This window comes from Diospyros lotus, chromosome 11 (assembly GCF_014633365.1).
Source record: "Diospyros lotus cultivar Yz01 chromosome 11, ASM1463336v1, whole genome shotgun sequence".
In the NCBI taxonomy this organism is placed as follows: Eukaryota; Viridiplantae; Streptophyta; class Magnoliopsida; order Ericales; family Ebenaceae; genus Diospyros; species Diospyros lotus.
Window position 1 is genome coordinate 14,923,611 of NC_068348.1, and position 72,089 is coordinate 14,995,699.

The 72,089-nt window shown below is 37.6% G+C and overlaps 1 protein-coding gene across 1 annotated transcript; it reads right to left on the reverse strand.

Annotated features, from left to right (window-relative positions):
• Window positions 1-29,392: 29,392 nt before the first annotated feature.
• LOC127812743 (uncharacterized) lies at window positions 29,393-59,099 on the reverse strand. The gene is given in 9 exon segments (XM_052353264.1): window positions 29,393-29,586; window positions 29,706-29,799; window positions 52,363-52,592; window positions 52,728-52,863; window positions 53,745-54,274; window positions 54,779-56,366; window positions 57,261-57,381; window positions 57,634-58,099; window positions 58,142-59,099. Coding segments are annotated over 9 exon segments (4,317 nt in total).
• Window positions 59,100-72,089: the final 12,990 nt, after the last annotated feature.

Sequence of the window (72,089 nt, forward strand, 5' to 3'; positions counted from 1 at the left end):
GAGTGCCTGACCACATTTTTTCCTTATCTTTTAGTGAGAATGGGAAAAGTTTTAACCTTACAACATCCTCATTTACTGTATGATCCATGCAAGTGCTACACACTTCCTCGAATTCCTTCATATGAGTGTATGGATTTTCAGAATCCATACCATGAAATGTAGGCAACAATTGGATTGTGCCAGGTTTAAAATTGAACCTATGGTGATTTATGGGAAGGATGATACACGAGGGTGTTGTCTGCCTTGGAGGGTGAAGGTACTCTCTAAGAGGTCTAATCAATTCCTGATCAACAGGATCAGGATCGCCATGGTCACTCCCATGTTCGGACATGTTGTTTGGTTGAGCCATAAATGAGTGTGGCAATGAGAACTCAAAATCAGATGGAGTACTTTCTGAATGTAACACTTGTTCAACCACTCTACCGGATCTAAGTCTCATACACCAGACCAAACAGACAGAGAAGAGAAATTAAAGAACAGAAGTAAAAAGAAAAAGGACTAGGGATGATTATTTGGCTTACCTTAATCTCCCCGGCAACGGCGCCAAAATTTGCTGCATCACTCACCCTGCATTTGTCTCTTTTTGTATTTTTCTTTCACTAATTCAGCTGATTTAGCAACTAATTATGTTCACAGATAGGATGAGGCGTTTAGACTCGCCAGTGCACGAGTGTGATTGTAGCAGAAAATTTATATGTAATTTTTTCGGGCAAGACCGGGTCGACTCACAGGGAGATTACTCATGAAAGGAGATAACCACACCAGTTCTTTTGATTAACGGAATAATAAAATGAGATCAAACTAAATGTGATATAACTGTAATCTGGAAATGGAGAGATCTTGGGTCAAGACAAATCTGGTGCCAAACCCAACTGATTCACCATATAGCTTTCTGTGATGTAACTAGCAGCTCAAATAGCTTGGGTTTTCAACCATTAAATGTACTACTGAGATGATGATAACTCTTTGTTCAAGCAACCTCCATACATGACATGGAGACTCTATGGTAAGAAGCTATCATAAATCAGTGTATAAATAATGTTTTGACAAAATAATTGCTCGGGGCTTGGGTATGAGAACGTTTCCAGGTCAAGCAGCCTCCATACATGGCATGGAGACTCTAAGTTAGGCGTACGAACCAATCCAAGCCTGAGGTTTTCGTTAATAATATTTCCCAAACTGCTTTTGCTTTTGTTACTTTGACATATGGAGTTCTGTTATATTGATTAATCAGTGGCTTTGGGCACCATCTCTGCCTTAACCCAAGAATCGAATTAGCCACACATCTTCATAGGAAGTGAACGACTAAAACTAATCTCTACAGATGAATACACGATTCGTAAAGGAAATAACTGAGACAACAGATAAGAACTTGGTAAACTACTGCTGTATTGATTGCTGAAACGAACTACCACATGAAGCAGAAATTAAAATGAACTTGTAATACAGAACTCAGAATTAGCGAGAACAACTAGTGTAACTGAAGTGCTATTCGCAAAGAAAGAGATACAGACAAGAACAAAAAAATAGGAGAAACAGACAAAAGGAAAGGAAAATAAATCTCTGCTTCCAAAATGATCTTTTTCTTTCTTGTATTGTTTTTCTTAGTATCTTCTGTACTCGCCAACCTCTGATTCCAAAGAATGTTGGTCCCTTTTTAAGCTTATGGCGCATGGAAGTGGGGACCATTTGTTGAAAAGTTGTTCAAAAAGTTGGTTGAATTTACCTTAGAGCCACCGCGTGTATTTGTGCATGTTAGAATTTTTGTTCGGCTGTTCATTCGAATGACTAGCAGAGACATTCGAATACTTGCTGAGTTTCTTTTGGCTGATCGGCTCATTCGAATGAATTTTAGTCCCATTCGAATGAATTTCATGCTTTACTGTTCCTTACACGGCGATTTTCTCGGTCATTCGAATGCAACAGTACTTTCATTCGAATGAATTTCTAATTTTTCTCTTGACTTCTTCATTGCATTCGGATGAACTGGAGAGCATTCGAATATGACGTTCCTTGGGTTGCTTCTCATTCGAATTACTCAGCCTTCATTCGAATAGATTTCCTTTCTTCTTCAACTTCATTCGAATGACTTGGATTTCATTCGAATATGTCTTCACTGCTTCCAATCGATGTGCTCATCCGAATTTCTTCTTATGCTCAGCTCATTCGAATGACTTGGATTTCATTCGAATATGTCTTCACTGCTTCCAAACGATATGCTCATCCGAATTTCTTCTTATGCTCGGCTCATTCGAATGACTTGGATTTCATTCGAATATGCACAATCTGGAGATCTTGATTTTTGTTACTTCTTATTCGAATTAGGCCAAGCTCATCTGAATACATACCCGATATCTTGCATATTCGAATGTCTGAATGATTTTATTCGAATGTTTGAGCAGCTCTCTTCTGTTTTGCTCCATATTTGAATACCTTTGAAGACTTATTCGAATGGCTTTGGCTTTCATTAGGACACTTTTATTTCTTGACTTTTTATTCCTCTTTCAATCATGCTTTTAGAGAGTATGAGTCATTCTTTCATCTCTTTTCATTCTTTTGGGCTGCAACAAGCAATTCTGGAGATTTTAAGTCGATCAAATGGGTTAGGAGGTAATAAAAACATAACAAATATTGCATTTTTTTTTATCAATCAACAGGTGTGTGGTAAGTGAACCCTAGCGGGTGTTTGTATGAGATGGAAGTCCCAAGAGAGTCGAGCTGGAATCCAGGGGAATCCAGATTGGGGATTAAAGATTGGTCATGTGTTGATATGCGTGTGAGAGCTATTGGGTTAGAAGTCTTAGTTGTGAAGGGCCAAAAGACCGTTCATGTGATTGATGGATGAGGGGCTAATCAAAACTCTTATTATGACGCTTGGGGTCTGGTGGGACGCCTAAAGTCGAGAGATGAGAAGTGAATAGACCCTCATTGTGATGCCTGAGGTCGAGATGTCGCCTAAGGTAACGAGACCCTTGATGGGAGACGCGAAGGTCACCCAATGAAGGGTATGAGCGGTGTGTGGTCCGAGGGCGATGAGTTTATGGCAACAGGACATCCATGGGCTACGGGAGCGCAAGAAATGCCAACTTTGGATGCCAAGTGGGCAGGGGCATGACGAGTAATGTGGAGGCCCTGAATTTTAAATTCCAAGTTATGGAAGCCCGTGCGAGGCGTGCTAGAAGGCCAGGTCGGGCGTAGTGACTGAATGCACTGTGGGTGTGCAAGGAAAGACGGGAGGTCTCGATTTACCTAGAGGGTAATGGTAGGTGCTCTATGGTTATGGGTGCTGGAGCTTAAGGTAGGCTCAACAGGTCGGTTGTGGATTGAGAGATCATTAATAGTCAAGCTCTGGGATGAGTATAGTGGTAAAGTGAATCATGAGGGATTTGAATCCATTGTTATGGAAAGTTGGAGCTTTCAAATGTTGAGTGAGAGTCGTGAGGTATGATCTTGTGGGGTAAGATCATGAGACCTCAAGAGGTGAAGTGGTTTGAAAGTCTCTTAAGCGGTAAGAGATGTAGAGTCTTGAGAAGCGAGGCTCATGGCATGAGCTTGAGGTTATCAAGGCAAGGGTAACCAAGTAAGATGGTTTTGGTTGACGGTGGTGGAACCATCGTAGTTGCAGAGGTTTTATAGTAGCACAATGCTACGGGTGCAAGGCTCGCAGTGACGGATCTGATGCTATGGACTGTGTGGCAGAGGACTAATGAGTTGGCTCCCGTTGAGGGCAAGTGGCCCATGGGCCTGAGCAATTAGTGAATTGTAGGTGACGATCAGATGCCGAAAATCTAGAGCAGCACCTTAAGAGAGTTAGTCATGTGAAATCGATAGTCTCCTGTAAGGGATAGGACATTTAGAGTAGTCCTAAAGGAAGAATCGCGGAACGCGGTAATGATCTGATAAATTAGTAGCCGAGTAAGAAGCTTGGTAAGGATAATGGCTGCGAGTGTGGTGTGGTAGTCATGCCGGGTTCGATATCAGATGTTGGACTGGAAGGCAGAAAGTCACACTAAGGGGTGTGAGGTGGATCAGAGTAGGACCTGAGCTATGCTGTTGGAAACTGTTGTTGGGCCAGTGTAAGGGAGCAATACGGTAATAATGATGGGTGTTGACTCTCTGAAGCACAAGGCAACACGATGGGGAACCAGTGTTGGGCCAGTGTATGGGAGTGACACGGTAATGATGACTAGGTGTTGGCTCGCCTAAAGCACAGGGCAACACAGTGATAGTAGCTAGTTTAAATTTGGAATTACATCAAATGGATGTAAAAACAACATTTCTAGATGGCAAATTAGAAGAGAAAATTTATATGGAACAATCTTTCAGACAGTGGTACTTAAGGTTTCATTAATCGATTATCTCATGTGATTTTCAAAAGATTGACGAGGATCATTGTGTGGATGTCAAAAGATCTAACAATAAGTTCATAATCTTATCTCTTTATGTTAGTGACATACTTTTGGCTGGGAATGATAAGGAGTATCTTTTGAGTATCAAAGAATGGTTGTCCTCCAATTTTCAAATGAAGGACTTAGGCGAATGAGCATATATTTTTGGTGTTAAGATCAAGAGAGATCATTCAAAGAAATTGTTAGCTCTTTCTCAAGAGCCATATATTTGAAAGATTCTTGAATGATTTCATAGGCAAGCCTATAGATACTCCAATTGCTAAAGGTGAAGGCTTAACTAGAAAGATGTGTCCTAAAACTCCACAAGAAAAGGAACAGATGGCTAGAGTTCCTTATTTTAATATCATGAGTAGTCTTATGTATACTATGATGTGCACAAAATCAGATATTTGCTATGCAGTTGATATGGTGAGTAGATATCAGTCAAAACCAGGCCAACCCCCATTAGAAAGCCGTAAATAGGATAATTAGGTACTTGAATGGTACAGTGGATTATTTCTTCTGTCATCAAGGAAAAGATCTGCACCTTGAGGGATATATTGATGTTGATTGGGGAGGAGATTTAGATGAAAGGAAATCTACCTCTGGATATGCTTTTCTACTTGGCAATGGAGCTATCTCTTAGAGTAGCAAGAAACAAACTTATGTAGCTTTGTCTACCATGGAAGCTAAGTTTGTAGCATTATCAGTTGCAATATAATAAGCTATTTGGTTGAAGAGGTTTCTGAACCACTTGGGAGTTGTGAATGATTTGTCGAATTTTATTATTGTGAATTGCGATAGTCAAGCTGCAATAACATTCACTAGGGATCCCAAATATTATTCAAAGACCAAACATATTGACATAAGATATAATTTTCTGAGAGATATTATTGCACAGAAAGAGGTGCGCTTGGAGTATATCTCCACACACAAAATGATAGTTGATTCGTTCACAAAACCCATTCCAAGAGATTTATTCCAAAGTGATGTTAAATCCTTGGGAATGCGTAGATGTTAAATGTATTTTTTTTTTGTGAACATTGATATATAATATTATTATTTCCCCAATTTATGTCAATAAATGATTCATCTTATTTTTTTTAATGCCAATTGTGTTTAATACACAAAATTTATAATGCCTACACATATATACAATGCTAAGTACAATACTTTGTGCATATTGCTAAGTGTAATAATTAAAGATATGTCGGATAGATAGTTGGATTTCTCACACAAGCAACCACATCTATGACTAAGTGGTGCATAGATGAAAGATAAGTTTCAAGCATATCACAAAGGCAAGCTAATGAGAGCTCAAGCTTAAAACTAAATCAGCTTGATGAGTTATCAAGATAAGACTATAAAGGGTAGCTAAAAGATGAAGATACGCTTCTCACCTTACCTGTCTAAGAATGCCAGGTGGGAATCCTACTTAACAAATGTGTGAAAAGTAGAACTCAAGTTTGATACTGAGTGTATCTGAACTATCACCTGTACAGTATTTATATAAAATGAGACATATGAGTTAGAGTTATGCCCCACAAGCCAATTATGTTTTTATGTAATTGATCATACTTTACATTGGGATTCTTTATCTTCAATCAATTATAATTGCAAGGCATTATGTTTTTTATTTGTCATTGATGGTTGTTGTCATTATTTTTTGCAATCCATACTTGACAAAGTCCATAGATCAAATAGGTTCATGGAATATGGTCGTGCATAGAGATGACGATCATGAAACATACTCCTTATAAGTCTTCATCTTAAATGTTTCTACTCATAGGGTTATTAGGATTGGACACTAATAACTCGGATAGATTAGCACATATGACGCATGCTCAATCAGGAGAATGTCTTGTTTCATGGACATTAGTGTGAGGACACTAGTGCATATATATGGGTGTTTATTATAAGAATAAGTACACTGAACTGACCCGCTACAGAATTTCTAATGGTTATTATTTAATGTCGAATTGAAATTCTTGTGTTGCAGTAGTGCAGATTAATCCTTTGACTTGAGATATCATGGTAGTCTTATATTTGACTGGTTAAGCTTTGGTGCTTTTTTGGATTCTAATGGAGTCATTGACAAACTATCACTGGGCGTGGCCTTGTCACATATGAAGGCTTATGAATGTCAAAATAGGATTCATCACTTATCGTTAAGATGAGAGGATGCCCTATGTATTCTGATGATTTCATGACTGAGGAAATCCTTGGCCAAGGTGAGGTGGAAATCAAAAAGTTGTTTTGATTTCGCCTATTAAGTCATAAATATGGAATGGATAGATAGTTATTGAATGATTAGGGTTTCGTCATAAAACCATACCCTAAATTCAATCGAGACATAGATCGATGAAAGGATATTACTACACGATAATTGCAATTGAAAAGGTCTGCATTTTTTCATCATTGGCTCGATATTCATGGCATGTTGCTAGACGTTAACCATGATATGTAGGGTTTTAGAATTAATTTGATTAATTCTAAAACTATTAATTAAAGAGTTTAATTAAGAAACCCATGAGATGTGTTAAGTAAGAAGCCTATGAGTTTAATTAATCTAATAAGTTGGGCCTTGATATAACCCAATAGAATTAGCCTTACATCTAGTCTAATGGTGGACCTAAGAGGTCACACACTTAGATCGAGCCCATTCCACAATTAAAAAAGAGAGAGTCGACCTAATGTGATTAAGGGTTGGGCCTAAAATGTTTAGGGTTTTTCCAAGGCACGATTAGGGTTCTTAAACTCTATTTATATGCCACTTAAGAAGCTGAAAAAAAAAATTCATTTTTCTCTCTAAAGGCGTTTAGGGTTGCTAGCATAACCAAGGCGTCCGTGGAAGAATTGATCTTGTGGACCGACTTGGAGGAGATCGCACTTGGGTCTCTGCGGATTGAAATTGGGTAGAATCGAACCTTGCACAGTCGTGGGTTCCTAACAATACGCTCAATGGGGAAATGAGAATAATACCGTAGCACGTGTTTTATACCATGTGTGTAAAGTTCGATGAAAACAGGGTAACAAAAGATATGGATCTCTTCTTTTAGTTGTGTGAGACCCTTGAGATCACAAGGATCTCGTAAAATACCCATTAACCTTTAACTGTTTCTTAAAGTTATGATTCAATGCAACTATCTTGGAATGCTACCAAAGACTATGTATGATCCGGACAGATGGAGCACATATGGAAAATCAATTGAATTATGATGGAAAGATTTTATAAGGAAGGAAAGATTTATTTGAATGTCACATTTGGATGTATTCACTGTAATACTCGAGATTTTTAGATTCAGATGCTTGAGGAAACAGGACATTTCAAGGGATTGTGGAAGCCTTGAGACAAAAGTTCATTTTCTAAGCTAGAGGTAAAATTGTAATTATTAAAGGTCAGGTAAAAGTGTAATTTACCTGAAAACTTGGAGTATTAGTGTAATTAACCCTTTCCCCAGGGGCATAAGGGAAATTTTAGGACAATCGAGGACCAAGTGGTAAGGGGTTTAAGTGAAATTACCCAAAAAGTTTGAGTCAAGATGTAATTCTTGAAACCCCAAAACTAGACCATTAAAGTAACGAACTAAATGAAATGGCAGTTAGATAGAGATAAGGCCCACAAACCAAGGCATGAGGTGGTAGGGACAAGTGTCGGTGTAACGATTATGGCGCTAGGTGGTAGGACAAGTGGCGTGACGAGATTGGCCAAAAAATCTATAAATAGGGCCTTGGGGGTGAGGAACAAAGCATTTGGGTTGGAATTTTGGCCAAAACTAGGACAAGTTGAGAGGCTTTGAGGAGAGGAATCTATTATTGAGAAAGAGGGGGAAATTCTATAAAAAGAAGGAGCGGAATCGGTGGAGAAACGAGCCTCATCGGAGTGTTCAAAGCTTCACTAGAATCTGGGCCCAAGTTGTCTAGAAATAGGGAGGTAAGTTCTGTTTAAGTTTGTATTCCTATAGAGGGGAAATAGAGAGAGCCATAGGTTTAAACGAGGGTCGAATCAAAGCTAAAACAAGAGAGATATGGCTGAAAAACTGAGTTGCAGTCTGTCATCGCTAGAGAAGATGATCTGTATGTGGGTTCATTTTTCGAAGCGCGTGAGGGTGCGTGGAAGCTTGGTTTTTCCTAAAAATTTCCAGAAGCACTACTTATTTAATGTGCTACAACCTTATTTAAAAATATTTGATATTTGGTTCACCGAAACTCGTGTTTTCTACAGAAAACCTAGACTGACAAGTGTGAACAGTATACTCTTAAGGTAAACAGTCAAGGTGAGTGGTTCTTGCATGCTTTCCCTTCATCCTGATCATTTTGGTTTCATTTGGAAGTGGATGTTAACTTTCATATCATGCTTTTGTGGCTTGCATATCATATTTCCCTTGGTTTATGCATATTCCTTTTGCTTTGTCATACATCATGTCGTTTTGGTGACTGTGGCTAGTTGTTGGGACATCATGGGTGATCTTGTGCTCTTGCGGTGAGACAATGTGTTACCATGATGACTGCGGGGGTGATTGCAACACCTTGACATTGCTACCACAGGGGGAGGTTTCATACTACATATTGCATTTACACACATATATTCTTTTTTCATGAACCGTTTCACTTAGATGTTATTATATAACTTGGGTGTTTCATACTTTTGGGATATTCAACATCCCAAGTAAGTCCGACATGCTAGGTACCCCGAGCTCGAGTTTAAGAAGAAATAAAGAGGTGGTAGAGCTTAGACCTTATACTTTTTGAGATTGTTGTAAGAGTTGAAATTTGAAGGTCGTATTGTAAATAGTAGCTAAGTTACTGAAACTAAAATATGTACAAGGTTTATGTATATTGTAGTTGTGTTATAAGCTACATGTAAATGCTACTCTTAAAAATACGATGGAAATGTTTGGTAAATGTTAGGAAACGTGTCCAGATATGTGACTTGTATTAGACTCGTGTATCCGTGAGGCTGCTATGCTTTCTAATATGTTGGTGTGTGATAGATTTTTATTAAACTTATGGAAATCCTAGCTATTTAGCATACTCAGGTTCGATCCTCGCTTCCATTGATAAAGGATTTTCAATAACACTCGTGTGGTGTAAATAGGATGAATAGCTTGTATTTAACATCATTATATATTCGAAAAGTGGATTCACAAGTTGACCAATTATAATCATTTGTTGAATTATAATTGTGAATACAGATTTTATTGAAAAAGTGATAAATCAAATTGAGATCTAAATATGAATAAACGCGACTTGATAGTTTTGGGGTATATCATACAGACTCTACTTGAATAATGGAGCTATTATATATACCTAACAGTTGTATAGCAACGAGCTCTAGAGAAAAGAGTATGTTGGTCGCACGACCTATTAGTTTGTATGGAACACAGAGAAATAAGAGTATATGGGTATGTGAACCCATTATATGCGAGTGGGAGATGAAGTAAATCTGGGTTGTGTACCCTAGTAAATCTGCCCATAATGGGTTTTGAATTCGGATCCAGATCCAAACCCGAATCTGGATTTACAACTACTGTATGCGGTTGCAGAAGAAATTGCCAATGGCAGTTAAACCCTTTTCCTCTATTTATGGAGGAAGTGGGCAGATGGGCTGCTTGTGTATCTATTTTTGAAACGGAAGATAGGAAAAGAAAATGAAGTTTGAAAAAAACTCTCTAAAAACAAGTCTCTCAAGCATTTTTTTTTCTTTGTGCATGTGACTCTTAGGTTGTGGATACAAACAAGATCCACTGTGATTTGTTTACACCAGTAACTCAACTGTTTGATCCTATCTCCACTATGAAACCAGGTAAGTCTGGTTTGATTTAATGATTCATTTTGTTTCATTTTTCCAACAAATACATAATAAAACAAAACTCATACATGCACATTTCTGGGATGATCTAATTAAGGAAGCTTTCCAAGAGACATTCAACCATTGAATTTACTACTGCTAATAAATGAAGTTGGCTTGCTTTCTCGAGCCACCAACCCTTGATGGTCTCGGTATCTCCATCAACATCTTGATAAAGAAAAATTTTACAATACAAATGATTCTAAAAATTAAAGTACATGGAGACTTATATCTCTTTACAACCCGAATGAATAAATAATATTACATCATTGGTGACCGAATACCTGTAATCATTCATTTACATACATTCAATCCCATTAAATTGGCCCATGATCACCCTATTCAATCTAATTGAACCAGTTGGCATAAACATTGAAATCCAATTTCAAATATTTTTGTATTTGTGTGATGTGTGCTACCAATTACATCTAGGAAAATATTCAAGAAATTTGGACAACCGGCAATCCAAAAGCATGAAAACAATCCACCATAGTTCTGTTGTGGTCCCAGATTGGTTGACTATCTGCAAGACAGTCAATAGATCCTCCCACTAGAATAATTGGTGAGCTAAATTTCATAACAAACGTTTGTTTCAAGTTAGTTTACATGTTCAGTCGATTGGCTCCAAATTGGGTCAATCGAAGATCTGGGTTTCCGAGTTCAGTTCATTGAATTGAAGGTTCAGTTGTTTGAAGACTTTTTGAACCGAAGGTTCAAAGTTTAGTCAATTGGCCTGATGTATTCAATCAATTGAAACTCCCCAAAATTGATTGAAAAATTCAAATGAAAGTGACGCACAATGAAAATCAACCCCAAAAAAAGAGATAAATATGTCCGAAATAAACACACAATGCATTAAACACTTGTATAGGATGAAAATATAAAGCCGAGTCTTTGATACCACTGAAAGGAAATGAGGACCTGACACCAAAAACCAACTATGTGTGGATTAATGCAAGGATTAATGGTTTTAAAACATTTTCAAAACCAATATGTATACATCAAAGCGAAAGCAAAAACAATCCTTGCAAGACTCAATATTCTTCATCCATATGCATTAAAATAAAACCATGCCATAAGGGGTTTTATTGATATACCACTTCGTAAACTACCAGTGACGATTGTCTGTTGAGACGCTCCTCCTCGTTGCCATCCAAATGAACTCCCAAAAGCAAGCTACTACATTGGGTGACCACCCCACCTCCTCAAATGTGGAAGACCTAGTCGATCCACCCCTGAGATGCTCATGGAACCCTTCAATGGAACCGTGTTAGGACCCTCTCGATGGAGGTGAACCAAAGTTGTCCCAAGGTTCCCCTTTGGTTGCTCTTTGGCTATCCAATTACCGGATCTAAAGGGAGAATAAAAGAGGGAGAAGATGTAATAAGCTTGGAGCAAGAACAAGCAAGTTGCAGTAATGAAGGAAGAAGAAGCAGAAAGTAGCAACGAGAGAGAGAGAGAGAGCCAAGAGATTGAGTGAGGAGTGGCTTGCCTTAACTTTCTTAAAACCCACTCAAATCAAATACCAACCCTCTGCAACAGTGCAAGCCTCCTCCTTGTCCATACCTCTTTCCATCATACAATTCGTTAAAGCATTAAATGCTTTGACGAGAGAAAGCGACGGAAGTTCGGTCAGTTGAACTGTGAGGTTAGGTTGACTGAAGTGGCTCAAAAGCTCACAAATGAAGTCCGATCAACCGAACTATGAAGTTTGATAGACTTAAGTTCGATTGACCAACCCAAAGGGTTCGGTCCACTGAAGCTGCCCGTTTCATCAACTTCAATTATCTTGCACTTCGACCCCGTTATTATCCAATAATAGCCTTTACACTATTTGATAATGCAACCATTGTAACACCCCGCTTTTCCCGAGCGTGTCACTATGCTGGGGCCCATCATATAAATACACATTCTCTTTCCAAACTAGATGTCTTAAACCTCAAATACAACATTTCAAAGAGAAACCCCCAGCATATCATTACAAATGCGGAAACAATCATTGAAACCTGATATGGTACATAATCAATTCACAGCAATTATAAAATAAGAATCCGTACCATAGTTTAACATCATATCTTCAACAACCTTAATACATGGAGACTTGTTTCCCGAGGTAACAACTAAATACCTCAAGTACAATCAAATGATACCTCAATATACATTGCCATCTCTCAACTTGATCAAAACATATCCGGATCTTCTTAAACAAATAAAATACCAGAATAACCTGAATCCATCGGACACGTCACCCTACGCCATCTCATCTCATCCCTTTCCTTGCCTAAGCTGCAAGTCTCAATTGGAACGTTTGAATGTTCAAGGGGCATAACCCATTTAGAAGATGAAACTTCTAGTGAGGGTCTAAAAACAGATACATGAATGCATGATACAATAACATGAACAATCACTTGCTCTAGTGTAACCTCCCTGGCCCACAAGCCCAGCACGGAACCCTAGGCAAAATCCCGACCCTTTTGCAGGATAATCCTAACGTTGTTCTATCAATTTCCCTTTGGGAATTATGACTACACTATCAGGGAGACATCCCAATCCCATGTACAAGTATCAATATGGCAATAATATCGTGCCATGCAAATATCACGACTTTCCATGCAATGACAAAATGATCATAATAGGATGCGTAATATTAGCAATCATATCATATATAGGTTCTTGAGACAAAACCATGTTTAGGATAGAACTACTCACTTTTAAGACGAAGTTCGAAATACCTCGAAAAATGTGCATCGCCTCAATTTGCTTGCCCGACCTTGATTTTCGTGCCAAACCTCAAAAATTGCACAAATCACTTAATCCTCGAGTACAACAATCATATAAATCATATTTGATCACAAAATGCATTAATACCTCATTTTCTTTATTTTTTCTCCATTTTTCTCCCATTTTCCCTTCTAAAATTCCAAATAAATACCTCTTTCACTATTTTCTCCAATCTTTTTCAACAACAATTCATCATATTCTAAGATCTTCAAAGGAAAATTATAGAACTTACCTTCAAGCTTCCTTTGCATGCAAAAATGAGGCTAGTCGTTGAGAAAATCGAGAAACTGAGAAGGCCAAATCCAAAAAATTTTACACAGACCTCTAGAGATCGATTTTAGAGGAATTTAGCAATTTTTTTTCCATAAGTTTTGGAGCCCAGACGCGCCCACAAGTGCCCTAGAAGTTTGCTCATGCGCCCTCACTCGGCGGGGCCCAGCTGGCACGTGTGTTACACATGCCGATCATCTTTAACCTCCAGCACGCCAGCAACTCGCGTTCGATCTGTTTTTTTGGCCATATCTCCCTCATCTAAGCTTTGTTTTGCCTCCCGTTTGAACCTATGCCTTCCTCCATTCATTTTTTATAGGATTATAGCTTCAAATCGATCGATTGGTGCCATTTTTTGACTGCCCAACCCAATTTTTTGGTGAAGCTGTAACGACCCGTTAGAGGGCCTAGTATTTATTTAGAATTAGTTAATTAATTATTGAAGTAATTAATTAAGAGGATTTGCCATTTAATTATTTAATATGGCAGTTTAGAGATTTTAATTGAGAAAATAGCTTTTAAATAGCATTTAATTATTTATTTATTTGTGAAGATTAAATGCAAGGACATATTGGTCATTTAAGGATTTGATATTAGCATTTAATTATTAAATTAAGTTATTTCGTTTAAGGGATTAATTAACCCAGCCGTGAGGAGGATTCGGATTGAAAGACTCCTAGTTATAATAGGAGAATGAGTTATGGCGTTAGGGCTTCTTAGATCAATGTATATATAGTTTCATAAGCCATAGGTTCTTCACGCCGCAAGAACAGAGAGCCAAGAAGCGAGCAGTGAGTTCAAGTCTTGCATAGGAGGCTCTCGTGAGATCATTAAGTCGATCAAGAAGATCATAAGGCAAGTATCCTTCCCCTGTAATCCTTTCTTACAGGTCTTGATTGAGTTGGATATCAGATTTCCATAATTGAATCAGTTCCAGTGCATGTATATTCATATATGTGCGTTACAGTGAGTTATTTCAGTTCAGTGCATGTTTATATATGTATTTACATGCGTACAGTGAGTACCAGCCAGTTCATGTATATATTCCTTGCAATGTTTACATTAGTTATGATCAGTAAATCATCCCTCAAGTTGTTTATATATCAATTGGGATTGTTCTCCCAAGATTTCTTTTGGAATGGTGTAGTGAAGCTAAGTTTTGATTCAAGTTTTGATCTCTGTTATCGTAAGCTGTATATCTGATAAGAATCCAGTCATTCGAATAAGCCTTGAGTCATTCGAATGAGTTTCAAAGCATCCGAATAAGTTTCAGTGTTATCGTAGGCTTTTCCCCTATAATATTCCAGTCATTCGAATGAGTTTTTGGGTCATTCGAATGAGTCATGTGATTATCATATCATTCGTATGTATTTTTGAGGTTTTTGATTGTCATTCGAATGAGCCTTGTTGTCATTCGAATGAGCCCTTGAAGATGTGAGTAAGTTGTTGCTTTGTATAGCTTAGCATTCGAATGAGCCTTCTTGTCATTCGAATGACCTTCAAATTGATTCGAATAAGGTTACTGTTGCATTCGAATGAGTCGAGTTTTGCCAGTTCAAAAGTTGAAAATTTTCAAAATTCATTCGAATGAATTTGAGAGTCATTCGAATGAGTCCCAGATCAGATCCGAATAGCCTTGAAATATCACCAGTCATTCGAATGAGCCTTCTGTCATTCGAATGAGTCTCTGTCATTCGAATGAGTTTTCTGCCATTCGAATGAGCTTGCTGAAATCCATTTTTTTTCATTCGAATGAGCTGTTTTTCATTCAAATTTCCTCCTTAGACTTTCTCAATCATCCAAATAGTTTCAAATGGCATCCAAATAGCTTCCAATAAATTCTTGATTCAAGTCTTAAATTTAAAATAAATATTCAATTATTCAAATATTGAATTTTTATGCCAAGATAAGACTAAATCCAATATGCCATGCCTATACTTAGAAATTTCAGAATATTTGAATCTCAATATTTCTAGTAAAAATCATATACCATGTTTAGCAGTTCATTATGACATGGTCAACATTATTTTGTGAGATTATGTGCATACACATTGTATGAGCATTGAGCATGACTTATGTGGAGCACTACATATCGTGTGCTAGCATTTATATGAGCATTGCATTATGCGCGCCAGGCGGCTTGTCCGCGGGGATCCCACTAGTATCAGTACAATTATATCTCAGTTATGAGTTGCTCGCCTGATGTCGACCAGGGAGGTAGGGGCATATTGCCCAAAGTATGTGCTTACAGTTTTTATGTTTGCAGGACTCAGATCAGTCAGGTATGTGTTACAGTTATGTGGGCCTATAGGCCAAAGTTGCATACCTGCATTTAGTTTACAGCTTATGTGCATTACATCTTATAAATGCCATTCAGTGATTACTATATCTCTCAGTTCAAGTTCAGTAAGTATTTTAACAGTATCGATATTCTTCGATTCAGCTTCAGTTATTCTTTCCAGTTTATTACTTGCTGAGCTTTGTAGCTCACCTTGTACTCTTCACCATTCCAGGTCCTAGTGGGGGAGTACCAGATGTGGGGCCTAGCAGTAGTGTCCAGTAGTGTGTGTACGTGGAGCCGCTCAAGACCAAAGATGTCTGGGAGTTATTAGTTATTAGTTGTTAGTTAGTGCTTGATCAGTTTAGATTCATTTTAATTTCCAGTTTAGGGAATTTCCCTTAGATGCAATTATGATTTCAGTTTTTGTTGACTCAGAGTCTTATTATAGTTAATTGATATATATAGTATTGGTATCAGAATTCAGTTATCAGTCAGTTTATTTTATTATCCCCAGTAACACCTCTTCTCGGGCAGTTCTAGGAGAGGGGGTGTTACAGAAGCTCATTTTTCCATCGAAGCTTTATATCTCTTTCATCTCTCAACGAAAATTGCTCAAATTTCATAGGAATGATCCTTTGGACTTGGGGAACAAGAGCCTTTTATCTATTGCCCTTAATTTATTCTTGAACTCTCGAATCTGAGAGTTTAAATTTCTTCTTCATTTCAGCATCTCCAAATACCTCTATTTATAGGCGATTTCGGGTCTCTAAAGCTCATGGCCGACCAACCCAAAGCCCTTAGAGCTTCTACCTGCCTCAGATCGACCAAAAAATTCCATCATCCGACCATAAAATTTCCCCAACATTCGTACTATAATGGCCGGGGTCCACATAGCAACGTATTATCCGGTTCAGGTCGCAACCAATCCCTGGTTTTATCACTCTGGGATTTAATCCCAAAATGCGCGTCACTATGTAGAACACCCTCCTCACTTATATGCCCAGTTCCCCTGTAATACCGCAGAATTTAATGTAAAGTTTGAATGTTGCAATAAAGTGTTTCAAATGGAAGTTTAGAATTAAAGTGTAAACATGAATGGTTTTAGGACATTAAATTGAACCTGAGTGCAAATATCACAACTTATAAAAGGGATAGCTTATTTCTAGCAAAAGGAATGAATGCAATAATTAATCCCTATCCTAGAAGCCATGTGTTGTAAAGATAGGATTGGTTTGAGAATTTTCCCTAAAGTCTTAAAGTGTTATGATTGTAATGATTGATTTTTATCCTAAAAGTCTAAACTTGGAAGATTAGGATTGGCTAGGATTTGATTGCAAGGGAAGAAGATGATAAAGCTTATCTTGAAGGTGCATTTGGAGGCCTAGGATTGGAAAGCATAGAGGCTTGCATTGGAAGATTGTATCAAAGGAAGAAAATTTCAAAGTTGTAATAATTGCTAGGGTAGAAAAAAGGGGTTAACTTGGAGGCTAAGAGAAATATTAAAGATTTGGGAATTGAAAGGCTATATAAAGGGAAGGAAGAGAGGCCACATGAAGCTAAGAAGAAAGAAAGCAAGTAAGTGCAAGAAAAATCAAAGAAAAAGCAAAGAAGAAAGGATAAGGAGACCTAGTTGGAAAACTGAGAAAACAGAAAGGAAATCGAAAAGGTAAACCAATTTTCTTTCTGTAGGGTCATAGAGAACTGAAAGGGGAGTCCATAGGTTCAAATGGAAGGCGAATTGGGGTTAAAATGAAAGAGATATAGCCGTTTTAATTTCTAGTGCAGAATTCATAAGAAGTGAAGAGATGGCGCGTGCATCACACGCGCCAGCCGTAGCTGCGCGTAGCCACGCGTGGCCACCCTTCTAGTGGCACGTGAGGGCGCGTGGTAGGGGCTCTTGCTCTGTAATTTTGTTTTTTTGCTTCTTACATCAATTCCTATCATTATATGTAAAAATATCTTGATTTGGTTACCCAAACTGTATGAAACTAGAGCTAAACTGGGCTAAACTTTGTATAAACGGTGAACTATCAAGACCTATAGTAAGTGTGAGTGGTTTCTTACATTATTTGTACTTCATATTGATCATTTCTTGAATCATATGTGTTGAATGTGGACCTACTCACTTGCTCTCTTTGTTTAGCATGTTACTTTACTTGTTTCATCACTTCATGGCATGTGGTTGTTTGTGGCAAGCTAGTAGCCACCATGAGTGGCTCTTGGAGTCACATATGCGTGTTTGAGGTGAACATGGCGTGCGCGGGGGTGATTACAACACCCTGGCATGGCTTCCACAAAGGGGGTTCTATTTTGCATACTTGCATTTCATACATGATCTATTTCTTTCTTGAAACCATCTCACTTAGATTCATGTAATCTAACTTGGGTTGATGCCCCTGGAACGTTCTGCGTTCCAGGTATGTTTGGTATATCCGGAGCTAAGGAGGCGAGCGAGGCAAACGAGAAATAAACTATGGACATTTAATACTTTTATGCTGTTTTATGTAATTCTATTCAAAAGTGTTGTAATTATTTAGAGATTATACTTCTTTTTCTTATGTTAGACTTGAACTCTATCGTGATAAAAGGCTTGTACTTGTTATGTTTGTATGGGAAACCCTTTCCAACTTTCTAGCAGGTTCGATTCATGTTTTTCGCTACTTAGGGTTTCCTAACACATCTTGGGTGATTAGGTGTATACCTACCTGTGATACTTGAATCGAGGAGGTGTTACATCCCCCTCTTTGCATGGCCGATGTGGGATTCACCTAAGGTGCCTACACGTACCCCCCTAGGGACTCAGCGTCCTCGCTGAGGTTTGCCCCACCACCGCACTCAGAGGCTCAGGAGTTGGCTCTGATACCATTACTGTAACGGTCGGGGCCCACATAGCAACGTATTTTTTGGTTTAGGTCGCAACCAATCCCCGATTTTATTGCTCTAGAATTTAATTTCAAAACGTGTGTCACTATGTAGAACACTCTCCGCACTTATATGCCCAATTCTCCCCTTTTTCATGGCCAATGTGTAAGCACCTTAGGCGAATCCCACATCGGCCATGCAAAGGGGGAGAACTGGGCATATAAGTGCGGAGGGTGTTCTATATAGTGACACGCATTTTGAGATTAAATCTCAAAGCGATAAAATCGGGGATTGGTTGCAACCTAAACCGGACAATACGTTACTATGTGGATCCCGACCGTTACAAAATGGTATTAGAGCTGACCCCCGAGCCTCTGAGTGCAGTGGTGGGGCAAATCCCACATTGGCTATGCAAAGGGGGGGAACTAGGCATATAAGTGCGGAGGATGTTTTACATAGTGACACGCGCTTTGGGATTAAATCCCAGAGCGATAAAATCAGGGATTGGTTGAGACCTGAATCGGATAATACATTTCTATGTGGACCCCGACCGTTACAGTAATGGTATTAGAGCCAACCCCTGAGCTTCTAAGCGCGGTGGTGGGGCAAACCTCAACGAGGACCCTGAGTCCTAAGGGGGGGTACATGTAAGCACCTTAGGTGAATCCCACATCGGCTATGCAAAGGGGGAGAATTGGGCATATAAGTGCGGAGGGTGTTTTACATAGTGACGCGCATTTCGGGATTAAATCTCAGAGCGACAAAACCAGGGATTGGTTGCGACCTAAACTGGACAATACGTTACTACGTGGACCCCGGCCGTTACACTTACCAAGAAGCTTAGTCAGATATCTTCAAAATTCGGCCAACTCGTGTCTGATTGTCGGCCTAGGCCTGACCCAGAAGCCTACCCGACCCATTTCCTCAAACTCCCCATGGTCGAAAATTGTTGGTTGGTAACCAAAAGAAGCTGGTTGGCCATGGCAAGTTCCTTCCTCCTTCAACTTTGAAAAATTACACTATTGCCTCACATGTTTTGTCTCTTATGCTTTGGCCCATTTTCACAAAGCCCCTGAACTTTTCATAATTTCCATTGAGATCCTCAAGTCCTAAGACTTCCATTTCATTCTCGATGATTCTAAAAAACATCATTTCAACCTTTTTCGAGCTATTTCAAAAAATTACACATAGGCCCGAATCTTCATTTTGGTCGTAAACCCCTTTTGTTTCTTCCTGAAACTGCTGAAGGGTTGCTCGACATGCCGAATATGAACCCCCTCGTTGACTTCCCGAAAGCCCCTACAGTTATTCAATTTTTCAACCTGAATCGTAACTGCATTTTAGCTATACCGAAAATTGTTCTTGATTCAATTTCTTTTAGTGCCATAAATCATGCCTCGAAATACTCGTCAATGCCGTATCATTTTTCTTCAGCATCTTGGCTTCAGGGCACTCCCTGTAATTGATTCGGTCATTCATAGTGGTAAGAAATTACCCTATAACTTCAATTTATCTATAATTTCCATTTTTTTCACAAGATAATTTACTCTTGAGTCCTTTAGAAATTATTGGGTATTACAACCATGACCTCTTTCTATCTAATAGGAATCTCCCATATCTATAGATCCATGTTTCCTACACATGATAGCAACCAACATCACTATCCCACAATAACAAGGAACACATTGAGTATGATGTCGGAATGCCAAACTGCAGAAACAAAATATTAGTATTCTCTCTTTTCTCTAATTGTAGTGTAGGCGGAATGCTGAACTGTGGAAACAAAATATTGGTATTCTCTCTTTAATTACAGATGTATCCGAAATGTTAAACTATGAAAGTAAAATATTAATTTTCTCTCTTTCTCTAATTGCGAACGTAAGCGAAATGTTGAATTGCAAAAAAAAAAATATTGGTATTCTCTGTTTCTCGGATAAAGGACATAGGTAGGATACGTTAAACCGCACAAACAAAATAGAGTGCTACAACGCATGCCCACATCCTTCCACCTAATCAAATCTTACTCACACATAAGGGTTGCCAGGAATTCTCTCACAAGAACTAGTTTAATTTGTCTTTGGATGAAAAGACTGAGTGTGGTGCTCCTTCTTGTTAGTGTAGGTTCTCTAGACCCAATCAGATTGGGTATGTTGTACACTCACAATTGTAATCATGTTTATTATTTGAATAAGGAGTTGTTCAAATTCACAAGAAGTCATTCTATTAGTTTTTTGTTATTATTGTAATAATCGAATGAAACTAGATAAAAGTCCATATGATGTATATTGTGATTAATCTATAAAGATATGAGATGATAAGCATCACAGTTTCTAGACATTATTAAACGTCCCAAGTCGTAACAATGTCAAGAATGGACATTGATAATTGCGGTAAGACTTGTATGTGCTATGTTTTTGCTATTTGATAGAAATGAAGGTCTCACACCCATAGGCATGGGGATGCCTAGACAAGTACCTAGGTGACCAATGTTGGAGAATGTGTCACTGGACATTACTCGCCATGAGAATCCATTTTGGTTATATGTTGATGGAATTCTCATACGAGATGGGTGTAACTAATCCTTGGATTTGAGGTTGTCACGGTCATCTCATAAGAAGACCGGTATGCTTTGACATCGTTTCGATGGGCCTAGATAAAGGCTGCATGTGGGCGATCGTTGGGTATATCGCGAGGCTGATGGAGATGGGTGCATAACCAAGATGAGACTCATCTATCCCTTAATAGAGGATGATGTATCTAAGGCGCATTCGGTGGATATCTTTGATGGGATCCTAGCCCATTAGGAAATCTTCCAATGGGATTTCCCGAGTTATGTCTTGAGGGTGGTAAACTCGTAGAAAATAGTGGGAGCAATCATAAAATGTTACTTCTTGCAATTTATGATATTGTAATTCAATATGATTATAATAATATCTCTATTCGATTGTGGATCCAGAATGTCTGGAAACATGTCGATAAGATCGATACTCGAGAGCAATAACACCTTCAACGGGACTAATTTCTATGACTGGGAGATCATCTTGAGGATAGTCCTCACACATGATAAAGATTCTCTATGCGATAGAAAGATCTCGTCTTGCGAAGCCACCAGTTGGGTAAATAGTAGCACATAAGGCCTGGGCGATACACAGGGGTGATATGATCATCGCTTGGTATGTCGTCTTGGCTACCATGACCCCTAAACATAGGTTGCAACATAAGAGTTATGATGCTTATGAGATCATGGCTAGGCTCAAGGATCATCTGTTGAGAAGCATGTCATGGAGATGATATGTTTTATCAATAGGTTGCTAGAGCTAAACTTGGGTATGGATGCCGAAACTTACCCTAGACTTAGTGCTATAGTCCCTCCCTCATAGTTATTGAAAAGACTCCTGGAGAGTGGTTGACCATACTAAGGGAGACTGAACCTAAAATTGATTATAGGTCAAGGGAAGTGTTCTCTTAGTTGAAGGGCCTAAGGCGCATAGGGGCAAGCCCAAGAGTAAGAAAGCCAAAAAGGAAGAAGAGTTCTTCCATAGCGCAATCTGGAAGAGTCCAAAAGACCAAAACTCGAAAGAGCAAGAAGGATGCGGTCTATCTCCACTATGATAAATTGGAAAGTGTAGAGTAAGAAGAGTTCTACTTAGGGCACTTCAGGTATTTATGTTATTGGAATTAATCTATCTACTTCTGATCAGTCCACATAGGTATTAGATACTGGATCTAATGCTCATATTTATACTTTCGTGTATGGGCTTAGGAGTACGAGGAGATTAATAATAGGAGAAGTGTACCTACACGTGGTAAATGGATCAAAAGTTGTTCCATTAATTGTAAGGACCTATTTATTAACATGGCCCATAGGGATTGTATTAGAGTTGCATAACTGTTACTATAATCCTAGTTTGACTAGGAATATAATTTCTAATTCTTGTTTGACAAAGATGAATTTTCATTTTTATTTAAGGACAATAGTTGTTCATTTTATAAAAATGAGTTATTTTATGGTAAAACAACAGTGCGTAACGGTATGTATGTCTTTGATGTTGATACTCCTATCAATAACATAAATATTAAGCAGCTTAAATCAGGTGATTTAAATAACACTTATTTATGGCATTGTCACCTTAGCCATATAAATGAGACTCGCACATCCAACTTGTATAAAGTTGGATATCTTGGCACATTTGATTATGAATCATAAGGTGTTTGTGAATCTTATTTGCTTGAAAAAATGACTAAGTCTCCTTTTGAAGTAAAGGGAGTGAAGGCCACAGAAGTTCTAGGGCTTGTGCACATTGATATTTGTGGGCCCATTTCCACCCAAGCTAGAGGTGGATATGTCTACTTCATAACCTTTACTGATAATAGATCATGTTTTGGTTATGTGTATCTCATGAGACACAAATCTAAGGCTTTTGAAAAGTTCAAAGAATTCAGATTTGAAGTAGAGAAACAAACTGAGAAAAGTATCAAAGTATTTCGATCAGATCGAGGTGGTGAATACTTGAATAGTGAGTTTTTAGATCATCTGAAGCAGAATGGGATTCTCTCACAATGGACTCCACCTGGAACACTAGAGATGAATGATGTGTCTGAAAGGAGGGATAGGACTTTGTTGGACATGGTCTAGTCCATAATGAGTCGCATTGAACTCCCTATTTCATTTTGGGGATACGCACTCCTCATCGTGATCTTTGTTTTGAACAGGATTCCAAGTAAGTTAGTTACTCAGACTCCATATGAGATATGGAAAGGAAAGAAGCCAAATCTATCTTTCCTTAAGATTGGGAGTCGTCAAATTTATATTAAACGTGTTGACAGTAATAAGCTACAACCCAAATCGACGAGATGTCTATTCGTGGGATATCCAAATGGATATTACTTTTACCACCCATATGAACAAAAGGTGTTTTGTTGCCAAGCATGTGGTATTCCTTGAGAAGGAATTCTTAAATGTTGTGACTAGTGGGAGGAATGTTAAGCTCGAATAAGATTCGAGGTGAAGCACAAACAAATACTCTCATCCAAGAACCCGAGAAAGATCAGACACAAGAAGTTGTGTCAACTCCCCAACCTTCTACACAAGAACCTCGTAAGTCGATGAGGGTTCGTCACGAGCAAGAGAGATATGGATTTCTCATCTCGGCACATGGAGATGTGCTTTTAGTTGAGAACGATGAGCCTACTACCTATGATGAGGCAATGTCTGACATTGACTCTGGGTTATGGCAGATGGATGACAAAACAACTTTCCTTAAAGGAAACCTAGTCAAGGATGTGTATATGACACAGCCTGACGGTTTTGTTACTCATAAACATGCAAAGGTTCATTTATGGACTAAGGCAAGCATCCCGAAGTTAGAATCAATGTTTTGATGAAAAGATAAAAAAGTTTGATTTTTCACAAAAGGGAAGTTGATCTTTGTGTTTATAAGAAGGTTAGTGGGAGTGTGGTGGTCCTTTTAGTCCTATATGTGGACAATATATTGCTCATAGGGAATGGTGTTCCCATGATGCAATTGGTTAAAATATGGCTTTCAAAATATTTTCTCCATGAAGGATTTGGGAGAAGCAGCCTATATTCTGGGAATAAGGATCTATAGAGATAGATCCAGGAGGTTGCTAGCACTCTCCCATAGCACGTACATTGGCAGGGTGCTAAAGAGGTTTAGCATGGAAGATTCTAGGAGGAGAAGTCTTCCCATGTCACATAGAATACATCTCTCCAAGGTTATGTGTTCAAAGACACAAGATGAGAGAGATAGGATGAGTCGAGCGCCATGTGCCTTGGCTATTAGCTCGATCATGTATGCCGTGTTATGTACGAGGCTTGATATCGCATATACTTTGAGCATATGTAGTAAATATCAAGCTGATCCAGGTGAGAAACACTGGATTGCTGTGAAAAACATTCTTAAGTACTTATGAAGCACTAAAGAGATGTTTTTGCCATATGGAGAATGAGAGCATACCATGAAGGGGTTCATGGATGCCAGTTTCCAATTCGACCATGATGATTTTAAATCATGTATAGTTGAAATTCATATTCTGCCGATATGGCTGGGTTATGAGTTGGAAGAGTTCCAACATGAGATAGTGGCAAATTCAATAACTGAAGTCGAATACATAACAATCTTCAAAGCAGCTAAGGAAGTTGTATGGATCTGTAAGTTCATTGATGAACTAAAAGTGGTGTCCAACATTGTTGATCCAATAACAGTTATTGGGACAACAATGGAGCCATCATGTAAGCAAAGGAACCATGGTCTCATTAACGGACCAAATTTGTATTGCGACATCACCATATGATAATGGAGATTATCAGCTCAGGTGACATATATAGAGAAAGTGTCGATGGATGACAACATCGTAGATCCCTTGACTAAAGCTCTGTCCCAGGAGAAACATCAAAGTCATGTTCGATCATTAGGTATAAGATACATGAGTGATTGGCTCTAGTGCAAGTGGGAGAATGTTAGTGTAGGTGCTCTAGACCCAATCAGATTGGGCATGTTGTACACTCACAATTGTAATCATGTTTATTATTTGAATAAGGAGTTGTTCAAATTCACAAGAAGTCATTCTATTAGTTTTTTGTTATTATTGTAATAATCAAATGAAACTAGATAGAAGTCCATATGATGTATAATGTGATTAATCTATAAAGATGTGAGATGATGCATCACAGTTTCTAGACATTATTAAACGTCCCAAGTCGTAGCGATGTGAAGAATGGACATTGATAATTGCGGTAAGACTTGTATGTGCTATGGTTTTGCTATGTGATAGCAATGGGGGTCTCACACCCATAGGCATGGGATGCCTAGACAAGTACCTAGATGACCAATGTTGGAGAACATGTCACTGGACATGACTCGCCATGAGAATCCATTTTATTTATATGTTGATGGAATTCTCATACGAGATGGGTGTAACTAATCTTTGGACCTGAGGTTGTCACGGTCATCTCATAAGAAGACTCGCACAAAAAATCCATTCCAAGAATCATATCAAAATCTTGGATTTCTAATGATGTAAGTTCAAGTGCAAAATAACTATCACACAACTCAACCTTTCCTTCCCTATATCCCATGCTAGTTTTTACTTGTTTCCCTAAAGGAGTAGCCACAAGCATAGGACATTCCAAATCCTCCAATTCCAAATTCAAACTTTGTATCAACGCATGTGAAATGAATGGATGTGTCGATCCAGGATCAATTAACACTCGCACAGGTGTATTGAGAAAGATCAGTGTACCTTGTATGACCGACGGGCTTGCCTTAGCATCCTCCCTCGTCAGATGATACACCCGGCCTCGTCGCGGTTCTTAGCCTCCTTTGCCTACACCCGCTTGTTCAACTTGCTTCCTCTGTGGACAGTCCCTTGAAAAATGACTAATCTTCTGACAGTTGAAACACTTGGGTCCCTTGGGACAATCACGGACTAAGTGGTCACTCCTTCCACACGAATAACACCCTTGAGTCCAGCTTTGTCATGCCCATCCAAGATGGAACTTTTGACACTTGGGACACCTACTCTTAGGCTTAAAGTTTCCTCCTCGGACTCCTAAGTGATGCTTCCTTCCATTGTTCTTGTCCTTGGGTTCCTGCACTTCTGTCTTTAAACCATTCATTCGCATAAGATTACTTTCAATCGTTAAAGCTTGCATAACAACCTCCGAATAAGTGCGGGCCCCTAAAGAACATAATGCCAGCTGTATCTCAAGTCTTAACCCACTAAGAAATTTCTGAGATTTTGCCTCTTCATCCAAATTATAAACAGGCATGTATTTAATTAACCGAGAAAAACTATCTTCATACTGGGCGACTGACATATCCCCAATTTGTTTCAAATTCATAAATTCTCAGCTCTTTTCCAACTTCTTGCAAAAAGTGAAATACTTAGTGTAGAATAATTCCTTAAACTGAGTCCATGTGACAACTGGCATACCTTGTCTCGTAAGGCCAGGCAAAGTCCTTTGCATCATTCGCCACCAATGGTCCACCTCATCCCGAAGCATGAAAGTGGCACAAATTACTTTCTCATCTTCCCTACATCCAATGAAATCAAAAATCTTTTCGAGTTGTTCTATCCAATACTCACTTTCACTTAGGTCAGCGCTTCCCCTTCCTCGAAAAATAGGGGGACTTAATCGTTGGAATCGGTCGACGACATCTGTCGCCTGAGGAATACTTTGACCCGTTGGCCGAGTCCCTTGCATATATGTGACCACGTGTTCCAAAACTCGCTCCACCCGATCTATATGATCCTCACTTCCCTGACCTCTACCTTGAGAAGAATTTCCCTGAGACAACTCTACTCCCTCTTCCTGGGGACATCATGTCTCCTCCTCCTGATTGCCACCCCTTCGTCTAAGAGTTTGGGATCGTCTAGTGTTCACCATTTGAAACATCCACAAAGTTTATAAGAACAATATTTAAGAATCACCTGTTTGAACCCATACAATAAAGTAACTAAACTTGTCTTATGCAAATCATAATTGAAGCTACTAAAATCCTCGAAGAAAATAACATCACCCTTAGGGTTAGATCAAATGCTTCTCACAAACTACCTTTCCTTAGGTCCTTAAATACCTACATCTTCCAAGGATCTACAAGGTCTTTCTCAAATCCTATCCTTCTTACTAGGCATACTCTTTGCCCAAAATCCCCAAAGGTCTACATACTCTGTTCATGTCTATTTACACAATACTTTTTGAAAGTAAAGTAAGATCGCTACGGGGCAAGCAGCGTAGTTCAAAAATTTGAACCTTACCCCGATCCCGGCGATTGGATCAACGTCGAAATCAAATCATTCACAAACAAATAAATAAATCTAACCTTTAGATTATCGAGTCGTTCGCGGATTCGAGCCGTCCAAGCGTCCGGCCTCTAACTCGTGATACGCGGCACGCGTCCGTTGGCAAGGAGAGCGGAATAGGAGTGCTAGCTCCTTCTCCTTTGCGCGGCTTGTGTATGGACGGTAAAAGAACACCCACGTTTCAAATCGATGCCAAAAGAAACGGGAAAGAGTGAACGGCAATGCGTTTTTCAACTCTTGAAAAATGACACCAAAAATCACCTCTATAATGGGCAACCTATAAAATGATATTTATAATGAAATATCCTAGGGTTTCTAAAACCCTAATGGATTGGGCTAGCCCATTAATTCTAATTTAATTAGAATCATAAGTGGGCTTATTCTAGTCCAACTAGAAATATAATTAAATGGCCCAATCCTTTTATAGGTTAAATAAAATATTATGGCCCAAATCTAATTCAAGCCCAAATATATTTTATTTAATATTTGGCCCAAATCTAATTTGGTCCAAATATAATATTTAATATTTGGCCCAAATCTAATTTAGTCCAAATATAATATTTATTTTAATATTTGGCCCAAATCCAATTTAGTCCAAATATAATATTTAATTTAATATTTGGCCCAAATCTAATTTAGTCCAAATATTAACTTAAGCCCAAAAACTATTTTATTTCCTATTTGCCACTCCAACAAATAGAAAATCATTAAATTAGAAACTCCTTCCTAATTTAATCAAATGCCATTTTTAGGAAACTCTTTCCATTACGACGACTCCTCGTCATATCGACGTCATTACGTCTATCTATTCTTTTTCCGTGAGAACCTACGACGGTACAACTTCTTGCCGAAGTGTCCCACTTAACCATACGTCCACTCTCCTGGTTTAAGCCAGGGACCGTGCCTATTGCGTATGACTCATTAGGCTTCCGAATATGTTGGCAATGTGTCGGTACGAACACATAAGACAAGATTGGCCTCTAGCAAGGCGTCATGCCTACCCAATTATTCAGAAGGATTCATAATCCGCAAATAACCTTTCACGAGCATGGTTACCGTGTAATACGATCCTCTCGTCAATGCATCTTATGTGATGTCAAGTATGGCGATGTGTTGCTTGATAATGATCACATGAGTTTTCTTCGGTCTTTCGGATATCTTCACTTAATAGAAAGTGAATCAATAACTCCTTATTGATCTCTTTCACCATGGCCATGGATTTAAAGTGAATATCCACCGAAGGCGCCTTAGATACATCATCCTCTATCAAGGGATAGACGAGTCCCATCTTGGCTATGCACCCATCTCCATAAGCCTCATGATATACCCAACGATCGCCCACGTGCAGCCTTTGTCTAGGCCCATCGAAACGATGTCAAAGCATACCAATCTTCTTATGAGATGACCGTGACAACCTCAGGTCCAAGGATTAGTTACACCCATCTCGTATGAGAATTTCATCAACATATAACCAAAATGGATTCTCATGGCGAGTCATGTCCAGTGACACGTTCTCCAACATTGGTCACCTATGTACTTGTCTAGGCATCCCCATGCCTATGGGTGTGAGATCCCCATTGCTATCACATAGCAAAAACATAGCACATACAAGTCTTACAGCAATTGTCAATGTCCATTCTTGACATTGCTACGACTTGGGACGTTTAATGATGTCTATAAACTGTGATGCATCATCTCACATCTTTATAGATTATTCACAGTATACATCATATGGACTTCTATCTAGTTTCATTCGGTTATTACAATAATAACAAGAAACTAATAGAATGACTTCTTGTGAATTTGAATAACTCCTTATTCAAATAATAACATGATTACAATTGTCAGTGTACAACATGCCCAATCTGATTGGGTCTAGAGCACCTACACTAACACTTTTGTACTTCATATTAGACCACCATATCCTTGTTATACATATGCACAACTATTTTTTTAAACACTACCACCTATGTCACCCAAGTTTGCTATATTATCCATTACACCATCCAAAATTCCCCCAAGTAAGGGGTAAGTGTTATGCCTATCCTACCATCATTAATATATTACAACATATCCAATTAGACCTCTATTATACATATTTACAACTCACAAAATTTTCTAACCCCGGGTAAACTACTCTTCCTTAGATTCGGATGCAGTGGGCGACGTGAGTTCCCTCTCTTCAGGAAAATCCACAAGATCATCTACTTTTATTGGCATATCCCCAATCCCTTGGTTCTGCTCCGCCTCACGCAAATGGTCTACAAAGGTCTCGAGGTTCGGGTAGATGGCTTGCTCTAAAAGTCCATGTGCTAGTCCCTGTATATCTGGGGTCAATATGGATACTAAGTAACCTATCTGGAGCTCTACTATATATGGGAGTGCTAGGCCTGGTGGGACTTCCTGTATGATGGAACAACTATGTCAAGAAAGGTTCCTAGAGCACCAGCAAGCTGCATGACAAGTCCTTGAAGTATTGCAGTCCACCATCCTGTGATAGCCCTTTGGCGTTGGTTTTCTATGTCATGGGGATCCATATCCTATTACACACCAAAAACCTCAATGTCAGTCAAATCATATCTTATTTAAAACCATGACAAACCCGCTCTGATACCACTATAATGCCTCCTCGTCTCAAGTAACACGGTAGGTTTACACCTAATTGCCCAAGAGGAGTTAGGAAACCCTAGCAGCGAAAACATTGGATCGAACCTGTCGAAATATTTATTGGGTTCCCATACAAGCTAAACATGCACAAACATTTCGTTAAAATAAAATATAAGTCTAGCATAACAAAAGAAGTACAATCTTTGAATAAGTACATCACTTCTGAAATAAAATTACATATAATGACAAAATAACATTTAAACATCCATAGACTCATTCCCATTTGCCTCCCTCGCTTCCTTAGCTCCTGGTACACCAAACATACTTGGAACGCGAAACGTTCCAGGGGCATCAACCCAAGTTAGATTATATAAATCTAAGTGAGATGGTTTCAAGAAAAGAACAGTTCATGTATGAAATGCAAGTATGCAAAGATGAAACCCCCTTTGTGGAAGCCATGCCAGGGTGTTACAATCACCCCCGTGCATGCCATGCTCACCTCAAACATGCATATGTGACTCCAAGAGCCACTCATGGAGGCCACTAACTTTCCACAAACAACCACATGCCATGAAGTGATGAAATAAGTGAAATAGCATGCTAAACAAAAAAAGTAAGTGAGTATGTCCACATATAACACAAATGATTCAAAGGATGAACAATATGAAGCACAAATGATGTAGAAAACCACTCACACTTGCTGTAATTCTTGTCGGTCCACCGATTCTACGAAATTAAGCCCTATTAAGCTGTAGTTTCATATAGTTCGTGTCACCAAACCAGAATATTTTTACATAGGATCATAGGAAATGATTTAAGAAGCAAACTATAAAAATTTTAGAGTAAGAATCCTAGCCACGCGCCCTCACGTGCCACCAGAAGGGTGGCCACACATGGCCACGTGCAGCCGCGGCAGGTGCGTGCGTTACACGCGCTGACTCCCTGGTTCTTATGGATTCTTCTTTCGATGTTTAAAACGGCTATAACTTTTTCATTCTAACTCCAATTTGCCTTCTGTTTGAACCTATGGACTCCCCTTTCAGTGTACTACGACACTACAGAAAGAAAAGTGGCTTTCGTTTTTGGTTTCTCCTCTGATTTGGTGATTTCGCAATCTAGTCTCTCTATTTTGGCCTCCTTTGCTTTCTTTTCTTGGATCCTTCTTTACTTTTCTCTCCCACTTTTTACTCTATGTGGCCCTTCTTTCTACCCCTTTTATAGTCCTTTATCCCCAAGTTTTAAGATCACACTTAGCCCTTAAGTTATCTATTTTGCTTCCCTAGTAATGATGGCTATCTTTGAAATTCTTTCACTTGATTCTTTCTTTCTTTAAAAGCCTTTCATTCTTCCAATCCCTTGCCTCCAATTGCCCCTCACGTGGCCTCCAAGACAACTCTCCTTATCCTTTCCTTTTGGTGAACCAATATAATTCCTCTAAGTTCCATTTACTTTTGACTTTAAGGTGAAAGTAATTATTATTATCACAAAGCTTTAAGACTTTTATGGTTAACTCCCAATTCCATTTCTCCAACTCAAGACTTCTTAAATAAGCCTTTATCATTGCAAATATTCTTATTGTTGCAGAAATTAACCTTTGATATTTGCATTTGAGTCCTTAAAACCATTCTCATTTACACTTAAATCCAAAACTTCCATTAAAACACTTTATTGCATCATCTAATCTTTACATTAAATTTTGGGGTATTACAGACGTTATTTTCCGTCCATACACAAGCCAAAAAAAGGAGAAGGATCTAGCACTCCTATTCTGCTCTCCTTGCCAACAGACCCATGCCGCGTATCACGAGTTAGAGGCCAGACGCTTGGACGGCTCGAATCTGCGAACGACTCTATAATCTAAAGGTTAGATTTATTTTAATTTGTATGTAAATGATTTGATTTCGACGTTGATCCAATCGCCGGGATCGGGGTAAGGTTCAAAATTTTTTGAACTACGCTGCTTGCCCTGTAGCGATCTTGCTTTACTATCACTTCTTAACTATTGTTCTCCTACCCTATATATATAAGTGGAAAGAGTAGAGTTTAGGGAACAATTACTTTGCTATGACCAATCACACATAATGCCATCATTTCTTTTACGTAGGTTCATTGGTACTCACCCCATACACTGCACTAGGGTGTGTAATGGGCATGTCTATGCTTCTTTGCGACTAAACCTTTCTGAATGAGACTCTATGAGGTTTAGTGGTCCTCCCTCTCGTGTCCCGTGATGGCATGTACTGGACGTCCAAAGTCCCACTTCTCCTAAGCAATGAACTAAAATTCCCATGTGACTAAATGAACGGGGCATACAATGACATCCATCTAACCCTGACGAGATCTACAAGTCTAAGGTAGTCCAGGAGGTCGGGACATAACCCATCCCCTAGTCCGTAGGTACATGTAACATCCTGCATTGAGCGATAGGAAGAACCGAAACAACTTACCCTAATGGGCTTATGTGAACTTTCCAGGGAGTCACTCATCCTTGAGCTTCCCTAGCTCAAGCACGCTTAACCCAAGAGTTCCTTGCTTACATTCAGCCCAAAATGTATCGAGCTAGTGTTGTTTCCATCCTTACTTATCATCGATATATACTACAATTCTCTGGGCTCTTGGGGGTATTACATTCTCCCCCTTGAGCACATGACGTCCTTGTCATGCGACCTTATAACTGGTCCAAGATCTTCTCCCCTTTTAGAGGCTACCATCCTAGAAGCCTGTCAAGAGCCTCTCCTTATTAGGCCCTCGTGCCCCGGCACCACTCCCCGCCTTCATCGGACCGCCTTCACTAAGGGTCGGCTCTGATACCACCTGTAACATCTTGCATCGAGCGATAGGAAGGAGCGAAACAACTTACCCTGATGGGCCTATGCGAACTTCCCATGGGGTGAGAATGTAAAGATTTGGAAAATAATAATAATATTAGTAATAATAATTCAATTAAAAAAAGAAATATAAATAAATAAATAAAATAAAATAATATATATAAATATAAAAATATAAAAAGAAAAGGGGGAGGTGTGCAGGAAGCCCCCCCCCCCCCCCCCAAAAATCATTTCTCTTTCTCTTGGATTCTTGTTGATTTCTCGCAATCTAGCCATTCGATCTTCCATCCGACTTCACTTTCACCGTTAAAGAGCCCTCGATCTTCAAGGAGGTAAGTGTTTTGATTTGATCTTCCTAGGTTTTCTATTATTTCATGGGAGGTATGTATATAGGCGCAATTTGGGTTTTGGTTGATTGTTTAAAGTCAGATTTACGGAGATCTGACCGTTGGATTTGCTTGGTTTTGGGACATGTTAGTCGGAATACTTGAGGGTGTCGGATGGTAGTCTCAGATTGCTAGAAATTGCTGGCTACGATGGTTGGCGGCGACTAGCAGTGAGTTTTATTTTTGGCAAAAAATTTAACCCTAGATCTACGAAAATCTAGCCGTCCGATCTTTGTCATTTTTGGGTATGTTGGTTGCCTAGGTGCTGCGCACCTCATGGTAGCCTTCGATCGTCGAAAAAGATACCGATGACTGGTGAACTGTGATGGGCAGAACATGTCCCTATGTTGGTCAAAAATTAATTCTTAGATCTATAAAAATCTAACCGTCTGATGGCTATCATTTTGAGATATGTCGATGTTCGTGGTGAGGGCTTCGAATCAGTATGCTGGTTAGCCATATTTCGCTGGCCAGCGGTGATAGATTTTTCGGAAGGAAAAAAGAAAAGAAAAAGAAAAGAAAATAAGAAAAAGGGAGGGTTTTTGGGGTTGGGCAGGTTGAGTAAGGTTTTGGCCTAGGATGGCAGGGCCCAATTGGTTTATAGAATGGCCTAATGTGTTGGGCATGGTTTGACCTAGTTGTGGCAGCCCTTGAGCTGGCCCACTCAACTTGTTTTCCCTTCTTGTTGCTTGTCTGTGAACCTAGGATAACTTGGTTAGGTTGGTCCTACTTAGGATATCGACATTAGTCTATTTTGGATTCTCTTTAGGTCTATTGGAATTGGCTATGAGATTGGCGAGTCACTTTGTTGATCGAAGTTCTAAGGATGAAGCCTTATTAGATGACTCACGACCGAGCAAGACTGAACCCGAGTGTGTTCTCGGCTAGCCTATGATGATGACTTGGGTCTATCCCGAATCTTGATTTCTAATGGATTCATTTTATTCTGAGGCTAGTACATTGCAAATCTTTTTTAAGCCATCTATTAAATCACTAATTAATTAATTATTATGTTTTTAAAAATTTACCAATTGAGTTATAAATATAAATATTTATGTATTTTGAAAAAGAGAAACTTTAAAAAATATTATCTATATTAAAAGAAATCTAGTTTATGGGTGAATATAGAAATATATATATATTATTCTTATTACAGCCTATAAGTGGGTGTGTAGTTCCACTATACACTTACGTGTAGCATACAAGGCGAGGCATGATGGCGAAGTCGATGGCTAAACTCGGTGAATTCCATGGCGCCAAATTCAAATATTGTGCAAGCCAAGGTATAAAATAACCAATTTAGGGTGTTAGGCAATAGTTAGGATTTTCGATAATTTTTATTACGTCGCTACTTTTATTACCCAAATGTGACCACCCCATTCTATTTATTGTAGGCTTGGATTCCCAAGATTTTACTCGATCTTCTCCCCAGGCTGGGACTTGAGTCGTTCCTTCCTAGGTGAGTAGAAATGATATGTTATGTTTACCTTATTTTGTGCACTTACATACTGTTCCATGCATAACTTGTATATGATTTTTATATACGAATCATAAAAAAACACTTTTAAATTTTCTAAAATGCATGAAATATTTTCATCCTACTGGGAGAGACATAAACAAAAAAATACCCTAACTGATTCTTGTTTTTGAGTATGTGAAATATTGAATGATATGGTGCATTTTGAGCACCACATGAAATGATTAATGGTTATAACTTGTGCATTAAGTAGGGTATCATTTGCATTATTATTAGAGGACTATCTAGTAGATTCCTTTGTGACTCATAGTAGGAAAAGATCATGGTACTGTGAGGTTTGGCATGCTAAGGCCATGAGAGACACGGATAGTATGTTTTAGCACTGCTATCATGTGGGTTATTATGGTATTATAGTGTGATGATGATGTATGTGCCAGTATATGTACTTATGTGCATGTGTGTATAGGCGCTAGACCTGTTTCTACTAGTGTGTCCTCAGTTTTAATACATGCATCACATATAAAAAGTATAGGAGATTTTGGTGGTTAGTGAGCAACTTATGGGGGTTGTCTCTGTTGAGTTCTAACCTAGTCAAGAGGGGGTGAATTGACACCTTTTCAAAACTCTATTGCAAAAATTATGCACGTATATATATGAGAAAACAAATTTAATACAAACCAAAATTGTAGTTGAGAGTACGGGAGCACTTAAATACTAGATGGATAATATGATATCTACCTGCTGTGCTAGTATGTGCTTTGGTCCAATATACTCTTCAAATTACAACTTGGTGAAAACAAATGATTTGAATGCACACAATAACAAGTCTTTACATAAACCAAATGGAATATTGAATGAGTACAAAGAATGATCAATTAAAGCAAATCAAAATATAATCAAAATAACCACCAAGAATGTAGGCCTTAGGATTCGGCCACTTCAGATAGCATAAGACGAAAAACAAACAAGTATAATCAAGCAAGAATAAGTAAGTGTGAAGAGAAGAAGAACACAACGATGTATAGTGGTTCGGTCCTTATGGCTTACATCCACTACCTAAGGATTTCCTTCCTTAGGATTTTCAACCAAATCCACTATATGAACTTTTGTTACAACCACACAAATCCTTCACTTGGCTTCACCACCACCAAACTACTTCTGGAGTCCCACACTTACTAGTTTGGATTTTGTACGCTCTTTACAAGATACAAGAATAGTAGTGATTGAGAAATAGGGTTCTCTCAAAAATAATACAATGAAGTGTAGAGAACTCTCTTAGTTTTCTCTCAAGAAGATAGAGGAAGAGAAAGATTTAGAGAGAATGAAAATCTCGACCAATAATGTCGAAAATAATAGGGCTTCCAAAAGTTGTTCCAAAGCCTTCAAGAGACCCTTTTATATAGTGTTAGAGTAGGCTTTTCTTGATCAATCTCAGCCCTCCATGTGTCAAGTCTTCAAGCCAATCTCAGCCCTTCATATTGAATTCTTGATTTACCTTCCATAATCAGCTAACTTGATTGATCTTCGAGACCTTTGACTTTTGTTGATCTCCAATCATCCTTGCATGAGCAAATCAACTCCAGTAATGCATGGTTGACTTTAAGAATCAAAATCCTTCATAATTCTTGCAAAATCGTCCATAAATCAGAAATGATCAATTTTGACTTTTAGTTGATCTTCAAACACCTTTGATTGAGCAATTGACCCCTTAGCTTCCATAACAAGAATAACTGATTTGAAATTTGAATTTAAATCTCCAAATGGTGTAAAATGCAACCAAATATTCTCAAATAATGAGGCAAATTTGTCCAATAATGAAGATATCAATTATAACTTCAAAAGCCCTTAATTGATCAAGTTTCCATACTAAAAATGTTGACAAGTTGAGAATCGATTTGTGTAGCTGAATATATGCAAGATATCCTTAGAATATTCTCCCATAATGACGATATCAATTAGCCATAATGGGTAGGATACTTGATTCCATGATTTGAGTCTCCATATCCTTTTAATGAGAGAGAATCAGCAATAAAGGAAAGTAATATCTATCAAGGTTTAACTTTCAAACCTTAATTTCCTCCATTAATGTTGAACAATAAGGTTGAATCCTTAACTTCTCCATTTGAATGTAATTCAAAAAATTCTTCCATATTTAACTGAGTAGAGGAGCTTATAGGAACCTTTAAATTTACTCCATGATTCTCTTACCATACCTAGACCAACAAGATGATGTAGCCTTGGTGAGTGTGCTCCATGTGTGTAACGACCCGTTAGAGGGCCTAGCATTTATTTAAGAATTATTTAATTAATTATTGAGAATTAATTAAGAGAATTTGCCAATTAAATTTTAATGTGGCAATTTAGAGATTTTTCATTGAGAGAATAGCATTTAAAGAGCATTTAATTCTAGTTATTTATTGTGGAAATTAAATGATAGGACATGCGGGTCATTTAGCAAATTGTGATTAGAAGTTAATTATCTAATTAAAGTTATATTGAGAATGGGAATCCATGTGTATGAAAGCTTTGAGTTTAAGAGTCTCCTAGTTCCAACAGGAGAAGGTTTTAAGAGTCTCCAAGTTCAGGTGGGAGATTGAGAGATGGCTTTTAGGGCTTCCCATGCCATTATATATAGATCATAAGCCTTATTTTTCTTTTCAAGACGCATAGAGGAAGATCAGAAAGAGAGCTCAAGAGAGTTAGCAGTGAGTCTTGCATAAGGGAAGTTAGTTGCAATCGTTGATCCGATAGATCATAAGGCAAGTATTCTTCTGTAATCCCTTTCATTACAGGATCATGATAGTTCGTTTTCATAATTTTTAAGACTCTCGTTTTGATTCTCAGTTTATCAGCCAATTTATATATTCCTATATGTGTGTTTAGATTAGCGTATTAACGGCTTCCTTGAGCAAGCATCTATCCCTGTAAAACATTCTTACCGGATCATGATTCAATGTTAAATCTCAATTTTTCAGTAACTCTTTTGTTGAGTTTCAGTTGTTACAGGCAGTGCATGTATATATATATATATATATTTATATGTGCGTGTGTGTATAACAGTGAGTGCATGAAGAAGATATGCATGATTCTTGTAGCAATTCTTTTAAATATGATCTCCAAATCATGTTAGCATATGTTCTCAAATTAAACAAGACTCTTCGTTCTTGTTCTCAGATCTTTATCAGTTGTGTTTACAGGCGTATGTATATGTGCAGTTATATCCATACCTAGTGAGTTTGATAATGGTGCATAAATCTTTCAGCGTTTGCTTTCAGAAATGATCTCTAATTCATCCTTAAGTTAGTTCATGTCAATTGGGATTGTTCTCCCAAGATTTCTTTCAGAATGGTGTAGCAATGTTAAGTTTTGATTCAAGATGTAGTCTCTGCTATCGTGGGTTTTATTTCTTATGAGATTCCAGACATTCGAATGAGTCTTGTGTCATTCGAATGAGTTTTGAGGCATCCGAATGAATTCTCAGTGTTATTGTAAGTTTTTCCCTTATAATGTATCAGTCATTCGAATGAGTCATTTGTCATTCGAATGAGTCATGTATTATCATATCATTCGTATGTGTTTTTGAAGTTTTGAGTCTGTCATTCGAATGAGTTTTCTTGTCATTCGAATGAGCCCTTAAAGATTTGAGTAAGCTATTGCTTTGTGTAGTCTAGCATTCGAATGAGTCTCTCCGTCATTCAAATGACCCGCGAGTATCCCATTAATTCATTCGAATGAGGGTACTATTGCATTCGAATGAGTCATTTTTTGCCAGTTCAAAAGTTAGAAAATTGTCAAATTCATTCGAATGAATTTGTGATTCATTCGAATGAGTCCTTGATCAAATCTGAATAGCCTTTGTTAAATATCATCTATCATTCGAATGAGCCTTTGTCATTCGAATGAGTTTCTGCCATTCGAATGAGCTTGCTGTGGTCCATTTTTTTCATTCGAATGGGCTGCTGCTTCATTCGAATTACTCCTTATACTTTCTCAATCATCCGAATAGTATCATATGGCATCCGAATGGCTTCCAATAAATTCTTGATGCAAGTCTTAAATTTAATATAAATATTCAATTATTCATATATTCAATTTTTATGCCAAGATATGATAAAGTCCAAATGCCATGCCCATACCTAGAAATTACAGAATCTTTGTATCTCAATATAACTGGTAAAAAAAAATCACATACCATGTTTAACAATTAATTATGACATGATCAGCATTTCTCTGTGAGTTTATGTGCATACATTTTGGTATGAGCATTGAACATGACTTTATATGGAGCACTATATATCGTGTGCTAGCATGTATATGAGCATTGCATTGCATTGTGCGCGCCAAGCGACTTAGTCCACGGGGATTTCATCAGTTTTAGTTTCAGCTCAGTTTATGAGTTTCCCGCTAGGGGCATATTGCCCACACTATGTGCTTATTTCTGTTTACAGGATTCAGATTAGTCAGGTATGTTTTATCACATTATGTGGGCCTATGAGCCAAAGTTGCATACCTGCATTTAGTTTACAGTTTATGGGCATTACATTTTATGAATGCAAATAGACAGTGATTATACAGTACAAGTTCAGTGAATTATTTATCAGTATCGATATTCTTCGATTCAGCTTCAGTTATTCTTTCAAGCTTATTACTTGCTGAGCTTTGTAGCTCATCTTATACTCTTCACCCCTTCAGGTTCTAGCAGGAGAGTACCAGATGTGGTGTAACACCCCCTCTCCTAGAACTGCCCGAGAAGAGGTGTTACTGGGGATAATAAAATAAACCAACTGATAACTGAATTCTGATACCAATACTGTATATATCAATTAACTATAATAAGACTCTGAGTCAACAAAAACTGAAATCATAACTGCGTCTAAGGGACATCCCTAAACTGGAATATAAAATAAATCTAAACTGATCAAGCACTAACTAATAAACTAACAACTAATAACTCCCAGACATCTTTGGTCTTGAGCGGCTCCATGTACACACACTACTGGACACTGCTGCTAGGCCCCACATCTGGTACTCCCCCACTAGGACCTGGAGTGGTGAAGAGTACAAGGTGAGCTACAAAGCTCAGCAAGTAATAAACTGGAAAGAATAACTGAAGCTGAATCGAAGAATATCGATACTGATAAAAATACTTACTGAACTTGAACTGAGAGGTATAATAATCACTGAATGGCATTTATAAGATGTAATGCACATAAGCTGTAAACTAAATGCAGGTATGCAACTTTGGCCCATAGGCCCACATAACTGTAACACATACCTGACTGATCTGAGTCCTGCAAACATAAAAACTGTAAGCACATACTTTGGGCAATATGCCCCTAGCTCCCTGGTCGACATCAGGCGAGCATCTCATAACTGAGATATAATTGTACTGATACTAGTGGGATCCCCGCGGACAAGCCGCCTGGCGCGCATAATGCAATGCTCATATAAATGCTAGCACACGATATGTAGTGCTCCACATAAGTCATGCTCAATGCTCATACAATGCGTATGCACATAATCTCACAAAATAATGCTGACCATGTCATAATGAACTGCTAAACATGGTATATGATTTTTACTAGAAATATTGAGATTCAAATATTCTGAAATTTCTGAATATAGGCATGGCATATTGGATTTTGTTATATCTTGGCATAAAAATTCAATATTTGAATAATTGAATATTTATATTAAATTTAATACTTGAATCAAGAATTTATTGGAAGCTATTTGGATGCCATTTGATACTATTTGGATGATTGAGAAAGTCTAAGGAGGAAATTTGAATGAAAAATAGCTCATTCGAATGAAAAAAATGGATTTCAGCAAGCTCATTCGAATGGCAGAAAACTCATTCGAATGACAGAGACTCGTTCGAATGACAGAAGGCTCATTCGAATGACTGATGATATTCAAAGGCTATTCGGATCTGATCTGGGACTCATTCGAATGACTCTCAAATTCATTCGAATGAATTTTGAAAATTTCCAACTTTTGAACTGGCAAAAAGCGACTCATTCGAATGCAACAGTAACCTTATTCGAATCAATTTGAAGATCATTCGAATGACAAGAAGGCTCATTCGAATGCTAAGCTATACAAAGCAACAACTTACTCACATCTTCAAGGGCTCATTCGAATGACAACAAGGCTCATTCGAATGACAGTCATAAACCTCAAAAATTCAAACGAATGATACGATATCTCAGGACTCATTCGAATGACTGATACATTACAAGGAAAAACATTACGATAACACTAAAACTTATTCGGATGCTTTGAAATTCATTCGAATGACTCAAGGCTTATTCGAATGACTGGATTCTTATCAGATATACAGCTTACGATAACAGAGATCAAAACTTGAATCAAAACTTAGCTTCACTACACCATTCCAAAAGAAATCTTGGAAGAACAATCCCAATTGATATATAAACAACTTGAGGGATGATTTACTGATCATAACTAATGTAAACATTGCAAGGAATATATACATGAACTGGCTGGTACTCACTGTACGCATGTAAATACATATATAAACATGCACTGAACTGAAATAACTCACTGTAACGCACATATATGAATATACATGCACTGGAACTGATTCAATTATGGAAATCTGATATCCAACTCAATCAAGGCCTGTAGGAAAGGATTACAGGGAAAGGATACTTGCCTTATGATCTTCTTGATCGACTTAATGATCTCACGAGAGCCTCCTATGCAAGACTTGAACTCACTGCTCGCGCCTATATATATATATACACTGACTGTAACATAAATCTGAAACTTAAACGAAGAACTGCTGGAACTGATGATCGAATGCTAATATATGATCTCGTAAGAAAAGTTTACAGGGAGAATAACTTGCCTTACGACCTCCTTAATCGACTCAATGATCTCCCGAGAGCCTTCTATGCAAATCCTTGAACTCACTGATTGCTTCGTGGCTCTCTGTTCTTGCGGCGTGAAGAACATATGGCTTATGGAAGTTTATATATGTATAAAGAGAAAACAACCCTAGAAAGCCTTCACAATCTCCTTATACAACTAGGAGTCTTCCAATCCGAATCCTCCTTACGTATGGATTCATTAACCCTTAATCACACTAATTCTGTTTAACAATTAAACTCTAATATTAAATCCTTAAATGACCAACACGTCCTTGCATTTAATCTTCTCAATAATTAAATATAATTTAAATGCTATTTTCTCAATTAAATCTCTAAATTGCCACATTAACAATTAATTGGCAAAAATTCTCCAAACAAAACTAATTAAGAAATTCAATAATTTCTAAATAAAAATCTAAACCCTCTAATGGGTCGTTACATGTGGGGCCTAGCAGTAGTGGTCTATAATGTGTGTACATGGAGCCGCTCAAGATAAAAGATGTCTGGGAGTCTGTTGAGTTTTGTCAGTTTAGATCTATTTTACATTTCAATTGGGGGATTGTCCCTTAGTCAGAGTTTATGGTTTTCAGTTTTGTTGACTCAGAGTTTTATTTCAGTTGATTGAGATATTCATTATGGTATCAGATTTCAGTTTAACAGTTAGTTTTATTTTATTTTCCCTGTAGCACCTTTTCTCGGGCAATTCTAGGAGAGGGGGTGTTACAGTATTGGTATCAGAGAGGTGTTTTGAGGAGTCTCCCGTACACACATAGGATGTTGGGTAGAGTTAGGACTTGTGTCCATCAGTTAGATATGTTAGCCCAATTAGCAGTATTCTAACCCTAAGTGATGATGCAGAAAGATGAGTAATAGAAATGGATGACCCCGGACTCATAGTCAAGCTATTTTTATTCCGGTGGAAGTTCCAATATCCATGCCTAACTCGCCAGGAGAGTCCAATCACGATCTATGGCAAGGAATTGCTGAGATGCAAGGTATGTTAGTAGGATTTATGAGGGTGGTAGATACCCTAGTTATTAATTAGGCAATGACAAGTTCCCCAAGAAGTAGGAAGTAGTAGAGGAGATAAGCCAGTCGCTCCAGCAACTCCAGTTGTGGAGGTAGATACAGGGAGTCAGCTATTAAAGGATTTCATGGCCTTCCGACCATCATCATTCCATGGAGGCACAGATATAGCAGCAGTTGAGAATTGGATGCTATCGATTGTATAGACGATCGCCGGGTGCAACTTAGCACATTTTTGTGTAGAGGTGATGCCGAGAGATGGTGGAAGACTACCTGCCAAAGGTTTGGTAATCAAGAACCCACATGGGTCGAGTTCCAGCAAGTGTTCAATGATGCTTATTTCCAGCATAGGTCAAGGACTAGAAAGTTTTTGAGTTCGTTGAGTTAGTGTAAGGTACCAAGACAGTGGCCCAATACGAGGCAGAGTTTACAGCCTTGACTAGATAGGTCTCAAACTTAGTGCCACTGAAGCAAAGAAGGCTGCTAAATTTCAGAAAGAATTACGTGCTAATATTTGCCACGCTTTTAGAGGAGCTCAGATGGTGGATTATGCCATAGTAGTTCAGCAAGAATATGCTATCAAGAGAGATGTTTGAGAATTGTGAGATCGAGGTACATGATAAAAAGCTATTTGTAGACTTAGAAATTCTTGATGTTAGGAATTTTTATTTGATGCTTGGTGTGGATTGATTGTCACGAAATTATGTAAGAGTTGACCATCGACAGAAGATTATTGACTTTGATCTACCTTGACAGCTGATTCAGATATGTAAAGGAGTCAAGCCTATGGCTACGATTTCTATGGTCTCAGTGATGAAAGTAGAGAAGTTGATGCGCGATGGATATGAAGCTTACCTAGGTTTTGTTACCTCAGATGAGGGAAGCAAGAGGAAGTTGTTTGGGGTGCCAGTAGTACGAGATTTCTCAGATGTTTTCCATGATGAATTACCAGGATTACCTACTTAAAGAGGAGCAGAGTTTACTATTGAGTTATTTTCTGGTACGTAGTCTATCTCTAAGGCTCCATATCGAATGGCACCTAATGAGCTAAAGGAGTTGAAAGCCCAATTATAAGAATTAATAGAAAAGGGTTTTATCAGACCCAGTTCATCCCCGTAGTGTGCACCAGTATTGTTCGTGAGGAAGAAAGATGGATCTTTAAGGTTGTGCATAGATTATTGCCAGTTGAATCAGGTGACAGTGAAGAATAAGTATCCTTTACCTCGAGTGGATGATTTATTAGACCAATTGCGAGGAACTAAGGTATTTCGAAGATAGATTTGAGATCAGGATATCACCAGGTGTGAGTCAAAGATGATGATATTCAGAAGACTGCTTTTAGGACTCGCTATGGACACTGAATTGTGGTGATGCCAATTGGGTTAACGAATGCTCCGGTTGTTTTCATGGATTTGATGAATCGAGTTCTACGTGAGTACCTAGATTGCTTCATTATTATCTTCATAGATGATATTCTAGTTTACTCACCTAATGTGGAGGAGCATACAAAGCATCTTACTTCGGTACTATAGAGGCTCAGGGAAGAGCAACTGTACGCCAAGTTCAGTAAGTGTGAGTTTTGGCTCACTCAGATTGGATTTCTAGGCTATGTGGTGTTTGGAGATGGTGTTTCAGTAGATCTAGACAAGACTAAAGCAGTTATGGATTGGCCGAGACCTACGACAGTGACAGAGATACGTAGTTTTCTAGGTTTTGCAGGCTATTATAGACGATTCATTGAGGGATTTGCTCGTTTATGTTCCCCCGTGACTAAGCTAACAAGAAAATGAGAGAAGTTTGAATGGAATGTTGCGTGTGAACGTGCTTTCCAAGAATTAAAGTAGAAGTTGACTACCACACTAGTCTTAGCTATACCAGGAAGTGGAGAGAAATATTCCATTTACAGCGATGCATCCCATTTAGATTTGGGTTGCGTATTGATGCAAGAGGGTTGAGTTAATGTTTATGCTTTAGACAATTGAAGAAACATGAGGTGAATTAACCTACTCATGATTTGGAGCTGGTAGCAGTAGTATTTGCATTGAAGATACGACGACACTATTTATATGGTGAGAAAAGTTGAGATTTATATAGATCACAAGAGCTTACATTATCTCTTATCCCAGAAAAAAATTGAACATGAGGCAAAGACGTTGGGTCGAGTTATTTAAGGACTTCGACTGTGAGATTCCATACCATCCAAAAAAAAAGGCTAACGTAGTAGCTGATGCTTTGAGTCGGCGAGGAGCTTCTATGGCTACGACGATAGTTCAAGAATGAAAGTTATTGGAGAAATTGAGTGCTCTATCTATTTCAACCCAGAGGATAGTACAGTGATGAGTTGCGCTTATATGAGGGTGCAACCCGTGTTGTTTGATTTAATCAAGGACAAGCAATCAAAAGATGAGAATGTGGCACAAATTTTGGCAGACATTGAGAAATTTTCTCCTTTAAGATATACTCTACAGAGTGATGGTATACTCTTATTTCAGGCATGTATTTGTATACTCGATGATGGAAATCTTAAGCAAGAGATTTTGAATGAAGCACCAAGGGTCGTTATATTATTCATCCAGGTGTTGCGAAGATGTACCATAACCTTAAGCGAGAGTATTGGTGGAGTGATATGAAGAAAGATGTAGCCAAATATGTTTCACAATGTTCAATATGCCAACAAGTTAAAGCGGAACATCAAAAACCCGTAGGTTTATTAGTTCCATTACCTATTCCAGAGTGGAAATGGGATAATGTTGCTATGAATTTTTGTGATAGGTTTACCTAGAATTATTAGGGGCTATGATGTTATATGGGTGATTGTTGATCGTATGACTAAATCAACCCATTTTCTGCCTATTAAGAAGACTTATCCATTGAATAGATTTGCTAGAATTTATATGGAGGAGATTGTGAAATTAAACGATGTTCCATCCAACATTATACCAGATCGAGATCCTCATTTTACTTCTCATTTTTGGGGAGCTTTGCATGAGGCATTGGGATCATAGTTGAAGTTTAGTACAATAATTCATCCGCAGATAGACAATCAGTTAGAAAGCACTGTCAGGACTCTCAAGGACATGTTGAGAGCTTGTGTTCTAGAATTTCAAGGTAGTTAGGATGAGCATTTGCCTTTTGGTGGAATTTTCCTACAATAATAGTTTTCATTCAAGTATTGGAATGTTCGTATGAGGCTTTGTATGGACGACCATGTCGATCGCCGCTATGTTGGGAAGAGATTAAAGATAGGGCTTTGTTAGGTCCTGAAATTGTTAAGCAAACCACAGAAAAGATCTGAGTGATCAAAGTAAGAATGAAAACAGCCCAAGACAGACAAAAAAGTTATGCAAACAAACGACGACGAGACCTCGATCTTGAGATAAGCGACCATGTTTGGTTGAGAGTCATTCCTATTAAAGGAGTTCACATATTTAGCGTAATAGGGAAGCTTAGTCCTCGTTACATTGGTTCGTTTGAGATTTTGAGATGGATAGGGACTTTGGCATATGAGTTAGCTTTGTCACCTCAGTTGTCCCATGTTCATAACGTGTTTCACGTTTCGATGTTGAGAAAGTATGTGCTAGATCCTCAGCATGTAATTGATTTTCAGAATCTTGAAATTAGAGAAGACGTGTCTTATGAAGAGATGCTTACTAGTATTTTAGAACGGAAGGAGAAGACTTTGAGGAACCGATCAATTCCTCTTGTAAAAGTGCAATGACAGCGACACTCATCAAAAGAGGCAATGTGAGAATTAGAAGAAGAAATGAGGCATCTTTACCCCTTGTTATTCGAGTAACTAGGTACGAATTTGGAGGACCAAATTCTTTTAAGGAGGGATTTGGAGTCAGAGTTTATGGTTTTCAGTTTTGTTGACTCAGAGTTTTATTTCAATTGATTGAGATATTCATTATGGTATCAGATTTCAGTTTAATAGTTAGTTTTATTTTATTTTCCTCGTAACACCTTTTCTCGGGCAGTTTTAGGAGAGGGGGTGTTACAACATGGTTGCCATGTCATCAAAATTCCACATTAACAATGCCATGTCGCCAAGTTACATATATGGAAACTCCATATAGTGGACTACTCTATTCTCCTCAAAAACTTCCATATAAATCTTTTGAACTTTCCATATATGAACAAGAATTCCATATATATATCTTCTAGACTTTCATTCCAAGAAGAACTTTCCATACATAGCTCAAATACTCAAATTTCTAGAAAGGTCTCTAAAAACTTGTTTCCATATATAATGAAATCTTTATATAAATATAAGAAGTTTCCATCTATAATCTGTGTCACTAGAGAACAGCTTTGTAAGCCTTACGAAGGCTTCATGATTTGTTAGTACGTAAAATATAAATGTATATTCACATTCACACATGCCAATCATCAATCATCAAAATCTACACTCAATAGTCTCTAAGCACCTATTTTTCCTACACTATGTTTTCCTTGAACCTCAAATTATGTAAACTTATGATACATATACTCGTTGTTCATCTAACTATTATGTTTTTGTATCTATGATGTTCACCCTAACATTTTTATTACATACTCTCCTAGTGGGCATGACATACCTTATACTCACAAGTCCACAAGACTCACCCTTTTTTTTAAAAATATTTTCAAGAGATTCTTCTTTTGAATACTGGTCCAGTAGATCTTCTGGTATGATGTTAGACTTCTTTTGATTACTGATTTGATATAGGATGCTTTATGGAGACGCACATGTATTATCGAGTCTATTATTTTGTACTTTATTTTTGTGGTACAAAATTGTGCCAAAAGCCCGAGATATAGGACTGTATATGTATTTATGACAGCATGATGATGGAAATTCATTTTTTTTGTGTAGTTGTTATATATGAGATATTGAATATTTTGTGGAAAGTTGATATAGTATTTTATTCCATGTCTCAACGTTTTTTCAGTAATATTAATGCTTTTAGCAAATCGAGTCAGAGAAGAGGCTTACTAATCCACGGTGGGGCCGCTAAGCCTAGGGATTAGTGTCGGTCATGACTTATTAGAGATCAGGTCGTGACAGTACATTGTTATTCATGCAATTATTTCCTACTCTCATAATTTTCATAATTTTACATAAATAACTGCTTTACCCCCCAAAAGTTGAGATAAATAAACATCCCCAAGATAAACACACTAGGAAGCTAAGTTTTCTTTGTATATATGTGTGTGCAAGTACTCACAAAATGCACAACTCTAGCTTGAGAGAATCAAGTCCTACGCGCAATGATTAGCTCATAGGCAGTGAGGTGGTACTCATTGACTGCTACGCTACCCTGCACATTTATTTATCAAAACAACAACCAAATTTATCAAACATTAATCCTTTTGTTAAAGCAGGTATAGGGCGATTATACTCGCCAGTGTGCGAGTGTGCGTGTAGTACAATTTTAAATTTATAATTCGGTGAGTCCGAGTCGGTTCACAGGGAGATTATTTTGGATGAAAAAAGAAATCACTGAATATTTGATTTTAAGAGGTGATTAAGATAATCTAAAGGAAATGATTAAAACTAAATTAACAATGAGTTTAAGTAGCTTGGGTCAAGACAATTTCAGTGTCAAAACCAATTAATTCCCAACTTAATAGAAAAGATCAATAATATTCATCTGAATTAAGTTTTGCAGATCTATGAGTAATTTTAGTTCAAGATAATGATAATTCTTGTTTAAGCAATCTCCATACATGGCATGGAAATTCTAAGTCAAGCAATTATCATAAATTGAATTATATCCCACAGATAGAATTTATAGGTACAGATTAATCATTTGGGCTTGGGTATGAAAACATTTCCAGGTCTAGCAATCTCCATACGTGGCATGGAAACTCTAAGTTAGGCTTATGCTCCAATCCAAACTCAAAAATACACTATACGCACACTGCTCAAATTAAATCAGATTAATATTACACAATTGAAGCGCAGCTTTCTTTGGGAATCATTGGCGTTGGACACTGTCCTTGCCTTAACCCAAGATCGGATTTAGCTACTCATCTTCATTTTTAAAATAAATTGGCAGGAATTTAAATGACGGGAATTAAAAGACAGTATTTAAAAGACTATTTTTTAACCGACCATATAGGCGGTAGATAATGAAAAGACAAGAATTGAAAGACTATTTTTTAACCGACCATATAGGCGGTTTATAATGAAAAGACAAGAATTGAAAGACTATTTTTTAACCGACCATATAGGCGGTTTATAATGAAAAGACAAGAATTGAAAGACTATTTTTTTAACCGACCATATAGGCGGTATATAATGAAAAGACAAGAATTGAAAGACTATTTTTTTAACCGACCATATAGGCGGTATATAATGAAAAGACAAGAATTGAAAGACTATTTTTTTAACCGACCATATAGGCGGTTTATAATGAAAAGACAATATTTAAAGACAATATTCAACCGACCATATAGGCCGTATATAATAAAAAGATAATATAAATAACATAATACAACTATATGGAAACAAAGGTTGAAGATTTAAGAGAGAAATTCTAAGAACGAAATCATATTGAAACTAAAGTGAAAATTTTGAGAGAGAAATCTCAAGAACATAACTATACTTTCATTATAGGAAAATTGAATGGTTACAAATGCACCCTAAGTGCTCTATTTATAGGGTAAAAGATGCAATAGAGACCACTCAATTATATAATTTAATAATACAAAATATCTAAAGAAAAATAAAATAACTAATTTAAAAATACAAAGATAAATAAAATATCTAACACATGATGTAAGCGATGATGTCATTCCAACTCATGATGTAAGCAATGATGTCACTCCAACCCATGATGTAAGCAATGATGTCATCAATTTGTGGGACTTGGGCTTTTCATATTTTTGGGCTTGGGCTTTCCTTGTGTTGGGCTTGGGCCTGGGCTTTCCATGTGTTGGGCTTGGGCCTGGGCTTTCCATATTTATATTATTATATATATATTATATTATTATATATATTATATTTAATTTTTTTATATTTTATATTTTTTTATATTAATATTTTTAAACATGCACAAAATTACAAAATGCATAATAATATTCAATTTAAACCATTTTAAAATCAAAATAAGGATGAAATTTTAATAAAATTTTTACAAAATTGATCACTAATCACACCCTCCAACTTAAACATTGCTAGTCCCATAGCAATTAAACTTTACACTGGCCAGATTTATTCACAATAATCACATGAATATAAAAATTTCAAATTCAAAACGGAAATACATAGAACAGAACAAGCCATCTGTCATACAGTCGAATATTCTAAATTAGATTTCGGTCAAAGGTTATACAATCTTAGGAATGGCAATTAGGATGATCATTATTCTACTTTATTCCCTCGAAGTTTCGACTTCAAACCTTACTATGGATTTTCCCTCAAATAAAAAAAATGATTCCTTGGGTGTACACACAAGGGAGCCACCGTTTTAAGAGTAAATGTAAAACAAGTTCAAACTCGGTGTCGTCCCAAATACAAAGAACGTATTTTCATGAAAGAATAGGGAATTTAACATAGCTTCATGACTGGAATAATGTCATAGATAAATAACTTCTGAATTTAAACAGAATTCTTTACTCTGAACTCGAATCCTAAGATCACATGATTTATAGCATCAAGAGGGACCAGACTGGGTTGTAATGGGGCTATGAGGTTAATACGAGTTGTCAAAGAAAAGGGTAAAGTGTGCAAAGGGTGTGTTGGGATTTTTTTTTTTTTTTTTTGACACTAATATCAAATTAAACATATTTTTTTCTTCAGCATTTATTTTGAAACACTCGTGCTGAAAAGCTAAGAGAACTTCCATTTTTTCTTTTTTTCTTTTTCTTTTTTTTTTCTTTTCTTTCTCTTTTTTTTTTTTTTTGTTTCTTTTTAATATGAAAGTACCGAGATAGACTGATTCCTAAAAACACACCAGGTTGGATAAACTTCATATGGTTCTAGGTTAGACGAGGGTAATGAAAGGAATTATGCTAAGAACAGCTCAAATGGGCTAGCAAGGGGGTTAATGTGAAGAAAGAAAAAGGTTAATAGGTCCAAATTGAAAGAAATTGATCCCCTATCATGCTTCTATAAAACGATGTTACTCAGTCAACTAATTCAGAGTTTGAAATCAGCCAAATTCATCCGCCATCATACTAGACATTCAAAGCAAATTGATGTTTTGAAGCTATTGAAAATATGAGATCAACAATAAAACGCATTTAGAATAAGTGTTATTTCACTCAGAATTAATGATCATTAGGCTCAAACACTCACTCGGGTAATAGTCTCCACTTCTGTTAAGGGATCATGCAGTGTGCTAATTACCATTGCCTTTGATTTTATGACCGATAAACCAATTTCTAATTATTGAACACCCGATGCATGCAAATCACTTATTCTAATCCCACATATCTACGGTTTCAAATAAGAAATTAATGCATTCATGATTCATACTGCAAATTCAACTGGCTATCAGTTTATAACTCCAAAGCTTTAGGGATAGCATTATTTAAAGCATGCACAATTTTTTGATTTTTAATAGGAGTAGATAAAAGTAAATAATTCGCATAAAATTACAAGCATGCAGTTACAAATTTACAGTTAAACATGGACTAGATAGTTCATAAATATACCTTACTCCCTCCAACTTGAATTGCAGTAATAAAATAGGGTTTGTTAGGTATACCTGTAACTCCACGAGTCTGTAAGTTTACTGTGAACTGCTAAATCTTTAACAAACAAGTGAGAATACCCTACATATATTTTTTATATTTTTTTTCTTTTTCACATCAAAATAAGAAAAATTCATGCAAGTCATATAATAAAGAGATGCGTCTCAAGAGTACAAAAAGTACTCCTTACTCAACCATCTTATCATAGACTTGCCTAACAACATTCCATAATTTTTTAAAACAAAACATAAAAAAATTCATGCAAGTCAAAATAAACAGATGCGTCTCAAGAGTACAAAAAGTACTCCTTACTCAGCCATGTTATCATAGACTTGCTCTCCTTAGAGGGATAAATCTAAATTAATCGGACCCCTTTTGCGCTTGCTTCCAATTACCTTAGACCAGTCTATCCGAGGCTCGTAAGGATCATGCTGTGGAACATAAGTGTGTAATTTCTCTAGTAGCTCCTCAATGGTGGATGCGGAAATGAGAATATTTCTTGCAGAAAGAGAAATGAACTTTTGTTCCACAGCCTGATCAAGAAAAGAGAGCAACCCATCAAAAAAATGGTTAATATTTAAAAGTCCAATGGGTTTGGTATGGAGATTGCTCTTGGCCCAGGAGATTATACAAAAGATTTCTTCAAGTGTACCAAAACCTCCTGGCAAAGCAATGAAGGCGTCTGACTGATAAATCTTACAAGCTATGCGCTCAGACATAGAAGTCGTTCTTATAAGTTGACCTCGTGTGTACCCGGAAATCTGTGGATCAGCCAAAGGGATTGGCATAATACCTACCACATATGATTGCCCAAGATGTGCAGCCTGTGAAACACATCCATTCAATCCACGACTTCCCCCTCCATAGACCAAATTAATTTTTCTCTCTCCCAATTTTATGCCAAGTTCGCTTGCTGCAAGTGTGTAACAAATATCTCTCCCAGGTTGAGAGCCACATAGTACACATATGGTATTGATTCGACGAACTGGCTGGCCTTCCATTTATGTTATTTCTTTATATATGCCCTGAAAGTAGAACTGGTTAAAGAGGTTTGGCAATCAAAAGTAACAACATAGAAATTCAACAATAAATAAACATAAACAAAAATCATGCGTATATACAAGTAGTTGTGATTGTGGCTCACATCTTCCTCTGGTTTTACGTCCAGAAACGGCTTAAACACCTTCTATGAAGCGGGGATAGGCTTCCCATCCAATTTTCTTATAGATTGGCAAACAGGGTCAATTATAGTCAGATTCCCAAGACTATAGCGTTGGTGGTCACTTCTAAACTGGGTCCATAAAGCAAGAATTTCTCGTTGCACTATTCCACACGGATGCGTCTCAAGAGTCAATCGGATATCATCCAAAGACTCCTTACTCAGCCCATCCTTTATGAAACAAATTTTATCATCTCGATTTATGGAAGTAAACCCCACAGATTTACATCGTGTGTTACAAGTCCATCGAGCACATTTGTGACAACCATTTAATCTTTTCGCTCTTCTTTTTTTCGAAAAACTACTATTTCCCAATCCTGGAAAATGCTTAAAACTAGGTGAGGTTTCGCCAAGAAATCTAACTTTTGCTTCAATTAACCAGCGAATATCCTCAGGGATATTTTTATACATCAACATCCGAAGTCTTTCACACCTAGTGGCATAAATCTTTTTTAAATCATTTTGTGGGAGAGATGGATAGTACTTACGAATTTTCAAGAGGTGAAGATTCATTTTTTTTTAAAACAGAACTATAGTAAAAGAAAAGTAAAACAAAATAATGAACCTTACAAAAGGAACGAGAGTACCTGATCGGAGAACAACACAAATGAGAGAAGACTGAGCTCAAAGAAGTGTGGCTTGCCTCATGCAGATACGGGGTCTCTTATAGGGCTGTGGAAGTCACCATTCCAACAACTACACTTGGCTCGAGACGTGCCACAAGTGCAGGGTCACGTCTGGCGTCTCCTTTTTCAACGTTCGGTGTTTTTTTTCAACGTTCCGCGTCTCCTTTTCCTTTATAGGGTAGTGTGTCGTTTCCTTTATAGGGCAGTGTGTCGTTTCCTTTATAGGGCAGTGTGATTTCTCTGCCCAAAAAATAAATAAATAGTTGTCATCGGCGTTGAGTTTGTCTCCTTCTTATATCGTTATATATATATATATATTAAGAAAATAAAGTTTTTATTTTATTATATATTTTTTAATAATTTTTTTTTTGAAGGGGCCTCATAAAATCAAAATCACATATACCACACAAAACAACAATTCCCACCTTACCCCCTAACTTGAATTGCGTATTGTCCTCAATCGACAATAATAGAAAAGATAGAGGATAGACATACCTGGCGGTCATCGATGCATGAATATGTGATGTTTTCTTCACCCTGAATAGCTACAGGGGTTGTTATTAATGTCCTGGACCTAAAGACATCCATTTAACCTAAATGGAAAGGTGGTCTTTTAACGTCAGATTCCCAGACGATACGAAACCTCTTTTACTCATTTAATGGTGGATCCCCTAAATCCACACTTCCTTCGTCTTCCTCATAACTATACTGATAAAGTTTCAACCTATGACCATTGACCTTAAGGCATTGCCCTGACTCTTGATTTTCAATTTCGAAAGCCCCATATTCCGAGATGGACTTGATTATGAAGGGGCCAACCCATCTTGATTTTAATTTTCCTGGGAATAAATGCAATCGAGAATCATACAAAAGTACCTGTTGCCCAACATGAAAGCTTTTCCTAATGATGCGTCAGTCATGCAACTCTTTCATGCGAAGCTTAGCCAGTCGTGCATTTTCAAATGCATCGTTTCTTATTTCATCAAGCTCATTTAATTGGAGCTTCCTAGAGAAGCCTGCTTCGGTCAAACTTTTGTTGATTCTTTGAATTGCCCAATATGCTCTATGTTCAATTTCCACGGGAAGATGAAAAGGTTTACCATACACTAATCTATATGGAGACATTCCCAAGATCGTTTTATATGCAGTCCTATATGCCCAAAGAGTGTCTACTAATCTCAAAGACCAATCTTTGCGATTGGTGGCAACGGTCTTTTCTAAGATATGTTTAATCTCCCTATTAGCTAGCTCAGCCTGACCACTGGTTTGGGGATGGTACGGCGTGGAAATCTTGTGCAACACACCATATTTTTTCATGAGACCTGCCACGACCTTGTTACAAAAATGGGAACCCCCATCACTAATGATCGCTCGTGGCATCCCAAACCGACTAAAAATGTTTTCCCTTAAAAATTTCACCACAATCCTATGGTCATTGCTCCTTGTCGGGATTGCCTCAACCCATTTGGACACATAGTCAACAGCAAGTAAGATATACTCATGCCCAAACGAACTAACAAATGGACCCATAAAGTCTATACCCCAGCAGTCAAAGACTTCTAACACCTGGATTGGTTGTAATGGCATCATGTTTCTCTTGGATAGACTGCCTAGTTTTTGACATCGATCACAACTTGAACAAAATCTGTACACATCCTTAAATAATGTTGGCCAATAAAATCCACTTTGTAGAATTTTTGCAACTGTTTTCTTGATGGAAAAATGGCCTCCACAAGCAAGAGTGTGACAAAAATTTATGACACTTTGTTGTTCATGATTAGGGATGCATCTGCGAATGATTTGGTCAGGACAATATTTGAACAGATACGGGTCATCCCAGAAAAATGTCACCACCTTCCTAAAAAAATTTTCTTTATCTAGTTTGGACCAATAATCTAGGATCTGTCTAGTGACTAGATAATTTGCTATATCAGCGTACCATGGAAAGGTGAGTGGTTCAGTTTGAGTGTTTGTTTGAAACAATTGTTCGTCAGGAAAGGAATCTTGGATTGGGTTTTCAAATTGATTAAGATTTTGGCATGGTAGACGAGACAAGTGATCGGCTACCACATTTTCTACCCCTTTTTTGTCTCTGATCTCGATATGGAATTCTTGTAACAATAAGATCCATCTAAGGAGACGGGGTTTTGCATCTTGCTTTGTTAATAAATATTTAAGAGCAGCATGGTCAGTAAAAACAATCACCAGTGACCCCACGAGGTAAGACCGAAATTTGTCTAGGGCGTAGACAACTGCTAGCAACTCTTTATCTGTCGTGGTGTAGTTCTTTTGAGCCTCATTAAGAGTTTTGCTAGCGTAATATATCACATAAGGTTTCTTGTCTTTCCTCTGACCTAACACGGCTCCTATCGCGTAATCACTGGCGTCACACATAAGCTCAAATGGTAGGGACCAATCAGGGGACTGAATGATAGGTGCAGAAACAAGTGAGTTTTTTAATTTCTCAAAAGCAGCTTGACACTTACTGGTCCACTCAAAGGGCATGTCTAGGACTAAAAGGCGACATAAAGGTTTGGCTATGGCACTGAATGAAGCAATAAAGCGCCTATAAAAACCAGCATGGCCAAGAAAAGACCTAACATCCCTCACATTCTTTGGGGCGGGTAATTTTTGAATTAATTCAACCTTAAACTGATCGACCTCAATACCCTTAGAAGAAACAATGTGTCCTAAGACACTTCCTTGAGTGACCATGAAGTGGCACTTCTCCCAATTTAGCACTAAATGCGTTTCCTTGCACCTCTCTAAGACTCTTTCTAAATTTTTCAGACAACTATTAAAGCTATCTCCATACACTGAGAAGTCATCCATGAAAACTTCCACCACATTCTCTACCAATTCACTAAAAATGCTCATCACGCATCTTTGAAATGTTGCAGGGGCATTGCATAGACCGAATGGCATTCGTCTGTAAGCAAATGTCCCAAATGGACAAGTGAATGTGGTCTTCTCCTGATCCTCTAACGCAATTTCTATTTGATTATACCCAGAGTACCCATCCAAGAAGCAGTAGAAGGCATGTCCCGCTATTCTCTCTAAGACTTGATCTAGAAATGGAAGCGGAAAATGATCCTTCCTTATCACAGAGTTGAGCTTCCTATAATCAATGCACATACGCCATCCAGTCTGGATGCGCGTAGGGATGAGCTCATTGTTCTCATTTGCTATCACAGTGACTCCTGACTTCTTAGGTACAACTTGAGTCGGACTGACCCATTTGGAATCTGAGATGGGGTAGATGATACCTGCATCTAACAGTTTAAGAACCTCTCCCCGGATAACTTCTTTCATGTTCGGGTTCAAACGCCTTTGCATTTGCCTTACAGGTTTTGCATTTTCCTCTAAGAATATCCTATGGGTGCAGGTGAGGGGGCTAATGCCATGTAGGTCAGAGATAGACCATCCTATAGCTTTTTTGTGCATTCTGAGGAGATCTAGTAATGCTTCCTCTTGATGCAATTCTAGGCTTGATGAAATCACTACTGGCAAAGACTCTCTTTCACCTAAGAATGCGTACTTAAGGTGATTCGGCAATGGTTTTCTCTCAAGTTGGGGTGGACGAACCAAAGATGGTGTGGTTTCATTCCCAGGTAATTTCAATGGCTCTAAGCCAAGCATCAGTTGTGTGATCACCCTGGCTGACTCAACGTCAGGCTCTATCCCTTTCGAAGTTTGCTTCTCTAATTTATAAATAACCTGCTCATAAAGAGCCTCCTCAAAGTATTCTTCACTTAAGGTCTGGATTAAATCTACTTCCTCCAATTCCATTTCATCATTTGGTTGCTTAGTTACCTTGAAAACATTCATCTCCACTGTCATATTCCCAAATGATAGTTTCATGATCCCATTCCTACAATTGATGATTGCATTCGAAGTATCAAGGAATGGTCTCCCTAGGATAACGGGAATAGGTGACTGAGGACCCTGGTGGGGCTGGGTATCTAAGACAATAAAGTCCACTGGGAAATAGAATTTGTCCACTTGGATTAGGACATCCTCCACAATCCCACGAGGAACTTTTACTAATCGGTCAGCCAATTGAAGAGTGACCCTAGTGGGCTTGAGTTCTCCTAACCCTAGTTGCTGATAGACACTGAAAGGCAACAGATTGACACTAGCCCCTAGGTCAAGAAGTGCTTGGTCGACTTTTTGGCTTCCAATTATGCAAGCAATGGTAGGACATCCTGGGTCCTTGTACTTTGGAGGGGTCTTAAATTGAAGGATAGCACTTACTTGTTCTGTTAAGAATGTTTTTTCCCGCACATTGATTTTTCTTTTGACTGTACAGAGATCCTTCAAAAACTTAGCATACGAAGGTGTTTGCTTAATTGCATCCAATAAAGGAATGTTTATCCTTACTTGTTTGAATACTTCGTATATGTCTGCATTTGTTTTATCTCTTTTTGATTGGGTTAATTTTTGAGGAAAGGGTGGTCGAGGTTCAAATTTGGATCTCTCTTCAACACTCTTCCCTTTTTCCTTTTTCTTTCTCTCTTTCTCTCTTTCTTCCTTCTCAGCTTTCTTTTTACCCTCTTTACTTCCTTCATTCACTTCCTCATCATTCATTTCATCATGCCCTTGGTCTTTTTTACTAGTGGTAGGCCACATTGTCCTAGGGTCCTTAGGTTTCTCAATTACTTTCCCACTCCTAAGGACAGTGACAGACTGGACTTGTTCATGATTCTCACTAGATGACCCTTCGGCTCTATGGGCTTGACCTACGGGGTTCGGACTTGGTTGTGAGGGAAACTTTCCTAGTTCTCTAACACTCAAGGTCTGAGTCAACTTAGTTAGCTGACTTCTCATGTCTTCTAGAGCCCTATTTGTTTGTTCTTGAAACTTGGCTACTTGGGTATTAGTTCCTATTTGACCTTGCATGAATTGTTGTAGGGTGTCCTCTAGAGATCTCTTATGAGGAGGTTGATATGCACCAGATGACCCTTGGTTTGGTTGGTAAGACTGTGGCTGTGAGGGGAATGGTGCATGGGGTTGGGCGGCAGAATCATTTCTCCATGAAAAATTAGGGTGATTACGGGAGTTGGGGTGGTATGTATTGGAATTAGGATTGTACCCTAAGTAGTTCCCACTCTGATTCTGATTCTGATAAGGCCTACCCTCTGTCTGACGTGGTTGTGCTCCAGATGCTTGGCCATAGAGGACCTCTTTAAAAGCAGGAATGGTAGGACAATCTTCTGTCATATGGCCATTCGTCTCACAAACCACGCAAAGGACTTCCACCTCATGGACGGCCTTGGTTTTTTTTAACTCTAATTCTTCCATCTTCTTTGTTAATGCTGTTAACCGGGCATTGATGTTATCACTTTCACTTATTTGAAATTTTCCTCGAGGTTGTGGACTGACATGCTCTCTTGAGTCTTCCAAAGACAATGGACTTACCTCCCAATTCCTAGTATTCTCAGCTAAAGTGTCGAAAAAGTGAAAAGCTTCTTCAGGTGTCTTCTCATAAAATTCACCATTGCACATGGTCGACACTAACATCTTAAGGTTGGGGGTTAAGGAATCATGAAAAAAACTAACCACCCGCCACTGCTCAAAAGCATGATGTGGGCAAGTAAGAAGTAGATCTTTGAAACGATCCCAAGCTTGAGCAAATGACTCGGTGGGTTTACAAGCAAAGTTCATCATTTGTCTTTGAAGGGATGCTGTCCTATTGGCCGGAAAGTATTTCTTTAAAAATTTAGTTTGCATTTCTCTCCATGTTCCTATTGATCTCGACTCTAATGTGTTTAACCACATTTTAGCTTTGTCTTTTAATGAAAATGGGAACAATTTTAGCCTCACAGTATCCTCATTGACATTCTGATCGACACAAGTGCCGCAGACCTCTTCAAATTCTCTCATGTGAGTGTACGGATTTTCCAAATCCATACCATGAAAAGTAGGTAACATCTGAATGGTACCCGGTTTAAAGTTGAATCTATGATGGTTAACTGGAAGTACAATGCAAGAGGGAGTAGTTTGCCTCAGAGGGTGCAAATAGTCCCTGAGAGGTCGAAGCATTTCAGCTCCCAAGGGATCTTGATCAACATGATCACCCCCTTGAGCAGACATGTTATCATTTTGTTGAGACATTAGAGATTGTGAATGGACTTCTTGTTCTAGCACTCTACCTGATCTAAGTCTCATACACTGTTTAGTAACTAAAAGTTACCTAACAAGTTTTTTTTTTTTTTTAAGTATATAGATTTTTTTTCCTTATCTTTAAAATATTTATTTTTTTTTTTGTTTTTTTTTTAAAAGTAGTAAAACAACAAAAATAACACACTAAGTTACCAATTAATCTCCCCGGTAACGGCGCCAAAAACTGACTGCTACACTACCCTGCACATTTATTTATCAAAACAACAACCAAATTTATCAAACATTAATCCTTTTGTTAAAGCAGGTATAGGGCGATTATACTCGCCAGTGTGCGAGTGTGCGTGTAGTACAATTTTAAATTTATAATTCGGTGAGTCCGAGTCGGTTCACAGGGAGATTATTTTGGATGAAAAAAGAAATCACTGAATATTTGATTTTAAGAGGTGATTAAGATAATCTAAAGGAAATGATTAAAACTAAATTAACAATGAGTTTAAGTAGCTTGGGTCAAGACAATTTCAGTGTCAAAACCAATTAATTCCCAACTTAATAGAAAAGATCAATAATATTCATCTGAATTAAGTTTTGCAGATCTATGAGTAATTTTAGTTCAAGATAATGATAATTCTTGTTTAAGCAATCTCCATACATGGCATGGAAATTCTAAGTCAAGCAATTATCATAAATTGAATTATATCCCACAGATAGAATTTATAGGTACAGATTAATCATTTGGGCTTGGGTATGAAAACATTTCCAGGTCTAGCAATCTCCATACGTGGCATGGAAACTCTAAGTTAGGCTTATGCTCCAATCCAAACTCAAAAATACACTATACGCACACTGCTCAAATTAAATCAGATTAATATTACACAATTGAAGCGCAGCTTTCTTTGGGAATCATTAGTGTTGGACACTGTCCTTGCCTTAACCCAAGATCGGATTTAGCTACTCATCTTCATTTTTAAAATAAATTGGCAGGAATTTAAATGACGGGAATTAAAAGACAGTATTTAAAAGACTATTTTTTAACCGACCATATAGGCGGTTTATAATGAAAAGACAAGAATTGAAAGACTATTTTTTAACCGACCATATAGGCGGTTTATAATGAAAAGACAAGAATTGAAAGACTATTTTTTTAACCGACCATATAGGCGGTATATAATGAAAAGACAATAATTGAAAGACTATTTTTTTAACCGACCATATAGGCGGTTTATAATGAAAAGACAATATTTAAAGACAATATTCAACCGACCATATAGGCCGTATATAATAAAAAGATAATATGAATAACATAATACAACTATATGGAAACAAAGGTTGAAGATTTAAGAGAGAAATTCTAAGAACGAAATCATATTGAAACTAAAGTGAAAATTTTGAGAGAGAAATCTCAAGAACATAACTATACTTTCATTATAGGAAAATTGAATGGTTACAAATGCACCCTAAGTGCTCTATTTATAGGGTAAAAGATGCAATAGAGACCACTCAATTATATAATTTAATAATACAAAATATCTAAAGAAAAATAAAATAACTAATTTAAAAATACAAAGATAAATAAAATATCTAACACATGATGTAAGCGATGATGTCATTCCAACTCATGATGTAAGCAATGATGTCACTCCAACCCATGATGTAAGCGATGATGTCATCAATTTGTGGGACTTGGGCTTTTCATATTTTTGGGCTTGGGCCTTCCTTGTGTTGGGCTTAGGCCTTCCTTGTGTTGGGCTTGGGCTTGGGCCTTCCTTGTGTTGGGCTTGGGCCTGGGCTTTCCATGTGTTGGGCTTGGGCCTGGGCTTTCCATATATATATTATTATATATATATTATATTATTATATATATTATATTTAATTTTTTTATATTTTATATATTTTTATATTAATATTTTTAAACATTCACAAAATTACAAAATGCATAATAATATTCAATTTAAACCATTTTAAAATCAAAATAAGGGTGAAATTATAATAAAATTTTTACAAAATTGATCACTAATCACTCATCACCTACACTACACTAAGGAACCTAAGAGGCACTCCTACACCTCTTTGCAATTAGACCTTTCTCAAGGAGACTCTAAGTGTTTCGGTATCCTCCCTTATGAGTTTCGTAAGGGCACGTACTAGACGACAAAATTCCCAGGCTCCTCAGCTATGAAAATACCAGGGCATGTAGTGACAACCCTTAAGCCTTGACGAGATCTGTGAGTCTAAGGGAACCTGGGAGGTCAGGGCATGACCCATCCCCTAGTTGCAGTGAAAGGCAGTGATACCACCTACTGGCCCTATAAAATGTGCATCTACTCATAAAAGGAACAAGTATCCTTCAAGATAGCTAAGCCCTACGTATGTCCTCATACAGGTAATTATTGGTAATCAAGTACTACTTTTAACAAACACTTCATTTCTTATTGCATCATGCACGCATACTAAACCAATTGCAACCCAGTCTTCAGGGCATCGGGAACCTGAAGACATTATACACTTTCCTTTGACTTTGTAGCCAAAGGTAAGAATAGGGAGTTATTGTAGTGGGGTACCCTAGAAAAATCAAATCCAAAAATCTAAAAAGTATCCAGGAAGGCCAAAGACCTAGATAACCCAGAAGAGTCTTCCAGACAAGAGTCTTTAGGCCAACCATATCCTTAAGCTTATTAAGCCTAAGCCCAAGACTCATCCGAAGACTATTTTGCGCCCATGTCCTTTGATGACTCCGAAGAGTCTTCAAGGAGACCTCATCCAACCTCATCCATAACCTTTTTCCCCAAAGAGTCAGGTCAGACAGGCTTACCACATGTCACGTGGACCCCCACCATTAGTGCCTATAAATACCCTCGGGTACGCATCAAGAGGAAGAGGACCCAAATCTAAGACCTGAAGACTCAGACCCAAGTTTAACACTTCAAACCCATTCGGAGACTCTCATTCGAAGACACCCATCCACAGCCCCACACAACATACAGCATACATGCCTCTTATTATATGGCATGGCACCATCTTACTTAGGCATCGGAGGGCCCGCGTGGGAGAGCTCTCCACTTGCTTTATGACTGTGCTTATATTACAGACCCATCCGAAGACTAGCCAGTCGAAGACCCAAGTCTTCAAAGCTAAAGTCTCTCGAAAACCCGATTGGCATTCAAAGACTCAGGGTAACTTTTTTTCTCTCTTGAACAACAAATCAAGCTTTGCCCTAAGAATCATGCTCTTCCAGATAGTGGATCAAATAATCATCCATCCAGGCATCTACTGGTACCCTTGTTGGCACGAACTTTACTCCCCACCTCTTTGTTGGGCTCTGCCAAGTTGTTTCCTAGGACATATAAATTTTAATTGTTGCATTCCTTCAAAAATACAATATAAATAATCTAAGGACTAGGAACATTTAAGAAATTATATTACCTGAGAATCTTGTCACATATTCTTAACACCTTAAGAATAATTATCTCCAATAGGAAATCTAGAGACTCATTCATACAACAAATTGGAGATTAATGAATGATGAAAACTTGTCTTTATTAAGATATAAAAAAATATATCAATTGTACTTACATGCCTGCTAGACATCATCTAAATCTAGAACTAGGGCATATTTCTAACAATAACTTCATGGTAGCATGGAAGATTTAGGATAGACTGATTAAACCACCCTGTGTTAACTATCCAATTTCTAAGATTTTCTCCAAAATTGATAGTTTGGAATTCAATCCAGTTGATATTTCTTCCAGGCATAAAACCTCTGGATAGAACTTTGGAGAACAATAATTTTTGTCTATCATTTCTGAAATGTTCAATCCTAGGTTCAAGTCTAGATTTCTTAGTTCTATCCTTGTGTTGTTTAACTGGTTTGGATGGCAAGAGATTTGGTGAATATGAAGGTTCTTTTCTTTTAAGAGCCATCAAAGGTTTTTTCGAAAGAATACGCAGGGTCCCATACTTTAATTTTTTTCAATAATAAACTCAAATGAAAAAGAGTTCATGCACTAGAATAGAAAAGAATAAAATGAGGATTACCTGGAATTTGAAACCCTAAATTCTGAATGAAGATTTAAGGAAGATGAGAGAGTGATTTAGAGAGCGTATATGCCAAGAGATATGTCAAATAGAGGTTTCGATTTGCTATTTATATGGAAACCCTAATCGATTTGATATTCTTTATTTTCGCATGCTAGAGCTATCTATTTGATTTTATTAAGTGACTAGTCAAGTATCATTTTTGTTCGATCTCTTAAACTTGGATTTGAATAGGTTATGAAAAAATTGAGTGGTTGTTCTTACTAATCAATTGGATTTTTGACTAGTAAAAACCACTGAGTTACTTTACAAGTTATCGACTATTTATTTTACTAATCGAGTAGTGATTATATAGATTTCTAACTCCTTCTCTGTTTAGAATATTCAATTGATTTGAACTCATAGATATTCGAGTGGGAGGATTTTGATTTGCTTATCTTTTTTATGGTATTTGAGTGTTTGAAATTAACACTCGATTTAACTTTCAATTTTATGAATATATGTTGGAAAGCATATTTGAGTATTTTCAACTTAACTTTAGTAGATTTTAGGCTCACTCGTTTACCTTTTCTTATTCCTCAATTTTCAATCAACCTACTTTTTAAATTTCAATAATCCCTAGTTTTGAGGACACATATACAAGAGAAACATCTCTTTTGTACATGGTTTCTTATAAAATGATGTGTAACTTCAATATGCTTTATCCTAGAGTGATGCACAAGATTCTTGGACAGATTTATGGCATTAGAATTATCACATTTAATAGGAATATGACTAACCTTAATACCATAATCTTCCAACTGCTGTTTGAACCATTAAATTTGTGCACAACAGCTACCAGCTGAAATATACTAAGTGGAAACACTATTTTGTTTCTTAAAAGACCAAGAGATTAACATGTTACCAAGCAATTGGCACATACCACTCATGCTTTTTCTATCCACCCTACATCTTGCAAAATCTATATCAACATAGGCATGAAGTTCCAAGGAAGAATTTCTTAGATACCATAACCCTAGTGTAGGTTGCGCCTTTAAGATACCTAAAAATTCTCTTAATTACGTTAAGTGGGATTCCTTAGGATCACTTTGAAATCTAACACTATATATCAGGTCTAGAGGCAGTAAGATAGAGTAGAGATCCTATCTTGCCTCTATATGTCTTTTGATAAACAGATTTCCCCTTCTCATCTTTATCTATTTTGATGGAATAACTCATGGGAGAATCCATGACCTTATATTCACTCATATTTGTTGTTCTACTTTTGTATACTTAGTTTTGATGATGAAAAACATATTTTATTAAATCCCTAAGTGATGAATCAAGATGGTGGTTTTCAACATAAATCAATTTCAATATTAAGTATTACTTTGTGAGAATTAAAACCAAATGAATTTCAAGTATCGAGATTTCAAAGTCATATTTTTCTAAGTCTTGAAGGTTAGCACCTTATAAGGAGACGCATATGAAAATGTTTTCTTTTTAGAAAACTAACTCCCGGTAATGCAATAGCTAACATTCATTAGTGATAAAATGATTTTTAATGAATTTTTAAAGAAATAGAAAGTGTATATTTTGGAGGTGGTAAAATCGTAAAATCCTAAGTTCCTACTAAAACCCAAATTCTACTTTCTTATTCTTATGGATTTTGATTTTTTAGATATTTTTATTGAATCCAAATGGGAGGTACTTTCTTATTTACATTTATGTATTAAAGTAAATGTCCTCCCTCATTTTGTTTAATTTATATTTTACCCTTCATTTACTTAAACTAAAGAAATGTAAACATGTTGTGATGTTTTATATCGATCAAGTGTGCTTCTACATGTTATCAGTTGAGTTTTCAATTTTTCATAATGGATAGTCGACTATGTTGTTTAGTGCTGTCGACTATGCATAAGGATAGTCGACTATGCTTGTTTGATCTGTTGACTATTTAAGGCTTCTGTTGACTATTTTTCACTTTGTTGACTATCATGTAAAGATAGTCGACTATGACTTTTCTTCTGTCGACTATATTTGTTCATGAATTTCAAAATCCTTTTCATATTTTTGCATCTGTCGACTATGTTTATGTGTCTGTCGACTATGGGAAATTTGTGTTATAAGATAGTCGACTATGCTTAGTTTTACTTGAAAATATAGTCAACTATGCATTTTCTTCTGTCGACTATATCTTTTGCAGAAAGCTTCCAACGGCTAGTTTTTCAAACTCCAACGGTCACAAACAGCTAGTTTCCTCTTCAATCTTTTGAGAAGCCTATGTATACAACTCAAGCAAGATCAAGAGTAGGCTAATGGATGGAAACGAGATGATCTAAATATTACAAATCATTTTATTTGAGCTTGCAGTGTTATGTTCTTTCATTGTTATATTTTTCTATGCTAGGCTTAGTTCTATCATTGTAAATCTATTCTTAAGCCTAGTTTTCATTGTGAGAAAACTTGTAACTAAGAGTGTTAACTCTTAGCTTCTCTCTTTCATTTGTATCGTTGTTATTTTCCTAGCTTGTGTAGCTAGAGGGCCCATTTGAGTGGGAGGTTGTAATTCCTAGTCTCGGACTAGAGGACCTACTCGGGTTGAGTAGGGGGTTGATAGTGGATGGTTTGAAAAATCCTTAGTGAGGAGCTAAGGTAGTGGATTAGGCTTGGGTTAAGCTGAACCACTATAAATCTTTGTGTTCTCTCTTGCTTATGTTTTTTCATTTGTTTATCATTGCTAGCATTTCATTATCCTCACTTGCATTGAATTTTTATTTTCAATCAAAAGGATTTCAAGGTTTTAAATCAAGTTTTTAAAATAACCAATTTACCCCCCTTCTTGGTGTGTGCCATAGCACCTCCTGTTCTAACAATATTATATTTTTTAAGCAAATTTCTTATATATTTTGTTTATGAAATGAATATATATCATCTTTTAGTTGTTTTACTTGTAATCCTAAGAAGAAATTCATTTCTCCTATCATACTCATTTCAAATTTTGCATGCATGGTGGTAGAAAATTCTTTACATAGATGATCATTAGTTGAGCCAAAAATAATGTCATCTACATAAATTTGGACTATGAGTCTTATCCTTTTTAATATACAACGTTGTATCCATATTTCTTCTTTTGAATTCATTTTTTAAGAAGAATTTATTCAAAGTTTCATACCAAGATCTTGGTGCCTGCTTAAGCCCATATAGAGATTTAGTAAGTTTAAAAACATACTGCTCATGGACTGGATCCTCAAAACCTGGAGGTTGCTTCACATATACCTCCTCATTTAAGTACCAATTGTGGAAAGCAGTTTTAACATCCATTTGATACAACTTAAAGCCCTTGTTACAAGCATAAGACAACAACAATCATATAGCCTCAAGTCTAGCCATGGATGCATAGGTTTCCTCAAAGTCTATGTCATTTTCTTAACTATATCCTTATGTTACAAGTCTAGCTTTATTCTTTATGATCGTACCATTTTCATACATTTTATTCCTAAATACCCATTTGGTTCCTATAGCTTATTTGTTCTTTACATTAGGTACTAAAGTTCAAGCTTTATTCCTTTCAAATTGATTTAGTTCTTCTTGCATTGCTACTACCAAGTTTGGATCCTCTATGGCTTCATCTATATTTTTTTGTTCTATATTGGACAAAAAGGCAACATATTCACATTGATTCCTAAGATGGGATCTTATTCTAACTCCTTGTTTAGTTTATGCAAGATATTCGTGTTGTCTTCATTATAAATTTGATTTGTCTTAATGTGGAAATACCTAAGTGTTGCATGATATATATATATATATTGGCGCACCTATTATTTTGTACTACGACTTTACTATGTGGGGAAAAGGATATAAAAAAGTAAGCTCAAAAGGTACTTGCCTCTCCGTGGGAGCCTTGGGTCATAATGCTTATCTGGTTTAAAGCCAAAGTGATGGTGGACAATGGTTCACCTTATACTTGTTTATATGTGGATATTATGGTTGGGGCACAAAAATTCATAATTATCTAATGTTGCATAGAATGATACAATATATTATGAGATGGTGAATAATGAACAGGAAATTACGTGTTCATTTCAAGGAATTTATTTCCTTCCATATTTGATGCTCATATTTCCATTTCATATTTGATTAGCTATTCCTTTTGTATATATTTGTTGGGACTTGTGGCTCACTTTGTTTACTCCACATCATTTTAGATAAAGGTAAATCTAAACAAGGAGCCGGGCCTAGTGGTGTATGACTTCATGGGATAGGTTGTGTACAGAGTCGTTCCAACTAGAAAATCTCTGAGAGTTGGTTTTGAGGGCTTGCGGAGTAGAGTTTGTTTTGTTGTTACATATTTATGTTACCATTTTTATTTCATTATATGGGCAGTTAAGCCCTACCAGATTTATGTAGTGAGCATTGTGGTATGTATATACCATGTGAACCTGGTTAAAATAATTGATATGTGTATAGTTGTTAATGTTTTAGTTGTTTTATATCATTCATTTCATGACCTCTTCATAAATTTCTTATGCTAGCTAGTGCTCCAAGGTGTGGGCTATGATAGGTTCTCTTACAACCTTATCCTTTCTAGCCTACATATCTCATTCTCAAAGTCAATGTGGCTTTGGGAGAGTCTCTAGATTGTCTACCCCCTTAAAGGCTTCAAGGAATGATACTATGCAAAACACTTGCCATCTCCTGAAGTGCTTGGATAATTTCGTCATGTTGTTTTTGAAGTGTTTCATATTCAGCAAATGGGACAATTGGAGGAGCCACTTTAGATGTCTTTAGGGCTCTCACCAAGAGAGTCTCCCATAGTCTTTGGAGGTGCCTGGTAAACTAGACATTATTAGGTTATGGCACCCCACACTCAGAAAAAGAGGTGATTTGGGTATTTTTAGTTTTTCAAAAGTTGTAAAAGTTTTCAAGAGAAATATAAAAGTACACTACAACAAAAATGATTTGTTGAGACATCTTTTTTAGGGGATTTCTTAAAAAGTGCCATCTAAAATACCATTTTAAGGCACAATTTAAAGAAGTACCCCAATATAATAACTCTAATAAGGCACAACAATTAAGTGCCCTAACAGACAAATCTAAGTGCCCTATAAAATACCATTTTAAGGCACAATTTAAAGAAGTGCCCCAATAAAATAATTCTAATGAGGCACACAATGAAGTGCCCTAATAGATAAATCTTAAGTGCCCTAATAGAATAATTCTAATAAAGCTTAGATATACTATAAAATTAATATATGCACATATATTAATAAGATAATGTGTAGATTAGGTGGTCACACGTGTGCAAGAAGAAGGAAAGGTTCAAGGTTAGAGTTGAGGGGATGTAACGACCCGCTCCCACCTACAGGTGCTACCGGTGAATAATCAATCAGTTTACTCACACGATAGCCAACAACTGAAGGGCCAACTATGTTTCAACAGGAAACGCCCTAGATGGGCACTATGCTTCGTCCTTCCCTTCGCTCCACTCAAGGAATCGGTTCCAAACACAAACAAGGAAACACAATGGACTGGGACCCGAGACCCGAGTGAGTTTCACCTTTCTTCAACTCGCCTCATAGCAAGCCAAAGGTGACCTAGGCACAAAACTAGCACATCAAACATCCACTGAGTATTGAGAATTTATAGGAACATACCTTTTCGATCCTTACATGATCCGAAATTCGGCTCCACCAACTAGGCCATATACATCAAGCAATCTCACAATCACCTACCATACTGTGATGATTACAATAACTAAATACATCTAGCACTCAACAACATATACATTCACACCAAGAATATATACAGGAGTACATATGAAAATACAGGAGAATATACAATAACACATATGGGGCAACAATGCTAGTTTCCACTTCATCCTCCCTACGCCATCCCTGCTTGCATTTGGACTTGCAACATCTACAACATGAGGTAAAATCTCATGAGTCATAAAGACTCAGTAACGGTGTAATGCATGTAAATATGAATATAAACATGATTATGTATGCCAAGTGCAAGCAATTGGGGCTAGGTCTATTCATCCTCACAACCCATCGAGATTTGAGGTATCAACCTACCCCTTCCCACAACACTAGTCCTCCAAATGACCATAGGTACACTAGAACCCATATCATGCAAGTGTTAACCACTACATGCAAATGCTGCATAAGAAGCTTATAAACCATATTTACCAACTTGTAAGGCCACCTCTACATGGGTCCATCCTTTACTTGGCTCGAAGCCTCTTCTACTAACAGCGAGAACTCCATCTGAACTCTGAGCTCTTCTAGGATCAGCGCCTCCTCGGTCGAACCTAGACACTGAAGGATCATGAACGAGGAAACAAAGCATGCAGCGGAAGCGGTTTAATATCAAAACCGTTCCTCGTATTGATAAGAATCTAGGAGACTTACTTTTGCGGCGGATTACCGGACGGAATGGAGCGATGGGAGCTTCTTCGCGTTGTGGAGACGACGGTTGTCCTGCTAGCCTTCGACTTCGTCGCATCAGAACTCAAACGCACCCTTTCGATCTTCCGGAGTATGACTCGAACTCGTGGCCTTTCTTCAGTGAAGAAGAATGAAAAACGACTTAGATGAAAAAACAACTAAAGAGAGATATATATAGGGAGAACCCTAAGGTTAAAACCCTAGTGGGCCAAACCCTAATGGGCCAAGATCTTTTAATTAATTTTCTAATTGGGTTAGCCCAATTAATTAATTAAAACCCTAATGAACTATTATTTTATTCTAGCCCAATGGACCATTCTGAATAAAATAATTCTCTCTCAATGTAATTCATCCAACAAGCCAAATGTATTAAAAAATACATGAGTTACATCAAGCTACCCCAGGGACCAAAAGACAAATTATTCACGGCTACTAAAATGACCAAAATATCCCTGCTACCTAGTAGCTATATTTTGTCATTCTAAGTGTTCCAATTATCACCATATGGTAACACTGACCCCACGAATAATTTTGCATATGCCATGTCTTTGACCTACTAGTGTAATGACGAAAATACCCCTCTGCGTAACACCCATCATTTAGAAAGGAATAATGTACTAACACCTTTCTAAATGACTTCTACCATCCTTAGATCACTAGTCCAATAATCCGTGACTACTCGAATGTACTTGCTTATCACTGGGAGCTACCCAGAAGCACACACTCTTAAGTCACGTTCCCAGGGCCCTGGATTATTCGATTATTCTTAGACAATCACAAGGGGGTGAATCACAGAAACTATCTTGTATTAGTCTGTCTTAGCTAATTAGAAACCATACTCCCAACTCAAAAGGATATTGATCTTTGATAGACCTCACCTACAATGAATCTAAGAATATAGCTCTAGGTTCACTAGACCACCAACTAATACTCAAGTATTAGAGTACTCGTCCACGTAGTAGCAGTGATAGACTAGCTCCATGATAATTAGTACTTTGTCATTAGCTTCTATCACAGGTTCACTCTACGCATTCCAAATGCGCTTGTACAATTAGAGTAAACGGACTGTTTACTGGCTAAGGCAAGCCATCCTCCATTAGGATCTATTGCACAATGATCTTATCATGATAGAATGCCCAGTTCTATCAAAAGATCAAGAGTTATATTTTCTTGCTTATTAAGTACCCATGATTCATGCCTAACTGTGAAGAACGACCCATCACATGAATCACTTACTTAATAGCATGGACACCTTTCCAACAATTAAATGCAAATAATATATGTGCCATAAACTGAACAGAAAGAAACATCATTACCATAAATTAAACAAAACGTGTCTTTAGGGCATACATTTCCAACAGACACAACCACACAAAACCCAACACTGCATCATAAATTAAACCAAACTAGGGCTAATGTTTTTGCCATTCACCCCAAAAAACCACCCATCCACAATCTAAACAACCTCAACCAATAGCTTAATCCAACTAATTCTTCACATTATAATATTCCACAACATCTCACACAAAGCGAAGAATTTAAAAATAAATAATTATTTACCTCATCCAATCTGAAGGGGAAAACCCGGTCAAATGCCCACACCGACGTTGCCTCCTCGACTGCTATCTCGCACCTAAATTCCCATTTTCGAGCCTCCGACACGTTTCTCGAGTCCCAAAATAATTTTCAGACTTTTTCCAAACTCTTCTAGAATATTTTGGGATTTTCCTTTATTTTTTTCCTTCCTTTCCCATTTTTTCCATTTCTTTTTTTATTTATTTTTCTTTTCTATTTTCTTTTTCTTTTTCTTGTTCTTTTTCCTTATTTTCTTCACCTTCTTCTCCTCTGCTCTTCTTCAACCTCCAGTTCACACACACGGCCGCCACTAGCTATCGCCACTTGGGCTACCACCGGTCACCGCTGTAGTTGCGGCTTACAGCTGCCGGCCGCTCCTGACCACCACGTGAATGCCGGCTATTGGCCATTCGCCGCGGTTGGCTTCCCTGCACGCACACTTGCGCGCTGCAACTCCACCACGTCCAGCCGTTACTGCTGCTCCAGCTTCGTCCAGCCATCATCGTCTGCCAAATAGCCTCCAGTCGTTGCTGGTTGGGACCTCGTCAGTAGTCTCCGCTCATCCCCATACGCCATCGTTGCTTGCTGGACTGCCATCGCCGCTGCCTCTTGAAGTCGCTGTAACTGGCCATGGCCGCTGCTGCCTCCGCCTCACTCTCTCAGTCTCACTCTCAACCCAAGCTCTCACCCGAGCTCTCATTACTCTCTCTTGCGATCTCTCCTTCTCCTCTGCTCTCTCTACTTTACAGCCCAACTCTCTGTCTCTAAGAGAACATAATTTCAAATTTTAATTTGGCCCTCACTGTAGAATGCTTGGTGCTCACGCACTCAAGTACATATATATATAACACATTTACCCCTTCTAATTGCTCATTAATTTCACTTTAACCCCTCAAAGACTTTAATTAATTATCATCAAGCC